This window comes from Solanum dulcamara, chromosome 2 (assembly GCF_947179165.1).
Source record: "Solanum dulcamara chromosome 2, daSolDulc1.2, whole genome shotgun sequence".
Classification (NCBI taxonomy): Eukaryota; Viridiplantae; Streptophyta; class Magnoliopsida; order Solanales; family Solanaceae; genus Solanum; species Solanum dulcamara.
The window spans coordinates 80440784-80511699 of record NC_077238.1 but is presented as its reverse complement, the minus strand read 5'-3'; the positions used below and the strand labels follow the sequence as shown (position 1 = coordinate 80511699).

The following is a 70916-nucleotide window of genomic DNA, read 5'->3' as shown; positions in this document are numbered from 1 at the left end:
CGTAATGACTTGAGAAATGACACCAGTTGCCCCGACAGTGCTTTAGTGGGGTTTAGGAGCATTTTATTTGTGACGCAATAGGAATTAATCGATTTTGCTAATTATTCGTCTGTGTTAGACTACGGATTTTTTAGGTGCCAGGGGTCTGGGTCAGATTTTTTTGGATTTTTCCATATTAGCATCCGTAATGACCTAGGGAACGACAATAGTATCCCTGCCAGCGTATTAGAGGGGTTTAGGAGCATTTTATTAGCGACGCCACTATAATTAGGCGATTTTGCCAGATTTTTGTATGTGCTAGCCCATGGATTATTTAGGTGCCGAGGTCCGGGTCGAATTTTCTTGGATTCTTTCACAGTAGCGTCCATAACAACCTAGGGAATGACTCCAATATCCCCGCACTGCTTTAGATGGGTTTAGGAGCATTTTATTAGCGACGCAACAGGAATTAAACGATTTGCTAGTTTTTTGTGTGTGTTGCTCATGGATTTTTTAGGTGCTGGAGTCCGAGTAAATTTTCTTGGATACTTCAATAGTAGCATCTGTAACGACCTAGGAAACGACTCTAGTAGCTCCGGAGGCACTTTAGAGAGGTTTAAAAGTATTTTATTAGCGATGCAATAGGAATTATGTGATTTTGCCATCTTTTTGTGTGTGTTAGCCCACGAATTTTTTAGGTGTCGGGGATCCCGACCGAATTTTTTTTGATTCATCCATAGTAGAATCTATAACGACTTGGGAACGACTTCAGTAGCCCTGGCAGCGCTAATAGGAATTAGGCAATTTTGCCTGTTTTTCGTGTGTGTTAGCCCACAGATTTTTTAGAAATCACGGGTCCAAGTCGAATTTTTTGGATTCTTCTATAGTAGCATTCGTAATGACCTGGGAACCGATTCTAGTAGCCCCGCGGTGCTTTAGACAAGTTAAGAAGTATTTTATTGGCAACACAATATGAATTAGTCAATTTTGCCAGTTTTTCATATGTGTTAGCCCACAGATTCTTTAGGTGCTGGGGTCCGGGTAACATTTTCTTGAATTCTTCCATAGTAGTATCTGTAACGACTTGGGGAACGACTCTAGTAGCCCCGAAGGTGATTTAAAGGAGTTTAGGAACATTTTATTAGCAGTGAACAGGAATTAGTAGATTTTGCCAGTTTTTTGTGTGTTAGCCCACAGATTTCTTAGGTGTCGGGATCCGAGTTGAATTTTTTTAAATTCTTCCATAGTAGCATTTGTAATGACATAGGAAACGACTTCAGTAGCCCCGACCATGCTTTAGAGGGGTTTAGTAGCATTTTATTAGCGATGCAATAAGAATTAGTCAATTTTGTCAGTTTTTTAATATGTTAGCCCATGGATTTTTTAGTTATCAGGGGTTCAGGTCGAATCTTTTTAGATTCTTCAATAGTAGCATCCGTAACGACCTAGGGAATAACTCTAGTAGCTCCGATGGCGCATTAGAGGTGTTTAGGTGCATTTTATTGGCGACGCAATAAGAATTAGGCGATATTGCCAGTTTTTCGTGTGTTAGCCCACAGATTTTTTAGGTGCCGAAGGTCCGGATCGAATTTTCTTAAATTCTTTCATAGTAGCATCCGTAACAATCTGTGGAACGACTCCAGTAGCCCCGACGGTACTTTAGAGGGGTTTAGTAGCATTTTATTGGCGATGCAATAGTAATTAGGCGATTTTACCACTTTTTCACGTGTGTTAGCGCACAAATTTTTAGGTGCTGGAGGTCCGGGTAAAGTTTTCTTGGATTCTTTCATAGTAGCATATGTAATGACTTGGAGAACGACTCCAGTAACCCCGAAGGGGCATTATAAGGGTTTAGGAGCATTTTATTAGCAGCGCAACAGGAAATAGGAGATTTTGTCAGTTTTTCATGTGTGTTAGCCCACGGATTTTTTAGCTGTCGGGGGTCCGGGTTGAATTTTCTTGGATTCTTCCATAGTAGCATTCGTAATGACCTGGGAATCGACTCTAGTATCCCGACCGTGCTTTAGAGGGGTTTAGTAGCATTTTATTGGCAACGCAATAGGAATTAATCGATTTTGTCAGATTTTAATATGTTAGTCCGTGGATTATTTAGGTACCGGAGGTTCGGGTTTAATTTTCTTGGATTCTTCCATAATAGCATCTGTAACAACCTAAGGAACGACTACTATAGTAGCTCCGACGGCACATTATAGGGGTTTAGGAGCATTTTATTGGCGACGCAATAGGATTAAGCGATTTTGCCAGTTTTTTGTGTGTTAGCCCTTGGATTTTTTAGGTGCCGAAGGTCCGGATTGAATTTTCTTGGATTCCATAGTAGCGTCCATAATGATCTGGAGAACGACTTTGGTAGCCCCGGCGGTGCTTTAGAGGGGTTTAGTAGCATTTTATTGGCTACGCAATAGGATTAGACGATTTTACCAGTTTTTCATGTGTGTTAGCCCACGAATTTTTTGGGTGCCAGGAGTCCGAGTTGAAATTTCTTAGAATCTTCCATAGTAGCATCCATTACGACCTAGGTAACGACCGTAGTATCCCCAGCGGCGTATTATAGAGGTTTAGAAGCATTTTATTGGCGATGCAATAGGAATTAGGCGATTTTGCCAGTTTTTGTGTGTGTTAGCCCACGAATTTTTTAGGTGCCGGAGTTCTGGGTTGAATTTTCATTGATTCTTCCATAGTAGCATCCATAACGACTTGGGTATGACTCTAGTAGCCCCGGTGGTGCTAATAGGAAATAGGCAATTTTGCCAGTTTTTCGTGTGTGTTATCCTACAAGTTTTTTAGAAACTAGGGGTCCAGGTCAAATTTTTTGGATTCTTCTATAGTAGCATCTGTAATGACCTGGACAACGATTCCAGTAGCCTCAGTGGCGCATTAGAGGGGGGTTTATGCATTTTATTGGCGACGCAATGCGAATTAGTCAATTTTGCCAAATTTTCGTGTGTGTTAGCTCATGGAATTTTTAGGAGCAGGGGGTCCAGGTTGAATTTTCTTGGATTCTACCATAGTAGTGTTCTTAACGACCAGGGGAACAACTCTAGTTGCTCCAGTGGCACTTTTGAGGGATTTAGGAGCATTTTATTGGTGACGCAATAGGAATTAGGAATTTTGCTAGTTTTTCGTGTGTGTTAGCCCTACGAATTTTTTAGTTGACGGGGGTCCTGGTTGATTTTCTTGGATTCTTCCATAATAGCATCCGTAACGATCTGGGAAAAGACTCCAGTAGCCTCAACGGTACTTTAGAGGGGTTTAGGAGCATTTTATTGGCGACGCAATAGGAATTTGGCAATTGTGCCAGTTTTTCATGTGTGTTTTCCCATGAAATTTTTAAACGCCGGAGGTCTGGGTCAAATTTTCATGATTCTTCCATTGAAGTGTCTGTAACGACCTAGAGAACGACCCCAGTTGCCCTGGCGGCACTTTAGAGGGATTTAGGATCATTTTATTGGCGACGCAATAGGAATTAAGCATTTTTGCTAGTTTTTCATTTGTGTTAGCCGACTGACTTTTTAGGTACCGGAGGTCCGAATCAAATTTTCTTGGATTCTTCCATATTAGCATCCGTAACGACATAGGGAACGATTCCACTAGCGTCAGTGGTGCATTAAAGGGGTTTAGGAGTATTTTATTGGCGACGCAACATGAATTAGGCAATTTTTCCAATTTTTCTTTTGTGTTAGCCCATAAATTTTTTGGATGTCGGTGGTTCGGGTCAAATTTTCTTGGATTCTTCCATACTAGCATCTGTAACGACTTTTGAAACGACTCTAGTAGCACCGGTGGCGCTTTAGAGAGGTTTATGAATATTTTATTGGCGACGCAATAGAAATTAAGCAATTTTGCTTGTTTTTTGTGTGTGTTGGTCCAAGGATTTTTTAGGTGCCGAGGGTTTGTGTTGAATATTTTTGGATTATTCCATAGTATCGTCCGTAACGACCTAGTGAGCGACTCCAATAGCATCGGCGGCGCATTAGAGGGGGGTTAAGAGCATTTTATTAGCAACGCAATGGTAATTAGTTTTTTTTGCCAGTTTTTCGTATGTGTTAGCCCACAAATTTTTTGGTTGCCAGAGATCGGGTCGAATTTTCTTAGATTCTTCCATAGTAGCACCTGTAACGAATTGCAAAACGACTCCAGTAGCACCGGCGGCGCTTTAGAGAGGTTTATGAATATTTTATTGGCGACGCAATAGAAATTAAGCAATTTTGCTTGTTTTTTGTATGTGTTAGCCCAAGATTATTTAGGTGCCAGGGGTCCGTGTCGAATATTTTTGGATTCTTCCATCGTAGCGTCCGTAACGACTTAGTGAGTGACTCCAGTAGCACCGGTGGTGCATTAGAGGGGGTTAAGAGCATTTTATTGGCGACCCAATGGTAATTAGTCTATTTTGTCAGTTTTTCGTGTGTGTTAGTCCATGAACTTTTTAGGAGCAGGGGGTCTGGTTCGAATTTTCTTAGATTCTTTCATAGTAGCATCTGTAATGACCTAGGAAATTATTTCAGTAGCTTCGGCGGCGTTTTAGAGGGGTTTTGGAGCATTTTATTGGCGACGCAATAGAAATTAGACGATTTTGCTAGTTTTTCGTGTGTGTTAGCCCACGGATATTTTAGGTGCCGGAGGTTCCGATCGAATTTTCTTAGATTCTTCTATAGTAGCGTCCTTAATGACCTTGGAACTACTCCAGTAGCTCCGGCGGTGCTTTAGATGGTTTAGGAGCATTTTATTGGCGATGGAATAGGAATTAAGAGATTTTTCTAGTTATTTGTGTGTGATAGCCCACTAATTTTTTGTCTGTCGGGGATCCGGATCGCATTTTCTTAGATTTTTCAATAGTAGAATCCGTAATAACTTGGGAAATGACTCCAGTAGCCCCGACAACGCTTTAGAGAAGTTTAGGAGCATTTTATTGACGACGTAATAGAAATTAAGCAATTTTGCCAGTTTTTTTGTGTGTGTTAGCTGACGGATTTTGTAGGTGTCGGGGGTCTAAGTCGAATTTTCTTGGATTCTTCTATAGTAGCGTCCATAACGACATAGGGAACGACTCTAGTAGCCCCAGCAGTGCATTAAAGGGGTTTAGAAGTATTTTATTGGCGACGCAATAGGAATTAGGCAATTTTTCTAGTTTTCGTGTGTGTTAGCCCACAAATATTTTGGGTGCCGAGGATTCGAGTCGAATTTTCTTGGATTATTTTATAGTAGCATCCGTAACGACTTGGGAAACGATTCTAGTAGCCCCGACGGCGCTTTAGAGGGGTTTAGTAGTATTTTATTGGCGACGCAATAGGAATTAGGTAATTTTGCAAGTTTTTCGCGTGTGGTAGCCCACGAATATTTTAGGTGCCGGGGGTCTGAGCTGATTTTCTTTGATTTTTCCATAATAGCATCCGTAATGACCTAGGGAGCGACTCCAGTAGCCCCGCCAGCGCATTAGAGGCGTTTAGGAGCATTTTATTACTAACATAATGGAAATTAGGCGATTTTGCTAATTTTTCGTTTGTGTTAGCCCACAGATTTTTAAGGTGTCGGGGTTCGAGTTAATTTTTCTTGGATTCTTCCATAATAGCATTCGTAACGACTTTGAGAACGGCGCCAGTAGCCCTGGTGGCGCTTTAGAGGGGTTTAGGAACATTTTATTGGCGACGCAACAGAAATTAGACGATTTTACTAGTTTTTCATTTGTGTTAGCCCACAGATTTTTTAAGTACCGGAGTACGGGTTGTATTTTCATGGATTCTTCCATCATAACATCCATAACAACCTGGGAACGACTCTAGTAGCCCCAGCGACGCTATTAAAGGGGTTTAGCAGCAATTTGTTGGCGATGCAATAGGAATTAGGTGATTTTGCCAGTTTTTTGTGTATGTTAGCCCATGGATATTTTAGGTGCTAGGGGTTTGTGTCAAATTTTCTAGAAATTCTTCCATAGTAGTATCCATAATGACCTAGGTAACTACTCCAGTAGTACCGATGGCGCATTAGAGAGGTTTATGAGCACTTTCTTAGACACGTAATAAAAATTAGATGATTTTGCCAGTTTTTCATATGTGTTAGCCCACGGATATTTTAGGTGCTGGGGTTCGGGTCGAATTTTCTTGGATTCTTCTATAGTAGCTTCTATAACGACTTAAGGAACGACTCTGGCTGCTCCGGAGGCACTTTATAAGGGTTTAAGAGCATTTTATTGATGACGCAAAAGAAATTACTCAATTTTGCCATTTTTTTGTGTTTCTTAGCGGATTTGTAGGTGCCGGGGGTTCGGATTGAATTTTCTTAGATTCTTCCATAGTAGCATCTGTAATTACCTAGGAAACGACTTCAGCAATTTTGCCAGTTTTTCATTTGTATTAGCCTATAGATTTTTTAGATGTTGGAGGTCCGAGTTGAATTTTCTTGAATTCTTCAATAGTAGCGTCCGTAATGACCTGTGGAATGTTTCCAGTAGCCCCGCAGTACTTAGACGGGTTTAGGAGAATTTTATTAGCGACGCAATAGAAATTTGGCGATTTTGTAAGTTTTTCGTTAGTGTTGGCCCGCTGATTTTTTAGGTGCTGGAGGTTCGGATTGAATTTTTTTAAATTCTTCCATTGTATCATTCGTAACAACCTAAGAATGACTCCAATAGCCCCAACGGTTCTTTAGAGGGGTTTAGGAGCATTTTATTGGCGACGCAATAAGAATTAGGCAATTTTGCCAATTTTTCATGTGTGTTTGCCATAGATTTTTTAGGTGTCAGGGGTTCAAGTCGAATTTTCTTGGATTCTTTCATAGTAGCGTCCGTAACGACATAGAGAACAACTGCAGTTGCCCCGGCGATGCTTTAAAGGGATTTAGCGATGCTTTAGAGGGATTTAGGAACATTTTATTGGCGACGCAATAGGAATTAAGTAATTTTGCCAGTTTTTCATTTGTGTTAGCCGACTGACTTTTTAGGTACCGAAGGTCCGAATTGAATTTTCTTGGATTCTTCCATAGTAGCGTTCGTGACGACCTGGAGAACAACTCTGATAGCCCCTGCGGTGCATTAGAGGGGTTTTAGAGCATTTTATTGGCAACGCAATGGGAGTTAGTCGATTTTGCTAATTTTTCGTGTATGTTAGCCCATGCAATTTTTAGGAACAGGGGGTCCGGGTTAAATTTCTTTGATTCTTCCATAGTAGCGTTTTTAACGACCAGGGGAATGACTCCACTTGCCCCAGTGGTGCTTTTGAGGGATTTAGGAGGATTTTATTGGTGATACAATAGGAATTAGGCAATTTTGCTAGTTTTTCGTATTTGCTAACCCTATGGATTTTTTAGTTGACAGGGGTCCGGGTTGATTTTCTTGAATTCTTCCATAATAGCGTACGTAACGATCTGGGTAAAGACTCCAGTAGCCTCAGCGGTACTTTAGAGGGTGTAGAAGCACTTTATTAGCAATGCAAAAGAAAATTAGGCGATTTTGCTAGTTTTTCGTATCTGTTAGCCCACGAATTTTTTAGGTGCGGGGGTCCAGGTCAAATTTTCTTGGATTCTTCCATAGTAGTATCTGTAACGACCTGGGGAATGACTCCAATTGCCCCGGCAGTGCTTTAGAGTGGTTAAGGAGTATTTGATTTGCGACGCCATAGAAATTAGGCGATTCTGTCAATTTTTCGTGTGTGTTAGCCCACAGAATTTTTATGTGCTAGGGGTCCGGGTCAAATTTTCTTGAATTCTTCCATAGTAGCGTCTGTAACGACTTAGTGAGCGAGTCTAGTAGTACCGGCGGTGCATTAGAGAGGGTTAAGAGCATTTTATTGGCGACGCAATGGTAATTAATCTATTTTGTCAGTTTTTCGTGTGTGTTAGCCCAAATTTTTTTTGGGTGCCGGAGGTTTGGGTCAAATTTTCTTAGATTCTTTCATAGTAGCATCTGTAACGACTTGTGAAACGACTTCAGTAGCACCGACGGCGCTTTAGAGAGGTTTATGAGCATTTTATTGGCGACGCAATAGAAATAACACAATTTTGCTTGTTTTTCGTGTGTATTAGCCCACGGATTTTTTAGGTGCCGGAGTCCGTATCGTATTTTTTTATTTTTCCATAATAGCATCCGTAACGACTTAGTGAGCGACTCCAGTAGCACCGACGGTGTAGTAGAGGGGTTAAGAGCATTTTAGTGGCGACGTAATGGTAATTAGTCTATTTTGCCAGTTTTTCATATGTGTGTTAGCCCATTGACTTTTTAGGAGCAGGGGGTCCGGTTCGAATTTTATTGGATTTTTCCATAGTAACATTCGTAACAACCTGGGAAATTATTCCAATAGTCCCGGTGGCGCTTTAGAGTAGTTTAGGAGCATTTTATTGGCGATGCAATGGAAATTAGATGATTTTTCATGTTTTTCGTGTGTGTTAGCCCACGGATATTTTAGGTGTTGGAGGTTTTGATTGAATTTTCTTAGATTGTTCTATAGTAGAGTCCTTAATAACCTCGAAATGACTTCAGTAGCCCGGCGGCACTTTAGATGGGTTTAGGAGCATTTTATTGGCGACCCAATATAAATTTAGAGATTTTGCCAGTTTTCCGTTTGTATTAGTCCACAGATTTTTTAGGTGCTGGGGTTCGGGTCGAATTTCTTAGATTCTTCCATAATAATGTCTGTAACGACCTGAATTACGACTCCATTAGCCCCAGTGGCGCTTTAGAGAGGTTTAGGAGCATTTTATTAGCAACACAACAGTAATTAGGCTATTTTGCTAGTTTTTTATTTATGTTAGTCCACAGAGTCGCATCGAAGTTTCTTGGATTCTTTCATAATAGCGTCTGTAACGACCTTGGGAAATGACTCCAGTAGCCTCGGTGGCTCTTTAGAGGGGTTTAGGAGCATTTTATTGACAACGCAAAAACAATACTCGATTTTGCCAGTTTTTCATTTCTCTTAGCCCACGGATTTTTAGGTGCCGGGAGTCGGATCGAATTTTCTTAGATTCTTCCATAGTAGAGTCCGTAATTACCTAGGGAACGACTCCAGCAGCTCCGGCAGTGCATTAGAGGAGCTAAGGAGCATTTTATTGGCTACGTAATAGGAATTAAGAGATTTTCTCAGTTTTTCATTTGTAGTAGCCAATAGATTTTTATGTGCCGGAGGTCTGGGTTGAATTTTCGTGGATTCTTTAATAGTCGCGTCCTTAATGACCTGTGGAATGTTTCTAGAAGTCCTGCGTTACTTTAGACGGGTTTAGGAGGATTTTTTTAGCGACACAACAGAAATTAGGCGATTTTGTCTGTTTTTTGTTTGTATTAGCCAGCTGATTTCTTAGGTGCCAGGGTTTCGGATCGAATTTTCTTAAATTCTTTCATTGTAGCATTCGTAACAACTTGGGAATACATTCAGTAGCGCCGGTGGCGCTTTAGAGAGGTTTAGGATCATTTTATTGGCGACGCAATAGGAATTAGACAATTTTGTCAATTTTTCATGTGTGTTTGCCCATGGATTTTTTAGGTGCCGGAGATCTTGGTCGAATTTTCTTGGATTCTTTCATAGTAGCATCCGTAACGACATGGACAACGACTCTAGTTGCCCTGGTGGCACTTTAGAGGGATTTAGGACCATTTTATTGGCAACGCAATAGGAATTAAGCAATTTTACCAATATTTTGTTTGTGTTAGCCGATTGATTTTTTAGGTGTCGTAGGTCTGGGTCACATTTTCTTGGATTCTTCTATAGTAGCATCCGTACTGACTTGGGGAACAACTTTGGTTGCCCCGGCGGCGCATTAGAGGGTATTTGTGCATTTTATTGGTGATGCAATGGGAGTTTGTTGATTTTGCCAATTTTTCGTGTGTTTTGACCTATGGAAATTTTAAGAGCAGGGGGTCCGAGTCGAATTTTCATGGATTTTTCCATAGTAGCGTTCGTAATGACTAGGAAAACGACTCTAATTGCCCCAGCAGCGCTTTTGAGGGATTTAGGAGCATTTTATTGGTGACGCAATAAGAATTAGGGATTTTGCTAGTTTTTCATGTGTGTTAGCCTTACGGATTTTTTAGTTGATGGAGGTTCGGGTCGATTTTCTTGGATTCTTCCATTGTAGCATTTGTAACGACCTGGAGAATGACTCTAGTAGCCTCGGTGGCACTTTAGAGGGATTTAGGAGTATTTTATTGGCGACGCAATAGGAATTAGACGATTTTGCCAATTTTTCATGTGTGTTTGCCCATGGAATTTTTAGGTGTCGGCGGTCCGACTCAAATTTTCGTGTATTCTTCCATAGTGGCATCCGTAACGACCTCGAGAATGACTTCAGTTGCCCCGGTGGCACTTTAGAGGGATTTAGTACCATTTTATTGGCGACGCAATAGAAATTAAGCAATTTTGCCAATTTTTCATTTGTGTTAGCTGACTGATTTTTTAGGTGCTGGAGGTCCGGTTCGAATTTTCTTGGATTCTTCCATAGTAGTGTCCGTAACGACTTGAGGAACAACTCTGGTTACCCCACCTGCGCATTAGAGTTTTTTTTTTTGCATTTTATTGGCGACGTAATGAGAATTAGTCGATTTTGCCAGTTTTTCGTGTGTGTTAACCCATGAAATATTTAAGAGTAGGGGGTCCGAGTCGAATTTTCTTAGATTCTTCCATAGTAGTGTTCTTAACGACTAGGGGAACGACTCCAGTTTCCCCAGTGACACTTTTGAGGGATTTAGGAGTATTTTATTGGTGCGCAATAGAATTAGGAATTTTGCTAGTTTTTCGTGTGTGTTAGCCCTTCAAATTTTTTAGTTGATGGGGGTCCGGATTGATTTTCTTAGATTCTTCTTTAATAACATCCGTAACAATCTATGGAAAGACTCCAGTTGCCCCAGCGGTACTTTAGAGGGGTTTAGGAGCATTTTATTGGCAACGCAAAAGAATTAGATAATTTTGCCAGTTTTTTATGTGTGTTTGCCCATGAATTTTTTAGGTGCCGGGGGTTCAAGTCGAATTTTCTTGGATTCTTCCATAGTAGCGTCTGTAACGACCTTGAAAATGACTTCAGTTTCCCCGGCAGCACTTTAGAGGGATTTAGGACCATTTTATTAGCGACGCCCTAGGAATTAAGAGATTCTGCCAGTTTTTCATTTGTGTTAGCCGGCTGATTTTTTAGATGCCGGAGGTCCAGGTCGAATTTTTTTGAATTCTTCCATAGTAGCGTTCGTAACGACATAGGAAATGACTCAAGTAGCGCCAGTGGTGCATTAAAGGGGTTTAGGAGCATTTTATTGGCGACGCAACAGGAATTAGGCGATTTTGCTAGTTTTTCATGTGTGTTAGCCCATAATTTTTTTGGGTGTCGGAGGTTCGAGTTAAATTTTCTTGGATTCTTCCATAGTAGCATCTGTAACGACTTGTGGAACGACTCCAGTAGCACCGGTGGTGATTTAGAGAGTTTATGAACATTTTATTGGCGACGCAATAGAAATTAAGCAATTTTGCTTGTTTTTTGTGTGTGTTAGCCCACAGATTTTTTAGATGTCGGGGGTCCGTGTCGAATATTTTTGGATTCTTCCATAGTAGCGTCCGTAACGACTTAGTGAGCGATTCCAGTAGCACCAGCGGCGCATTAGAGGGGGTTAAGAGCATTTTATTGGCAACACAATGGTAATTAGTCTATTTTGCCAATTTTTCGTGTGTGTTAGTGCATGGACTTTTTAGGAGCAGGGGGTCCGATTCGAATTTTCTTAGATTTTTTCATAGTAGCATTCGTAACGACCTGAGGAATTATTCCAGTAGCCCCGACAACGCTTTAGAGGGGTTTAGGAGCATTTTATTAGCAACGTAATAGAAATTAGACGATTTTGCCAGTTTGTCGTGTGTGTTAGCCCACAGATATTTTAGGTGTCTGGGGTTCCGGTCGAATTTTCTTGGATTCTTCTATAGTAGCATCTTTAATGACTTCGGAATGACTCCGGTAGCTCCGACGGCGCTTTAGATGGGTTTAGGAGCATTTTATTGGCGACCCAATAGGAATTTAAAGATTTTACCAGTTTTCCATTTGTATTAGCTCACAAATTTTTTAAGTGCCAGGGGTTCAGGTCAAATTTTTTAGATTCTTCCATAATAGCATCTGTAACGACCTGGATAACGACTCCATTAGCCCCAGCGGCGCTTTAGAGGAGTTTAAGAGTATTTTATTAGCGACACAGCAGTAATTAGGCAATTTTGCCAGTGTTTCATTTGTGTTAGCCCACAGATTCGCATCGAAGTTTCTTGGATTCTTCCATAGTAGCGTCTGTAACAACTTCAGAATGACTCCAGTAGCCCCGGTGGCTTTTTAGAGGGGTTTAGGAGCATTTTATTGGCGACGCAAAAGAAACTACTCGATTTTGCTAGTTTTTCATGTGTCTTAGCCCACGAATTTTTAGGTGCCGGGGGTCGGGTCAAATTTTCTTAGATTCTTCCATAGTAGAGTCTGTAATTACATAGAGAATGACTCCAGCAGCTCCGACGATGTATTAGAGGAGTTAAGGAGCATTTTATTGGCTATGTAATAGGAATTAAGAGATTTTGCTAGTTTTTCGTTTGTAGTAGCCCATAGATTTTTTAGGTGCCGGAGGTTCGGGTTGAATTTTCGTGAATTTTTCAATAGTAGCATTCGTAATGACCTGTAGAATGTTTCCAGTAGCCCTGCGGTACTTTAGACGGGTTTAGGAGGATTTTATTAGCGACGCAATAGAAATTAGGTGATTTTGCCTGTTTTTCATTTGTATTAGCCCGCTGATTTCTTAGGTGCTAGGGGTTCGGGTCGAATTTTCTTAGATTATTCCATTGTAGCATTCGTAACGACTTGAGAATGACTCCAGTAGACCCGGTGGCGCTTTAGAGGGGTTTAGGAGCATTTTATTGGCGACGCAATAGGAATTAGGCAATTTTGTCAGTTTTTTATGTGTGTTTGCCCATTGATTTTTTAGGTGCCGGGGATCTTGGTTGAATGTTCTTGTATTCTTTCATAGTAGCGTCTGTAACGACATGGAAAACGACTCCAGTTGCCCCGGTGGCACTTTAGAGGGATTTAGGACCATTTTATTGGCGACGCAATAGGAATTAAGCAATTTTGTCAGTTTTTTATTTGTGTTAGCCGATTGATTTTTTAGGTGTCGTACGTCTGGGTCAAATTTTCTTGGATTATTCTATAGTAGCATCCGTAATGACCTGAGTAACAACTTTGGTTGCCCCGGCGGCGCATTAGAGGGGTTTTTGTGCATTTTATTGGCGATGCAATGGGAGTTTGTTGATTTTGCCAATTTTTCGTGTGTGTTAACCCATGGAATTTTTAGGAGCAGGGGGTCCAGGTCAAATTTTCTTGGATTCTTCCATAGTAGCGTTCGTAATGACCAGAGGAACGACTCCAGTAGCCCCAGCTGCGCTTTTGAGGAATTTAGGAGTATTTTATTGATGACGCAATAGGAATTAGAAATTTTGCTAGTTTTTTATGTGTGTTAGCTCTACGGATTTTTTAGTTGACATGGTCTGGGTTGATTTTCTTGGATTCTTCCATTGTAGCATTCGTAGCGACCTGCAGAATGACTCCAGTAGCCCCAGTGGCGCTTTAGAGGGGTTTAGGAGCATTTTATTGGCAACGCAATAGGAATTAAATAATTTTACCAGTTTTTCATGTGTGTTTGCCCATAGATTTTTTAGGTGTCGGGGGTCCGAGTTGAATTTTCATGGATTCTTCCATAGTAGCGTCCATAACGTCCTCGAGAATGACTCCAGTTGCACCGGTGGCACTTTAGAGGGATTGAGGACCATTTTATTGGCGACGCAATAGGAATTAAGTAATTTTGCCAATTTTTCGTTTGTGTTAGTCGTCTGACTTTTTAGGTACCGGAGGTCCAGATATAATTTTCTTGGATTCTTCCATAGTAGCATTCGTGATGACCTAGGGAACCACTTTGGTAGTCCCAGCGGCGCATTAGAGGGGTTTTAGAGCATTTTATTGGCAACGCAATGGGAGTTAGTCGAATTTGTCAATTTTTCGTGTGTGTTAGCTCATGGAATTTTTAGGAGCAGGGGGTCCGGGTTAAATTTTCTTCGATTCTTCCATAGTAGCGTTCTTAACGACCAGGGGAATGACTCCACTTGCCCCAGTAGTGCTTTTAAGGGATTTAGGAGGATATTATTGGTGACGCAATAGGAATTAGGCAATTTTGCTAGTTTTTCGTGTGTGCTAGCCGTACGGATTTTTTAGTTGACAGGGGTCCGAGTCGATTTTCTTGGATTCTTTCATAATAGCGTCCATAACAATCTAGGTAAAGACTCCAGTAGCCCCGGTGGTACTTTAGAGGGTGTAGAAGCATTTTATTAGCGACGCAAAAGGAAATTAAGCGATTTTGCTAGTTTTTTCGTGTCTGTTAGCCCACGAATTTTTTAGATGCAGGGTTCTGGGTCAAGTTTTCTTGGATTCTTCCATAGTAGCATCTGTAACGATCTGGGAATGGCTCCAGTTGCCTTGGCGGCACTTTAGAGGGATTTAGGACCATTTTATTGGCGACGCCATAGGAATTAAGAGATTCTGCCAGTTTTTCATTTGTGTTAGACGACTGATTGTTTAGATGCCGGAGATTCGGGTCGAATTTTCTTGAATTTTTCCATAGTAGCATCCGTAAAGACATAGGGAACAACTCCAGTAGCGCCAGTGGTGCATTAAAGAGGTTTAGGAGCATTTTATTGGTGACGCAACAGGAATTAGGCAATTTTGCTAGTTTTTCATATGTGTTAGCCCACAATTTTTTTGGGTGCCGGAGGTTCGAGTCAAATTTTCTTGGATTCTTCCATAGTAGCATCTATAACGACTTGTGAAATGACTCCAGTAACACCAGCGGTGATTTAGAGAGGTTTATGAACATTTTATTGACGACGCAATAAAAATTAAACAATTTTGCTTGTTTTGTTCGTGTGTGTTAGTTAGCCCACGGATTTTTTAGGTGTCGGGGGTCTATGTTATATATTTTTGGATTCTTCCATAGTAGCGTCCGTAATGACTTAGTGAGCGACTCCAGTAGCATCGGTGGCGCATTAGAGGGGTTAAGAGCATTTTATTGGCAATGCAATGGTAATTAGTCTATTTTGCCAGTTTTTCATGTGTGTTAGCCATGGACTTTTTAGGAGCAGGGGATCCGGTTTGAATTTTTTTAGATTCTTCCGTAGTAGCATCCGTAACGACCTAGGGAATTATTCCAGTAGCTCCGGCACCGCTTTAGAGGGATTTAGGAGTATTTTATTGGCGACGCAATAGAAATTAGATGATTTTGCCAGTTTGTCGTGTGTGTTAGCCCACAAATATTTTAGGTACCGGGGGTTCCAGTCAAATTTTCTTGGATTCTTCCATAGTAGCATCCTTAATGACTTTGGAACGACTCTAGTAGCCTCGGTGGTGATTTAGATGGGTTTAGGAGCATTTTATTGGCGATGCAATAGGAATTAGGCAATTTTGCCAGTTTTTCATATGTGTTAGCCCACGGATTTTTTAGGTGCTGGGGTTCAGGTCGAATTTTCTTTGACTCTTCTATAGTAGCATCCGTAATGATCTAGATAACGACTCTATTAGCTCCGGCGGCGCTTTAGCGGGGTTTAGGAGTATATTATTAGCGATACAACAGATATTAAGCATTTTTTCCAATTTTTCATTTATGTTAGCCCGCTGATTTTTTAGGTGCCGGGAGTGCAGGACAAATTTTCTTTATTCTTTAATAGTAGCATCCGTAACGACCTGAGGAACGACTCTAGTAGCCCCGGCGGCGCATTAGAGGTGTTTTAGAGCATTTTATTGGTGACGTAAAGGGGAAATAGTCGATTTTGCTACTTTTTCGTGTGTGTTAGCCCATGGAATTTTTAGGAGCAGGAGTCCGATTCGAATTTTCTTGGATTCTTCCAAAGTAGCATTCATAACAAACTGGAGAACGACTCCAGTAGCCCAGTGGCACTTTAGAGGGTTTTAGGAGCATTTTATTGGCGATGCAATAGAAATTAGGCAATTTTGTCAGCTTTCGTGTTTTAGACCACGAACTTTTTCGGTGCCGGGGGTTCGGGTCAAATTTTCTAGGATTCTTCCATTGTAACGTCCGTAACGACCTAAGGAGAGACTCTAGTAGCCCCGGTGGCGCATTTGATGGCTTTAGGAGCATTTTATTAGTGACGCAAGAGAAATTAGGCAATTTTGTCAGTTTTTCGTGTGTATTAGCCCACGGATGTTTTAGGTCCCGGGGGTACAGGTCGAATTTTATTGGATTCCTCTATAGTAGCATCCATAACGACCTGAGAACGACTCCAGTAGCCCCGACGGCACTTCGAAGTGGTTTAGGAGAATTTAATTGGCGACGCAATAGGAATTAGGCGATTTTGCCAGTTTTTCATATGTGTTAGCCCATGGATTGTTTGGGTGTCGGGGGTCCGGGTTAAATTTTCTTAGATTCTTGCATAGTAGCATCCGTAACGACTTAGGGAACAACTCTATTAGCCTCGGCGGCGCTTTTAAGAAGTTTAAGAGCATTTTATTGGCGACGCAATTGGAATTAGACGATTTTGCCAGTTTTTCGTGTGTGTTAGCCCATGGATATTTTAGGTGCCGAGGGTCCGGGTCAAATTTTCTTGGATTCTTCAATAGTAGCATCCGTAATGACCTGGGTACGACTCCAGCAGCCCCGATGGTGCTCTTGAGGGGTATATGAGCATTTTATTGGCGACGCAATAGGAATTAGGCGATTTTGTCAGTGTTTTGTGTGTTTTAGCCCACAGATTTTTTAGGTGTCGGGGTCCGGGTCGAATTTTCTCGGATTCTTCAATAGTAGCATCCGTAACGACCTAGGGGACGACTCCAGTAGCCCTGACGGTGCATAAGAGGGTTTTGGAGCATTTTATTGGCGATGAAATCGGAATTAGGCAATTTTGTCAATTTATCATGTATGTTAGTCTACCAATTTTTTGGGTTCTGGGAGTCCGGGTCGAATTTTCTTCTATTCTTCCATAGTAGCATCCGTAATGACTTGGGAAAGGATCCAGTAGCTCCGGCGACATTTTAGAGAGGTTAAGGAGAATTTTATTGGCGACGCAATAGTGATAAATTAATTTTGTCAGTTTTTTGTGTGTGTTAGCACTCGAATTTTTTAGATGCCGGAGATTTGGGTCGAATTTTCTTGGATTCTTCCACAGTAGCATCCGTAACGACCTAGGGAGCTACTCCAGTAGCACCGGCGGCGCAATAGAGGGGTTTGAGAGCATTTTATTAGTGACGCAATGGGAATTAGTCAATTTTTCCAGTTTTTCGTGTTTGTTAGCCCATGGACTTTTTAGAAGCAGGGGCCCTATTTGAATTTTCTTTGATTCTTCCATAGTAGCATCCGTAATGACCTAGAGAATTAATTTAGTAGCCTCGACAGCGTTTTAGAGGGCTTTAGGAGCATTTTATTGGCGACGCAATAGAAATTGGACGATTTTATCAGTTTTTCATGTGTGTTAGCCACGGATATTTTAGGTGCCGAGGTTCGGGTCAAATTTTCTTAGATTCTTCTATAGTAGCGTACGTAGTAACCTTGAAAATGACTTTAGTAGCCCTGGCGGCGCTTTAGGGGGTTTAGGAGTATTTTATTGGCGACCCAATAGAAATTAAGAGATTTTGTCAGTTTTCCGTTTGTATAAGCACATAGATTTTTTAGGTGCTGCGGGTCCAGGTCAAATTTCTTAAATTCTTCCATAATAGTGTCCGTAACAACATGGAGAACGACTCTATTAACCCCGGCGGCGCTTTAGAGGAGTTTAGAAGCATTTTATTAGCAACGCAATAGGATTAGGCTATATTGCCAGTTTTTCATTTGTGTTAGCCCATAAATTTTTTAGGTGCCGGGGGTCCGCATTGAAGTTTCCTAGATTTTTTCATTGTAGCATCCATAACGACTTGGGAACGACTCTAGTAGCCCCGACAGCCTTTTAAAGGGGTTAGGAGCATTTTATTAACGACACAACACGAATTAGGCGATTTGGCCAATTATTCATGTGTGTTAGCCTATAAATTTTTTATGTACCAGAGTTTCAGGTCAAACTTTCTTGTATTCTTTCATATTAGCATCCGTAACGACCTAAATAACGACTCTAGTAGCCCCAGCGGCGCATTAAAGGCCTTTAGGAGCATTTTTTTGACGACGCAATAGAAATTAGGCGATTTTGCAAATTTTTCGTATGTATTATCTCACAGATTTTTTAGGTGCCGAAGGTTCAGGTTGAATTTTTTTGGATTCTTCCATAATAGCGTTCGTAACGAACTGGGGAAGACTCAGTAGCCCCGGTGACGTATTAGAGGGGTTTAGGAGCATTTTATTGGCGACGCAATAGAAATTAGGCGATTTTGCCAGTTTTTTTATGTGTGTTAGCCTACTAAGTTTTTAGGTGCTAGGGGTCCGATTCAAAATTTCTTGAATTCTTCAATATTAACATCCGTTACAACCTAGGTAACGACTCTAGTAGCCCCGGTGGCGTATTAGAGCGGTTTAGAAGCATTTTATTGGCGACGCACTGGGATTAGTCGATTTTGCCAGTTTTTCGTGTGTGTTAGCCCATTGATTTTTTAGGTGCAGGAGGTCCGGGTAAAATTTTCTTGTATTATCCCATAGTAGCATCTGTAACGACCTGGAAAAATGAATCTAGTAGTCCCGACGATGCTTTAGAGGGGTTTAGGAGCATTTTATTAGCAGCGCAATAGGAATTAGGTGATTTTGCCAGTTTTTCGTGTGTGTTAGCCCACAGATTTTTTGGGTGCCGGGGGTCCGGGTCGAAGTTTCTTGGATTTTTCTAAAGTAGCATCCGTAACGACCTGGGAACGAATCCAGTTGCCCCGTCGGCGCTTTAAAGGGGGTTATAAGCATTTTATTGGTGACGCAATAGAAATTAGGTGATTTTGCTAGTTTTTCATGTGTGTTAGCCCATGGATTTTTTAGGTGACGAGGGTCCGAGTTGAATTTTCTTAAATTCTTCTGTAGTAGCATTTATAACGACCTAGGGAACGACTCCAGTAGCTCCGATGGTGCTTTAGAGATGTTCAGTAGCATTTTATTGGCGACGCAATAAAAATTAGGGGATTTTATGCCAGTTTTTCGTGTGTGTTAACCCATGAATTTTTTAGATGCCAGGAGTCCGGGTTTAAATTTCTTAGATTATTCCATAATAGCGTCCGTTACAACCTAGGCAAGGACTCCAATAACTCTGGCGGCGTATTAGAGCGGTTTAGAAGCATTTTATTGGCGACGCAATAGGAATTAGTCAATTTTGCTAGTTTTTTGTGTGTGTTAGCCCACAGATTTTTTAGGTGCTAGGGGTCCGAGTAAAATTTTCTTGGATTCTTCCGTAGTAGCATCCGTAACGACCTGGGGAACGACTCGAGTAGCCCCGGCGGTGCTTTAGAGGGATTTAGGAGCATTTATTGGCGACGCATTAGGAATTAGATGATTTTGCCAATTTTTCATGTGTGTTAGCCCACAGATTTTTTAGGTGTCGGAGGTTCGGGTCGAATTTTCTTGGATTTTTCCATAGCAGCGTCCGTAACGACCTAGGGATTGACTCCAGTACTCGAGCGGCGCATTAGAGGGGCTTAGGAGCATTTTATTGGCGATGCAATAAGAATTTGGCGATTTTTCCAATTTTTCATGTGAGTTAGCCTACAAATTTTTTAGGTGCCGGGGGTCCGGGTCAAATTTTCTTGAATTCTTCCACAGTAGCGTTTGTAATGACCTGAGGAATGACTCTAGTAGCCCCGGAGGCGCTTTCGAGGGGTTTAGAAGCATTTTAATTGCGACACAGCAGCAATTAGATAATTTTGCCAGTTTTTTTGTGTGTTAGCTCACGGATTTTTTGGGTGCCGGGGGTCCAGGTCGAATTTTCTTGAATTCTTCTATAGTAGAATCCGTAATGACCTGGGAACGACTCCAGTTGCCCCGTCGGCTCTTTAAAGGGGTTTAGAATCATTTTATTGGTGATGCAATAGAAATTAGGCGATTTTGCTAGTTTTTTGTTTGTGTTAGCCCATAGATTTTTAAGGTGTCGGGGGTCTGGGTCAAATTTTCTTGGATTCTTCCATAGTAGCATCCGTAACGACCTGGGGAATGACTCCAGTAGCCCCGGCAGCACTTTAGAGGGTTTAGGAGCATTTTATTGGCGATGCAATAGGAATTAGGCAATTTTGCCAGTTTTTCGTGTGTGTTAGCCCACAGATTTTTTAGGTGCCGGGGGTTTGGGTCGAATTTTCTTGGATTCTTCCATAGCAGGGTCCGTAAAGACTTGGGGAATGACTCCAGTACCCCAGCGGCGCATTAGAGGAGTTTAGGAGCATTTTATTGGCGATGCAATAGGAATTAAGAGATTTTATGCCAGTTTTTCATGTGTGTTAACCCATGAATTTTTTAGATGCCGGGAGTCCTGATAGAATTTTCTTGGATTCTTCTATAGTAGCGTCCGTAACAACTTAGGAAATGACTCCAGTAGCCCCTACGTTGCATTAGAGGGGTTTAGGAGCATTTTATTAGCGACGCAATAGGAATTAGACGATTTTGCCAATTTTTCATGTGTGTTAGCCCACAGATTTTTTAGGTGTCGGGGGTTCGGGTCGAATTTTCTTAGATTTTTCCATAGCAGCGTCCGTAACGACCTGGGGATTGACTCCAGTACTCGAGCAGCGCTTTAGAGGGTTTAGGAGCATTTTATTGGCGATGCAATAAGAATTAGGCGATTTTTCCAATTTTTCATGTGACTTAGCCCACAGATTTTTTAGGTGCCGGGGGTTCGGGTCGAATTTTCTTGAATTCTTCCATAGTAGTGTTCGTAATGACTTGAGGAATGACTCCAGTAGACCCGGGGGCGCTTTCGAGGGGTTTAGAAGCATTTTAATTGCGACACAACAGCAATTAGATAATTTTGCCAGTTTTTTGTGTATGTTAGCCCACAGATTTTTTGGGTGTCGGGGGTCCAGGTCGAATTTTCTTGGATTCTTCCATAGTAGAATCCGTAATGACCTGGGAACAACTCTAGTTGCCCCGTCGGCTTTTTATAGGGGTTTAGAATCATTTTATTGGTGACGCAATAGGAATTAGACGATTTTGCCAATTTTTCATCTGTGTTAGCCCACAGATTTTTTAGGTGTCGGGGGTTCGGATCGAATTTTCTTAGATTTTTCCATCACAACGTCCGTAACGACCTGGGGATTGACTCCAGTACTCGAGCAGTGCTTTAGAGGGTTTAGGAGCATTTTATTGGCGATGCAATAGGAATTAGGCAATTTTGCCAGTTTTTCGTGTGTGTTAGCCCACAGATTTTTTAGGTGCCGGGGGTCTGGGTCGAATTTTCTTGAATTCTTCCATAGTAGCATTCGTAATGACCTGAGGAATGACTCTAGTAGCTCCGGAGGCGCTTTCGAGGGGTTTAGAAGCATTTTAATTGCAACACAGCAGCAATTGGATAATTTTGCCAGTTTTTTGTGTGTGTTAGCCCACGGATTTTTTGGGTGCCGGGGGTCCAGGTCAAATTTTCTTGTATTCTTCTATAGTAGAATCCGTAATGACCTAGGAACGACTCCAGTTGCCCCGTCGGCTCTTTAAAGGGGTTTAGAATTATTTTATTGGTGACGCAATAGGAATTAGACGATTTTGCCAATTTTTCATGTGTGTTAGCCCATAGATTTTTTAGGTGTCGGGGGTTCGGGTCGAATTTTCTTAGATCTTTCCATAGCAGCGTCCGTAACGACCTGGGGATTGACTCCAGTACTCGAGTAGCGCTTTAGAGGGTTTAGGAGCATTTTATTGGCGATGCAATAGAAATTAGGCAATTTTGCCAGTTTTTCGTGTGTGTTAGCCCACAGATTTTTTAGGTGCCGGGGGTTTGGGTCGAATTTTCTTGGATTCTTCCATAGCAGGGTCCGTAAAGACTTGGGGAATGACTCCAGTACCCCAGCGGCGCATTAGAGGAGTTTAGGAGCATTTTATTGGCGATGCAATAGGAATTAAGAGATTTTATGCCAGTTTTTCGTGTGTGTTAACCCATGAATTTTTTAGATGCCAGGAGTCCGGGTTTAAATTTCTTAGATTATTCCATAATAGCGTCCGTTACAACCTAGGCAAGGACTCCAGTAGCCCCTACGTTGCATTAGAGGGGTTTAGGAGCATTTTATTAGCGACGCAATAGGAATTAGTCAATTTTGCTAGTTTTTTGTGTGTGTTAGCCCACAGATTTTTTAGGTGCTAGGGGTCCGAGTAAAATTTTCTTGGATTCTTCCGTAGTAGCAATTGTAACGACCTGGGGAACGACTCTAGTAGCCCCGGCGGCGCTTTAGAGGGATTTAGGAGCATTTATTGGCGACGCATTAGGAATTAGATGATTTTGCCAATTTTTCATGTGTGTTAGCCCACAGATTTTTTAGGTGTCGGGGGTTCGGGTCGAATTTTCTTGGATTTTTCCATAGCAGCGTCCGTAACGACCTAGGGATTGACTCCAGTACTCGAACGGCGCATTAGAGGGGCTTAGGAGCATTTTATTGGCGATGCAATAAGAATTAGGCGATTTTTCCAATTTTTCATGTGAGTTAGCCTACACATTTTTTAGGTGCCGGGGGTCCGGGTCAAATTTTCTTGAATTCTTCCACAGTAGCGTTTGTAATGACCTGAGGAATGACTCTAGTAGCCCCGGAGGCGCTTTCGAGGGGGTTTAAAAGCATTTTAATTGCGACACAGCAGCAATTAGATAATTTTGCCAGTTTTTTTTGTGTGTTAGCCCACGGATTTTTTGGGTGCCGGGGGTCCAGGTCGAATTTTCTTGAATTCTTCTATAGTAGAATCCGTAATGACCTGGGAACGACTCCAGTTGCCCCGTCGGCTCTTTAAAGGGGTTTAGAATCATTTTATTGGTGATGCAATAGAAATTAGGCGATTTTGCTAGTTTTTTGTTTGTGTTAGCCCATAGATTTTTAAGGTGTCGGGGGTCCGGGTCAAATTTTCTTGAATTCTTCCATAGTAGCATCCGTAACGACCTGGGGAATGACTCCAATAGCCCCGGCAACACTTTAGAGGGTTTAGGAGCATTTTATTGGCGATGCAATAGGAATTAGGCAATTTTGCCAGTTTTTCGTGTGTGTTAGCCCACAGATTTTTTAGGTGCCGGGGGTTTGGGTCGAATTTTCTTGGATTCTTCCATAGCAGGGTCCGTAAAGACTTGGGGAATGACTCCAGTACCCCAGCGGCGCATTAGAGGAGTTTAGGAGCATTTTATTGGCGATGCAATAGGAATTAAGAGATTTTATGCCAGTTTTTCGTGTGTGTTAACCCATGAATTTTTTAGATGCCAGGAGTCCGGGTTTAAATTTCTTAGATTATTCCATAATAGCGTCCGTTACAACCTAGGCAAGGACTCCAGTAGCCCCTACGTTGCATTAGAGGGGTTTAGGAGCATTTTATTAGCGACGCAATAGGAATTAGGTGATTTTGCCAGTTTTTCGTGTGTGTTAGCCCATAAATTTTTAGGTGCCGGGAGTCCGGGTTGAATTTTCTTGTATTATTTTATATTAGCGTCCGTAACGACCTAAGGAATGACCCCAGTAGCCCCCACTAGCTCATTAGAGGGGTTTAGGAGCATTTTATTAGCGACGCAACAGGTATTAGGAGATTTTGCCTCTTTTTCGTGTGTGTTAGCTTACAGATTCTTTGAATGCCAGGGGTCCAGGTCGAATTTACTTGGATTTTTCCATAGTACCATCTGTAACGATCTAGGGAGCGACTTTAGTAGCCCCAGCAGTGCATTAGAGGGCTTTAGGAGCATTTTATTAGCGACGCAACAGAAATTAGCCGATTTTGCCAGTTTTTTATTTGTGTTTGCCTACGGATTTTTTAGGTGTCGGGGGTCCAGGTCCAATTTTCTTGGATTGTTCCAAAGTAATGTCCTTAACGACTTAAAGAATGACTCAAGTAGCCACGACGGCGCTTTAGAGGGGTTTAGGAGAATTTTATTGGCGATCCAACAGGAATTAGGCGATTTTATCAGTTTTTCATATGTGTTAGCCCACGGATTTTTTAAGTGTCGGGTTTCAGGTCGAATTTACTTCGATTCTTCCATAGAAGCGTCCATAACGATCTGGGAAACTACTATAGTAACTCCGGCGGCGCTTTAAAGGGGTTTAGGAGCATTTTATTGGCGACGCAATAGGAATTAAGATATTTTGCTAGTTTTTCGTTTGTATTAGCCCACAGATTTTTTAGGTGCCGGGGGTCTGGGTCGAATTTTCTTAGATTCTTCTATAGTAGCATCTGTAATGACCTTGGAAACATTTCCAGTTGCCCCACGGTCTTTAGACGGGATTAGGAGCATTTTATTAGCGACGCAATAGAAATTAGACGATTTTGCCAATTTTTCATTTATGGTAGCCCACTTATTTTTTAGGTGCCGGGGGTTCGGGTCAAATTTTCTTGAGTTATTCCATAGTATCGTCCGTAACGACCTGGGGAATGACTCCAGTAGCTCCGACGGCGCTTTCGAGGTGTTTAGAAGCATTTTATTGGCGACACAATAGAAATTAGGAGATTTTTCCAGTTTTTCGTGTGTTAGCCCACAGATTTTTTGGGTGCCGAGGGTCAAGGTCGAATTTTCTTGGATTCTTCTATAGTAGCATCTGTAACGACCTGAGAAACGACTCTAGTTGCCCCGATGGAGCTTTAGAGGGGTTTAGGAATATTTTATTGGTGACGCAATAGAAATAAGGCGATTTTATCAGTTTTTCGTTTGTGTTAGCCAATTGAATTTTTTAGGTGTCGGGGGTATGGGTCAAATTTTTCCATAGTAGCGTTCGTAACGACCTGGGGAATGACTCTGATAGCCCCGGCGGCGCATTACAGGGGTTTTAGAGCATTTTATTAGAGACGCAATGGAAGTTAGTCGATTTTGCCAATTTTTTGTGTGTGTTAGCCCAAGGATTTTTTAGGTGCCGGTAGTACGGGTTGAATTTTATTTTATTCTTCCATAGTAGCATCCCTAACGACCTGGGAACAACTTCAGTAGCCCTGGTGGCGGATTAGAGGGGTTTTAGAGCATTTTATTGGCGACGCAATGGGTGTTAGTCGATTTTGCCAGTTTTTTCGTATGTGTTAGCCCATGGATTTTTTAGAAGCAGGAGGTCCGATTTAAATTTTCTTGGATTCTTTCAAAGTAGCATCCTTAATGACCTGGAGAACGATTTCGGTAGCTCCGGCGGCGCTTTAGAGCATTTTAGGAGAATTTTATTGGCGGCGCAATAGTAATTAGGCAATTTTGTCAGTTTTTCATGTCTGTTAGCCCACGTATTTTTTAGGTGCTGGGGGGTCCGGGTCGAATTTTCTAGAATTTTTCTATAGTAGCGTCCATAACGACCTAAGGAGCGACTGTAGTAGCCCCGATGGCGCATTTAGGCGCTTTAGGAGCATTTTATTAGTGACGCAACAGGAATTAGGCGATTTTACCAATTTTTCGTATGTTAATCCCATGGATTTTTTAGGAGCAGGGTGTCCGAGTCAAATTTTCTTGGATTCTTCTATAGTAGCATTTGTAACGACTTGGAGAACGACTCCAGTAGCCCCGGTGGCACTTTAGAGGGGTTTAAGAGCATTTTATTGGCGACGCAATAGGAATTAGGCAATTTTTCTAGGTTTTCGTGTATGTTAGCCCACGATTTTTTTAGGTGCCGGGGGTCTGGGTTGATTTTCTTGGATTCTTCAATAATAGCGTCTGTAACGACCTAGGGAATGACTCCAGTAGCCCCAGCGGCGCATTATAGGGGTTTAAGAGCATTTTATTGGCGACGCAAAAGGAATTAGGCGATTTTGCCAGTTTTTTGTTTGTATTAGCCCATAAATTTTTAAGGTGACGGGGGTCCAAATCTAATTTTCTTTGATTCTTCTATAGTAGCGTCCGTAACGACCTGGGGAACGACTCCAGTAGTCCCGGCGGCGCTTTAGAGGGGCTTAGGAGCATGTTATTTGCGACGCCATAGGAATTAGGTGATTTTGCCAATATTTCGTGTGTGTTAGCCCACAGATTTTTTAGGTACCGGGGGTCCGGGTCTAATTTTCTTGAATTCTTCCATAGTAGCATCCGTAAAGAGTTAGGGAACGACTCCAGTAGCCCCAGCGGTGCATTAGAGGGGTTTAGGAGCATTTTATTAGCGATGCAACAGGAATTAGGCAATTTTGCCAATTTTTCGTGTGTGTTAGCCCACAAATTTTTTTGGGTACCGGGGTTTTGGGTTGAATTTTCTTGAATTCTTCCATAATAGCATCTGTAACTACTTGGAGAAGGATCCAGTAGCCCCGGAGGCGCTTTAGAGGGGTTTAATTGCATTTTATTGGCGACACAACAGGAATTTGGCGATTTTACCAGTTTTTCGTGTGTGTTAGCCCATGGATTTTTTAGGTGTCGGGGTCTGGGTCGAATTTTCTTAGATTCTTCCATAGTAGCGTCATTAACAATATGAAGAACGACTCTAGTAGCCCCGACAGCTCTTTAAAGGTGTTTAGGAGCATTTTATTGGCGACGCAATAAGATTTAGGCGATTTTGCCAGTTTTTCATGTGTGTTACCCATGGATATTTTAGGTGCCGGGGATTCGGGTTGAATTTTCCTTGATTCTTCCATAGTAGTGTCCGTAAAGACCTGAGAAATGACTTCAATAGCCCCGGCTGCGCTTTAGAGGGGTTTAGGAGCAATTTATTGGCGACGCAACAGGAATTAGGCAATTTTATCAGTTTTTCATGTGTGTTAGCCCACAGATTTTTTAGGTGCCGGAGGTCTGATTCGAATTTTCTTAGATTCTTCCATGGTAGCATTCGTAACGACCTGGGAATGATGATAGTGCCCCGGCAGCTCTTTAGAGGGGTTTGAGAGCATTTTATTGGTAATGCAATAGGAATTAGTCAATTTTTCCAATTTTTCTTATGTGTTAGCCCACGGATTTTTTAGGTGCCGGGGGTCTGGGTCGAATTTTCTTAGATTCTTCTATTGTAGCATTCGTAACGACCTGGGGAATAACTCTAGTAGCTTCGGCAATGCTTTAGAGGGGTTTAGGAGCATTTTATTTGCGGCGCAACAGGAATTAAGCGATTTTGCCACTTTTTCGTGTGTGTTAGCCCACAGATATTTTAGGTGCCGGGGGTCTGGGTTGAATTTTCTTGGATTCTTAAATAGTAGCATCGGTAACGACCTGAAAAATGACTCTGATAGCCCCGGCTTCGCTTTAGAGGGGTTTAGGAGAAATTTATTGGCGACAAAACAGGAATTAGGCGATTTTGCCAGTTTTTTGTGTGTCTTAGCCCACAGATTTTTTAAGTGCCTGAGATCCGGATCGAATTTTCTTAGATTTTTCCATGGTAGCATCCATAACGACCTTGGAAATGACGACAGTGCCCTGGCGGCTCTTTAGAGGGGTTTAAGAGCATTTTAATTGCGATGCAACAGGAATTAGGCAATTTTGCCAGTTTTTCGTGTGTGTTAGCATACGGATTTTTTAGGTGCCGGTGTCCTGGATGAATTTTCTTGGATTCTTCTATTGTAGCATCTGTAACGATATGGGAACGACTACAGTAGCCCTAACGGAGCTTTAGAAGGGTTTAGGAGCATTTTATTGGCGACGCAACAGGAATTAGGTGATTTTGCCTATTTTTCATGTGTGTTAGCTCACAAAATTTTTAGGTGTCAGGGGTCTGGGTCAAATTTTCTTGGATTCATCTCTAGTAGCTTCCGTAACAACCTGGGAACGACTCCAGTAGCCCCGGCGGCGCTTTAGAGGGGTTTAGGAGCATTTTATGGGCGACGCAATAGGAGTTAGGCGATTTTGTCAGTTTTTCGTGCTTGTTAGCCCACGGATTTTTCAGGTGCCGGAGGTCCGGGTTGAATTTTTTTGAATTCTTCCATAGTAGCATCCGTAACGACCTGGGGAATGACTCTAGTAAATCCGGCGGCGCTTTAGAGGGGTTTATGAGCATTATATTGGCGACGCAACAGGAATTAGGCGATTTTGCATGTTTTTCGTGTGTGTTAGCCCACAGAATTTTTAGGTGACAGGGGTACGGGTCGAATTTTCTTGGATTCTTCCATAGTAGCGTCTATAACGACCTGGGAAACGACTCTATTAGCCCCGACGATGCTTTAGAGGGGGTTAGGAATAGACTCTAAATAATGTACAAAAAAAGAGAATCTTCTTATATCTTTGACTATATCAACAATGCACATCTATTATGTTATTTATGGATTCACATAAATTTAATAAATTTTGTTTAAATTATGTATATATATTAAAATATTTATAATTTTGTATGCGTATCTAATTATTGTTTTATATTAATTTGAGATCATCGTAGAAATTCATAAATTTTAAATCTTGGCTCCACTCCTTTATAATTACTATTTCTTTTGTGTCAATCTATGTAGTTCACTTTGTTTTTAATCCGTCTCAAAAAGAATATAATGTTTCTATATTTAAAAATAATTTATTGAAATTTCTCATTTTTCTCATAACGAAATAATTTATAGGTACACAAATATCTATCGTTTGCTTTAGATTACAAACTTTAAAAGTTCTTTTTCTATTTAACTATAATGAGATAATTTATAGTCACGTAGGAATCACCCCATTCTTCTCTTTTTTCTTGATTATTATTTTTCTTCTTAATTATGAGTAGCATATATATGATCAATACTCAAACTTTGAAATAATATCATGCTATGTTTTTTTGGAAGGAAGTGTTCTATTCTCTTTTTGTTGTTTAATCGTTTAGTGTTAGGAACTCACTTGTCCGACTAATTCAAATTCGATTTACATAGAATTCATTGAAAGGGTAAATGTTCCCTCAATATAATTATTAAAAAATAATAATGCACAAATGTATGGTTTAGTATTTATTAATTGTTTGAATTACTTAAGTCAAAAGTCAAGATGGCCGAGTTGGTCTAAGGCGCCAGTTTCAGGTACTGGTCCGAAAGGGCATGGGTTCGAATCCCATTCTTGACAAATTGATTTTTTTAGTTTTTTTGGGTCGTGTCGAGAAAACCAAGGTATTTCTTTTAAACTAACGTTGCACTTTAGAAACTAAAATTATTTGTATGTAATAATATTACACAATCCTTACAATATTGCATGTATCTTCTTTGTTTACTTAATCCCTAAACGATAAAATGCTTAAACAAAGAACATAGCAAATGCAACACTTGAGGTGGATTACAGGATCCCATGAATCTAGTCTTTGAATGCAAGTTGCCCCAAAGTCATTAGGTCAAGGGTACAACTGTTTGGACGTCACGCGATGATGATATCCAAATCAACTTATACACATCTTGATTATTCCATCAAGTTCCCACTACTGAGTGCATCTCAATCTACTTCGCTTCGTTTAAATGGTGTATATTACAAATTATGTCAATTTAGTGGGTAATATTCTGAAATTGATAAGGCTTATTTGCTTCTAAAGATGAAATTAAATGACAGTGACGTTGCTGGCTAACTATGAGTTTGTGTTATGCACAATGTCGCTGCGTGACCGCGTTGAAATCTATGTGTTGTGACCACGGGTTCAAGCTATGGGAACAACCCCACTCCTCTTCCGGACGCCGAGCATCTGTACTGCCCTTACATTTAGACTGGTTGGACTCACATGTGACTAGTTAGTGACATCCATCACCACACAGAAAGCAGACCTGGTTTTACTTTGCCAATTCTAAGAAAAAGACAAGCCATTTATATTGGCACTAGTGTCATTGAACTAAGACAGCATTTAGTTGAGCAAAATTTAGAATAGGAAAATGTATGTAACAATAATTAGCAGCAACACAAATTTAATGAGAAGATTACATTGATTAAAGATTATGCAAATTAAAATTTCATCTTCCTCTTCCTATATTATCATGAGCAGTAACAGCAACAAACCAGTGTACATTGGCCAATCTTTACGGTCCCTTCTCGACAAATCACCTCGCGTCCAAGTTGCTCAACTAATTCTCTCTAGTTTTGACATCCACCATCAGGTCCAAATTCAATGCAAGTAAGTAGCCTTAGCATGAAAGTTGAGGCACTACAAAAATTCCCATGTATGTAATTTGGTCAAGTACATGAATAATAAAAGAAAGGGGAGGGGGTGGAGGCAACATGTCATATCAAAGCATCAAAACAAATTGGTAAAATTATAGTTGGAAATTGACTTGAGATGGGAAAAGGCATAAAAACACCCCTAAACTGTACCTGAATTCTCAGTTACACACTCCTATACTTTGTGAATCTCCTATTACCCCCTGGAATATCTTGAAACAAAATCCTATCCCCCAAAGCGCTTATGTGGCGAAGAGAGCATTACACTCCAATAAATATATCCAAAAAAAATTCACAACTGTTATTATTACTGTCTTCTTTTCTTTTTTCACACTCTCTTCTTTTGTTTTTTCTTTTCATCCACCGAGACAAGCAGTCCAGCACCATGCAACAACCACCAGGACTCGTCACAACCACCTTCGCCAAAGCCAAGACCTTTCCCCTTCACCACCACCATCATAAAAAAAATTAAAAAAAGGACACGGAGGAGCATCAATTTTTGTTTGTTTTCTATTAACTACATTCTCGAGCTTTCATATTTATCCAGCAAATCATCCAAAATACAATCTTATCATAAAGGTCCAAGGAAAATGAGCTTAACCTCATTTCCCATTATTGCATTTTGACTTCCAAGTCCCAAATTGTTGTTGCTCCATACACCAAAATGAATCATCCTCTTCCCTTCGTTGAATGTAGCTATAAATTTGTCCTTAACCTCTTTGTAACGCAGGAGGTAACACCTTAATTATCCAAGGTCAAAATAAATTGGAAAACTACGGGTGGAAATTTATTGGAGATCCGAGGAATGAATGAAAGATCAAAAACAGAGATTTGATGAGCAGAGTAACTAAGACATGGAAACAAAAAAAAAAGGAAATGAATACCTTACCAAAAAATTGTTGTGATGTATGCATACAAATATCACATTCAGCTGTCTCTGCTTTTAGATCTTTTCAATTTCTTAATATGATTTTCAGATTTCAGCTTTTCCCTACAGGGTACTAAGTTATCTGGCGCAAGCAATTCAGCAGCTCTTTTGTTGCCTATCCTCTTTTCCGTAATGCTGCAGTATCAGAAAAATGCATGAGGCAGAGTAATGACATGAAATAAGTGAATAGAAACTTCACAGTTAGCAAACCTGTAAGCCTGAGACTCTTCTGCCTTCGTTTCTAGCCATTGAACATTTCCCGTGTTATCTGGAATTAATGACCCACATATATGTAGTATCTCTTCATCAAAACTACAAATAAAAAGCACGATATCAAGTCTAATTCATCTGTTAAAGTTGACCAAAATAAAATAAAATGCAGAGCTGAAAGGAGAAGCAAAAGAGCATTGAAATTCAGTAGTAGGAACAATGTAAGGATTACTTTCTAACCACAGCAATAATTAAGGAACATGCAAATCAGGAAGTCATTTATGCAGACAACCCAACAAACTAGGGCTACTATAGCCCATTGAAAATCTATATCCATCTATCTACTTATATATTAATATAATTCTGGTCATAAGAGAGGCGTTGTGGCACTCTCAATGACTAGAGTACATATTTTTTCTTTTTTCTCAATTGTTGGCCTTTTTTCTATTTTTTAATTTATGTGCTATTAAAAAACAAAATGTCACCTCTTAAATTACACCTCTTTAACTCTTAACAAAAGATCAAAGTTATTACTTATATGACTCACCCTTGATTCATCAAGTCATATTTATGCACCATATTCTTAAATCGCACGATCTCTTTCTCTACAACAACAACAATACACAGTGCAATCCCACAAGTGGTGTTTGGGAGGGCAGTGTATGCAGACCTTGCCCCTACCTTGGGAGGTAGAAAGGTTGTTTCCGATAGATCCTCAGCTCAAGGAAAAGCAATTCAAAGCAGTTTGAAAAGTAAATGACGGAAGTGAAGAAGTCATGGCAAAATACTATAGAAAACATGACAAAGCAGTCTGAAAAAAGGAGTAGTAACTACAACAAAATAATACGATAAAAGTACAAGAATTCAAGAACACTATTGACCAAGACTACTCTGCCACACAAAGACAAGTACCTTCTCTCAAATTCAAGATGCTGCCTTAAAAGCAGACTGGTATACCTATATAACTTGTCACTGGACCAAAATAACTGCATATATGCTTCTGTTCCTTTTTGTATTATTTTTGTTATGTATCAATCCCTATTTTAAAGGAACGCAAAATACTAAACTAACAATGAAAGCTAATTCCAAGTGTGTGCATGCAGGAAAAGAATTTCCAGAGCTCAAAAAGAAATATGCACGGAAACCTTACTTCTTGACTGAGAACCGTAGAGTAGTTCCCACTTTGATCCTGTGTTTCTTGTTAGATCTGCTGACAAAAACTTCTTTCCCGTGTTTCTACGAAAAGAGAAACATATTCAAAGACAAATCAGTATCAAATCTATATCTGAACTCAAGGTCTCATTAGTTCAAAGTGCTTACAATTTTATACTTGAAATCTTCTCGAATGTCCTCATCTGCTATGAAGGCAGAAGAAAAACCAAGAACAACTATGTGAATAGACTGCTGGCCAACTTTAACAACCTCACCTTCTGAAAAGATCAATATCAAAAGAAGGATTAAAGAAACAAAGTCAACCCAAAAGATTTTACAATATTATACCTATGACACACACTCTTAAACATTTATATATTTATCTCTATGGTGGGGAGTTGCGCTTTGAGTTTCTGAAAAAGGGAGAACAATGAGGGTGGTGAAATTAAGAAAACTGCCATTACTTTAGCATTTTACTCTAACTTCACTCCAAGAACAAAAAGCCTGGAAAATAACTGAGCTAGAGTGCAATTTTATAACAACAAAAAAAAAACATAATGTGTTTGAATCCACATGATATTACGTAAATAAGAACTAAGTTGCAAGACTACCTAATAGCATTTCTGGCTTTGGATAAAAAAGTAGCAACTTTGCTTCAAATCTCACACCAAAATAAGGGTGAATTCCTGGAAGAATTTTCGCCAAATTGCTACTGAGCTTCGGTTCATAAGTCAATACCACACCATCTAAAGCTTCATTAAACCTGTAAAAAGAAAGGAACCTCATGACCAAAAAGTACCTAAGAAACAAGTGGCGCAGAAGTCCAAATACACTCAAAACACCAAATTCCTAAGTGATAATGAGGAGGGAAGAGAAGAAAGAAACCATTAACCCCTGAAAAGTAGGGAGCTTTAAATAGAAGGATTGTCAACCCAAAATAAAACAGGCAGTAAAGAGGCAACCATCGTATACCTCCTGTAATAAACTCAATAATCTGTCCAATTGATTGAACAAGCTGAATAAGTACATTGCTTGCATGATCCATTTACAATCAATCAACTGATCAAAAAAATAATAATAATCAGCCACACATCAATCCCTAACTACTTGCAAAGATGTAATCCAACCTCCCTCTTGCCTTTTTAGCAGAACACCCATGATACCGATATATGGCATGATGCCTACCCAAAGCCATTGTTTAGAAGACTCATCATATAATACAACAACAACATACCTTACCAGTTACCTCTACCTCTACCTAAAAGGCAAAGAAGTTGTTTCCAATAGACCTTCGACTCAAGAAAAGGACTCATCATATTATCATTATATTTATTTATGCAGGCAGTCAACCTACCACAACACTTGTCTTTTATGCTAGCTCACATATGGGGAGTTCTAGACAAGCCTTCTCTTCAAACAATAAAAAATGAGCATTACTAAACACTCTATTGAAATGAAACATGCATCATCAACTAATTAACAATTTCACACTAATAAATGCAGCATTTACCAAAATTTCTCATACCAAAAACAAAAAAAAACACTTTTTTGGGGGTTAAATTCGCTTATAGATAGAGTAGTTTTGAGAAAAACACAAAAACCCTAAATCTGCAACTTCAAACTGAACCGTACTTCAATTTTTTAACACCAAAATAGGAAGGATGATGAGGAATTACTTGAAAAGAAGAGAGCTGAGTTCGCGATAAGCAGCGGCCTCGACATTTTTGGCCTTCGATGGATGTAAATACACAACCAAATTCGCCCTACACTCTTTCAGTGCCTCCATTGATGCCCAATTTTGTTAGGGTTTATGTTAAACCCTATAAATCTTACAAGAAAGAATAGTGAAATAAATAATGGGTCATATGCATTTCTTTTTTCTTTTTTCTTTTTTATATATAATAGTTCACAAATGGAGTTAACTTAGTGAGATAAATTCGATCCAAAGGGCAAATCCTTATTTTGAACTTGAGACCTCCAATATAAAAGTCTTAAGCCCAAATTAGTGAGCCACCTCGGATAGGTCATATGCACTTTTGACCGTTTAATCTTGCCTCTTATAATAAATAATTTTTTTGAGTATAAATTTATTTTTTCATACGATAATATTCTACAAATTATATTCGGAGATATTTTGGATTTCTAGATAAATTAGGCTCGCTTAGATACAAGTGTGATGGCCAAAGGACAATTATTTGAATACCAATTTGTTTCGAGGTAAAATTAAAAATTAGCCTATCTAAAGGACAAAATATGCTATTTTACTTAATTATAATGCTCAAGCTTCTATATAGTAATAATAACGAAAAGAAAGTGTTCTAGTTTAATAAAATTATGTTCAAATTTTTTTTAAAAGAGAGTATTATTTTGAGTTAGAATATAAAAATAAAATTATGCTATTAATAATATATTGATACCAAGAATCGGAAGTAGCAATTTTTTGGTTAGTGTAATTGTGAAATAATCTCCGTATAAAATGCGATATTATTTTACCCTTTATTTGGTTATAATTTTGATATAATCGTATATCAAAATCTCATGTTGGATAACAATCCAAGGATTAGCTATACTTAAGAATTAATTTACCATGATATTAAGTGACAAATTAAAAGCCAACAATGTATTAACCAACTATAATTTGGAGATTACATAAAATTGCAAAAGGACACTCACATGTTATATATGTAATGTTTTCATTTGATTTGATGTAAACACCAAATATATCGCTCATACTTCACGTGCATTTAAGAGTAAAAATATAAAACAGATAGCTAAATCTTCAATAATTGCGAGCCTCCAAACCTTTCAAACAATAACAACATACACACTACAATTCTACAAGTGAAGTGTGAAGAGAGTGAGATGTATGCTAACCTTACTTCTACCTTTATTGGGTAAGGGGTTGTTTTCAGTATATCCTCAGCTCAAGAAAATTATTTTTCAGAACAGATTTAAAAGAAACACAAGAATAAAATCGCCAAACCTTTCAAAGAAGGGGAACATTTTTGGCTAGAGAAAGAACATAAAGAAAACAAATGACAAAATAATCACACAAAAAAAAAGTGAAGTTTAATTAATAATTTCAAGAGCTAAGTTCAGTTGAGTAAAACAACATCATTCATTTATACACACAGAGCCATAACCTTGACCGCTTAGGAACTAACTAGTACTGAGTTCAAGAGAGTTCCTTGGTATCAAGGGATGCAATTTCTTTGACAACTTGTGCTTTGTCAGCCTCAAATTGCTCATCCTCTGTAAGATAAGAAAAGGTAAAGAGTTAGGAATATTGTTTCGTTTTCGGATAATTATGGTGTCCAAGCCAGCTTACGCGTATAAGATTAAAGGAAAACTGTGAGGCATCCTTTCACAAGATACAATTAGAAGTTCATATTTATTGTGCATGTAACATATTCTTAATCGATATTTCCTCTGTATGTATGTACCTTTATCAGTCTTAAAATCGGCAAAGAGGCGCAGAAGCTTGCTTCTGTTTGCGACAAGGATGCTAACAATATCTGAAGGCTTGTTCTTGTTTGCAGCAAATAACTGCAAAAGTTGAAAGTCAGAGACTAAGCCATTGCTAACGGAACAGTCAGCAGACGTGGTTAAAAAATGTCAAAATCAATAGAGTACCTTGAAAACATGGAATGCTTCTATCTGGATACTCTTGCTTGACTCCTGCCGAAGGAGGAATTCAGCAATCAACAAAAATTAACAGCAATCCAAGAAGATAATTTGATGGCCTAGCCATTTTTTCTCGGTGCTAGGCTTTTCATGTCATCAGCTTAAGTGATGGGGAAAGGAGCTGCACAACTTTCCCTATACACGTAAAAGTTACCAGCCCAATCTCTTAACTTGTTCAAATGAGTGACATATTCAAGTTAAGTCTTTTGTGCTAAGCGAAAAGTGGTCCATCTAATTTTACTCATTTCACAAGTTAATGATATGTCCATTGGGTTGAGTTGGACTCATCACACAAAAAACTTGAACTGATGTTGCGAAGTGATTATCAACTGCAACCGTTTCATCATAGATATGGTTAAGCCCCCACCACCCACAAAATAGGAAGACAATAAAAGCAAATGCACCAAAAGAACTAAAGAAACTTCCAGAGAATACAAGATAAAAGAATAAAGTAGAATGATGGTCAGGAAGAGAGGGTTGAAATAAGAACAATGCAATCAAATATAGCTCAATACCCTGAGAAGATTCATAAGGATCCTTAAGTTGTCTCTTGAACTAACGTAACGCGTCATTACTGCAGAGTTTGAGCGGTCGAGCAGGATATCTCCCAACAGCTGCAACAATAAAACAAACATCATTAAAGATTAAAAGAAAAACAACGAAAAAGGGATTCCTGTCAGGCTACAAGCTGCCTAAACATAAATTGGAAAGACTCACTGTGTGAAGGAAATGAAGAAAGACTCCAGAATTATAAAGACCTTGAGCGATGTATAATATTATGAATTTCTGGTAGAAAGAAATGACGAGAGCTTGAATAAATGAAAAAAAAAAAACTGAACCGCTGGAAATTTCTCTTCAAAGTCAAAAGATTCTGTTTCCCGTCAATCAACAGATTGAATCACTCCATTCCAGTAAAACTACTTAATTCTGAATACATGAATCTCATTCAACTTTCTCTTATCCAAGACCCTCAATTTCCTGCTCTTCCCTGCTTTAATCATGGAAAGAGGATTTCTGCTCCCAACCCAAAAGGTACATATAAAAGTGTTTTCTAAAGAAATTACGATGTCAACTACAAACACAGCCCTGAGTAAAAGAAGATGCAAAAACAACTCTTTCAACAAAATGGGGATCAGTATACAAGGGATCGAGAAAAAAATGTTATCTATGTAATATGAGGAGGGCCTGAGGTAGAAAATGCACATCAAACATGTATGAGTTACTTGTACTCGGTTCCACTGAGATACTTTCCAAAAGATGTGAAAAGTTTCTGAAGGAACAGAATTTTTCCCGGAAGTCTATTTTCAGCACAAGTTGTCTACAAGAAGAGCGGAGGCTTCCCTTACCTTGATAGCTTGCCTTCTAGTGATGTAATTACTGGACTCGAGCAGTTTGGAGTTATACTCGGCAAAGAACTAAAAGCAAAACCAGCACAGAATAAGTTCCTCATGATTCATTTAACGAAGCAAGAGTAATTGATGAAAAAATCCAACAAGAAAACCGGAAAAAAGATATTAGAAGTAAAATAAATATATCATAGAGATATATTTTGAACACGTTTATGTATCAATCATTAAGCCCAAGTACAAAACACTGACAGTTCATGTAGCTGACACTAAATCCTCCTTAACCGATATCCTTCAGATAATAACAGTTGATCCTATTCATCCCAACCCTCAACTACATAAACCTGGGTGAAAGGAAAAAGGCAGCAACAAGAACAGACTCTTAAGGTTCTTACACAACTTCTCTTTCCAATTACATGTCACAATTTATCACCCCTTGGTTGATGATGGAAAGGTGTCTCGAGAGGCACCATCAGGTGAAAACGAGACTTTCTAAGATTAATAAAGTAGACTCTGATAGACATGAAGCCCCAAAAAGAACAGGTAAAAATTGCATAAACTGAGTGTTCCATCAGTACTACGGGAATCATTTCATTGTAATAAATAAAATAATAGTGTCAACAACAAAACATGTTGAAGTATCTAGAGAGCATGGTTGCATAAATCAAAGCTATATGAAGCAAGAAGTTTCTAAAGAACAACTATTAGCTATAGTTTACAAAACAAGCAGCAACAACTTCATAGAGAACTCCTGGTAACTATGGTACAAACAGTTCACTTGCATGTGTACACTAATAAGCAATAAGACAAATATACTAAATCTATTACCCAGTCATAATTCTTCGAAAGAAACTCAGCTACTGTTGATTTGTGCCTCGTCAAGAGTTCCTGCAAAAAAAATTGCAACCAAATTGGGATAATGCTGCAGTAGGCATGAGAAACAACTCTTAAGAAAGAGCAAAAGCTTCTCAGAACAACAATAAATATGTCAAGACCACTATTAGCTTTGGAATGACCATAGTATGACCAATCTACTGAATTTCAGTAGGAAATAGGAATTAAATCAGCAAGTTCTTACCGAAGACATTAAGAAGCCCCAATTATTTGATTTGATAAAAGCAAGCTAACCACACCTTATACAGCCAATGGTTCCTGTGGAGTAGAATTGGCTTCTTTTTCCTTCTTTTCTTAAGAGGTTTGCTAGTGCAATAGGGAATAAAATTGATGCCATATTTGCTTAAATAGTCATTGAAATGACTATAGAATAATAACGATTATCTATCAGATATTCATTCCATTAACATAATTAAAAGGACCCAACCTTAAAAGTTGCAGCGGCATCAGCAGCAATGTCAAAATTTGGCAGCTGAATATAATCAAAAAACTTCTTCACATGCTCTGATTCCAAGACATACCTAACAACAGAAGCACACATATATGATCTCAAAAAATACATCCAGCAGTAGCAGCATAAGGTTGCAACACGTTTCATTCACACTCAAAAATTTAGAAATAGATAGCAAAAAGAAAGCAATTACGTACTTCAATTTAGATCAGATAAATGAATCCTCTAACACCAACAAATTCAAATGATATATAATTGTTTTTTTTAAAAAAAAAAAGAAGAAAAAAGCGCATCAGATAGGTTCATGTGATTCACCTTGCAACACTCTGGTGTCGAATGCATTCCCTTAGCATTGTACCATAATGCAAAGCCATTTCTATATTCTCATACCTAAACGACAAGGGAAATGAATCATCAGAAATTCATATACCAATAGCCAAAAGATCCCTGGCTGTGCACGAGAGGTGGGAGCCTCGTGTAGGGTCTGTTCCCATAAAAAAAAATAGCCAAAAGATTAACAGATGATCTTCAAAAACGTCTTTTCAGACTAGGAAACTAATTTTGTAAAAGCTATCCTGTCAAGGCTTTAAAAATGGCAAAAAACTCTACCTCAGCACAATTCGTGCAAAAAAACTTGACTAGATATGTAAATCAAGGAGTTACTTTGATAACAACAACGCCTCAGTCCCAAACAGTTGGGCTCAGCTATATAAATCCTCACTGACCATGTAGCTCTATTTAAGCTCATCTCAGGCCAATATTATACAAAATAAAAAGGACTAGAAATTCTCTATATTTTCTACTGGTATATACATATATCTGACAGGGATAAAAGACTTAAAGCATGGGACCTAAAGTGAAAGTACTAACAAGACAAACATATTCCTAATTAATCGGTATTGCTATAATATATAGATCGTATACTTGCATCATGCCTTATTTTTCACTAAATATGCATCGATTTCAAAAGATTGTATATCTTTCCAGACAACTTCGTTTGATTTTAGGTCCACCATATTCCACTTTAACGGCTTCACTCATCATGATTTCATACCTATGGATCGGTGCATCCGGAGGAAAACACAGGGCACGACCAAAGCATCTCAAGCGATCTGTTCTCATTCTATCGTCGATATGTGCTGCTTGCACCTTCTGTTAATCTGAATATGGTCTTTTTCAATCTTGTCTAATATTATATGACCGCACATCTATCTAAGCATTTGCATCTCTGGAACGCTTATCTTGTGAATGTTTGTTGGTCTTAAATTGTTCTATAAAACTTGCCTTTCACTGATGGCATCCTTCTATCACATAGCACCCCAGTAGCATTTATTCTTTTTGACCATCCTATTTTAATTCTATGTCTAACATGCTCATCTATCATACCATTCTTTTAGTTGATTGTCCATGCATAGGAATCAGCAATTTGTATTAGAAAGTAAAAGCCCAAAAATAATTTAAAAACTAATAAAATGAATCAATTTGATAATGCAATAAGCACATGATAATAACATGCCACCATATTTCTAAACTTCTTTTCTGCCACTGCTTACCCTGCTACTAATATATCCATCAGATCAATGTTTGCTTCCAAGTAATAACAAGCAATCAACCGCGATTGAACCTGTTGTCTTTGAAGATTTGCAACTACTTGAGTAGCGTCTTTACGAGCCTGCAAAAAGTAAATCTCCTTGTAATAGGAAGACAAGAGAATGGAAACAACAAGATCTTATGTGTAATAGGGTCGATAAACATCAAAAGCCAATACCAAATTATCAAATCACATGCGTAAAACCAGAAGCAAAAACTAAACAACCAGATGATATTCTCATGAAATGCAGAAAAATGCATAAGAAAACTTGTTGATACAATAAGAGTGAGACAGCATGACCACAAGAAACTTCATGCACTCAAAGGATAAGTATAACCTCTAAATTCAGTTTCGGAAGAATATTAATCAGCAGCCGTAGAGTGTCTTCTCTAAAGAATTCTTGAGTCAGCTGAGAACAAGCTTCAGAGACAGGTTCTGATTGACCATTCCCGTAAAGAACACACTTTAAGTCCCGCATTGTCTTGCTTAACTCCATCATCTGCAAATTTGAATAAGGAAAGAAGTACACAATTCAAATTTATAGCCAAATGGTGTATGCGTATCCAATCAGAAACAGAACTACATATGGTTGTTCTTGTTCCTTCTTTTCATCATGCAATTCATATCAATGGAGTACTCCAAAACCTAGAGATAGAACCAAGTCCAAGGATGACACAACTTTGAAAAATTGCCCCACTACAGCTAACACATACACTGAGTAACTTCTATCCACCAGTGTCGTTAAATTTAACTAACCAAAAAAATGCGGGATTGAGGCATAGTTGATTCATCCATTGAATTTTTACTAATTTAAGCATCCTAAGAAAATCAAAGTAAAGATCAAATTTTATTCAGAAATAAATTATCCAGATCCAAATTTAGCTAACTAAAGACATCTAATTCTGACAATGCACAAAAGTATCCAGATTCAAAAGCATACAGCCAAAAAATCAAACCCAACAAACAAAAAAGCAAGACAAACTCGAATCAGAGATGGAGCTACAGTTCTGCATAGATTTAGCCTAAACCACGTACTCCCGTTTCAATTTATTTGTCTTGCTTTTTTTTTAGTCCATTTCAAAAAGAATATTTCTTTCCTTTGCCGACAAACTCTTTAATTCTAATTTTCCACATAACATGTTTAATCTTCCTTACTTAAAATTCCTGTCCAGACAAAACCAAACAAACAAATTGAAACCTAACGAGTATTTGTGTCGAGAAGATTCACTTAATATGTACATATAATTTAATCACAACCTCAATAAACTACCTTTCTCTGGAATTCAGAACTCATAAACTCAAAATTTAGATGATTTCTTAATGCAGGTAACCATGGAACAATCAAGGTGCACAGAAGCATGTCTAAACACTACAATTTAAAAAAAAATCATTACCTTTTCTTCTCGCTTGCTCTCGCGAACATCGGAATTACGCTGTGTATAGATAAGGAGATCACGAGTCTGACGAACAAGTTCAACAGGAGTTTTCGGTTTTGATTTGAATAATAAGCCCTTCATCTTTACCCAAACTTGTCTCCGGCGCCGATTCTATTTTCCGGTAACGACAAATATGCCGCTGCCGCTGCTGCTACTTCTTCCGCCGGCGACCGGAGACGATTGGACCACCGATCTGCTCCGTTAGCTCTCTGTGCACCGAAGCTACAGCAGATTCCTGTTTTCAGTTGAATCTGGTTGGGCCCCACAACCCGAAATATTATCACGGATCTAACATTTTTTTAGTAAGTGGGGGAGTAAAGTATAGGGTTGCACATATTATCACTATTTTAAAATAAAACAAAAATATTTAAATAGCTAAAATAATTATTATATAAAATATTTAGATTTTAGAAGGAAAAAAAATCACCCTTATTATGCTAAAAAAATATTCTTAAAAGAATTAATAAGGGTAATTTAGTCAAATGACTAATTTTTATAGAGTGTTTACGACGCAGAACACATTTCGGATGTTCTAAGAGATATTTATAGTAAAAATTTATTTATATCGGATGTTTACATCTAAACAATGAATGCAAGAAACATAAACATGTCTTTTATACATAAGTTTATTACGTACTTATGATTAAATGATTGGTTGGATGAAGATATATATTCGATCGACTTGTACATATGGAGAGAAATCACCTAATATTTTTATCACATATGAAATTTAAACATGAAATCTCACGAATTCTTTCTAATTCGACCACTAAATTACACCTTTAAATGCAATTTAGCCAACTTACTCTTATTATTAATGTTGTATTAAGGAATGCTTAAAATCAAAACGATAAATAACAAAAATTGTGAGGAGTGAAGCGTTACTCTTTTTTCTTTGTAATTATCTAATATTTTAAATGTATTAATCAAATTAATTCAGATTCACATCAAATAAACTTTTGAAATGAATTTTTATGAGTTTAAATCAGACATCTAATTAAAAATAAAATAAAAAATAATAATTTCAATGTTAATAACCTTTAAGGAAGACTTTATCTTACTCTATAATTTCACATAAACAAGTTTTCAAGAATACTATTGATTTAAAAGGAATTAATTTAATACTAGCATGGGATTCTATATGATAACATTGGCACTTCACGTGAAGCAACAAAATGTCATTTTCCTCAGAATCAAGACAAATTAATTTTGTCATATTCTCTAAACTAGTCCATGGACCCATAATTAAAGGCAAGGGGGAGAAGTAACCAAAAAAATAATTTTAATATGTTTATTTCCTTTTGTGTTCCGCTCAATATTTAATATTCATCTATTGTGATTTTAATATTCATATAGTAATCTCAATTAATTTAAATTTGTATTGTATAAATCCAATCAAAAGAGAAGTAATCCCAACGAAATATTAATAGTTGTTTTTAACAAATTATAATTATTGCAAAATATTTTATATTTACAAAAAATAAGAAAAAAATTAAGTCTATACTCTATTTTTTAATATTGATTTATATTATAGTTTATTGTTTTAATCAATAGAGTAAGAATTTTTAGGTAATTTCTCTCATTTTCAAGTTTGTTGAATAAAATTATATGAATCTGTATTATTGACAAATAATTTCGTAAATTTATTTTAGACACCATAATTATAAAAATACTATAATAATTAATGTTATTAAATGTCTTTGATGTTAAAAACAGATCATGTGGATTGAGGGAAATAGTAGGATTAATATGAATATGAACATGCAATTATTTAATGCAGAGTCGATTCAGTCATTATACAGTGGGAATTAAGAAAGTTAAAATTCTTATATCCTTAATTAGAAATTTTAAATTTGAGTTAGTGAAAATTAAAAAAAAATCAATTAAAAATATTGCCTTCACAAATGGACACCAAAGAAAAAGTTTGTCATTATAAATAGTGACACTTACTTGCACCATTTAATGAATTTAATGCATATAAATAAAAGTAAAAAAGAGATTGATAATTTTAAGCATCAAACATTAATTGCTCAAAATTTAATGAAAGAAAAAAGAAATTGTTCAAAAATATCAAATAAATTCATCACAAGATTACATAGATCCCATTTTGAAAGCAGCACTCTTAATAAAACTTCTTTTCACATTCAACACACGAATTCGAAACTCTAATTAAGAGTAATGAAATTCGAATCATTTTACTACGATCATTTTGTTTAAATTTTTTTCATCTTTTGAAGTTAAAACTTCATGTTTAGTTGAAATATTGGACCTCTTTTACTGTGGGTAAAAAATATATATTGATTGCCAGGAGCAGAATCGAATATAAAAGATTTAGATTATACGAGTTCAATCTTTAAAATTTGTAAGTATTGAACTCATGCATTATATCTCCAATTCAATCAACTTGATCAATTATAATACCATATTATCTTTTAAAAGGGGAGTTAAACAAATAAATTAACAGTAAACAAACTCACTAATCAACAGTAATAAGAAACACAACATTTTTGCAACCAAAAACAGCAGAAAATTAAACACTTTATAATTTTTTGAAGGAAGTGAGATTCCTAAAATTCTCCCATGGCTTATCCCAAACTTCCGCCAAGTATTTATAGCCGCTACGGCTACGACGACTGCCATCTGTGGTGGAGATGACCAGCCGGTAATTTGTTCCGGCAACGACTTGTGTTTCTCCTTTCACCACTCGTTTAAACACTAATTTGGATTTGGATTCCTTGTTGTGCTGATCCACTGCGAATTTCCCGATCTCCACCACCTGAACGTCGTTTGTGTCGGTTATAGGCCTCCAACCGCCGAGTAAACCACCTTTTCCTCCGCCGCCGAGTGCGGCGGAGATGTGGAGGAAGAGGGAAGAGATCATCACGGCGGAGAAGAGAGTTCCGGCAAGGAAACAGTTGAATTTGAGTGCCATTTTTAATTTTTTGGGGGGGTTTACGAGAGTTCAATGCAAATGTGTGAGAAGTTAAGAATATAGTGGTGCTGGTGGCTGGTGCACCTTATTAATGACATCTCTGCACGTGGAGAACTGACAGTAGTCATGAAACTATAATCAATTACTTATCAAAATATATCTTTCATAATGTGCAATTTACACTTTTTTTGGGTTTAAGAATGGTGTGGCACTCGACATGGATAATTAAAGAAATTAATTGAAAAAAAAGATAACGATAAAAAAAAAACTGAAGTATTTATTTTCTTTCGTGAGCTTTTTTATAATTATTAAGTGTTTATCTAAATTATCGTTGACTATTTATTAAAGCACGTTTTGAAATTAATGAATTAACTGTCACATAAAAGAAATTTTATGGGCAAAATTAAATTATCACACGCTCTTTTGACGATTATTTTCAAATACTTAATCTAATCAGTTTCATAATATGTTTTGACAAACATTAAATGATAATTCAATAAAAAAAATTAATATATATCTCACAAAAATAATAATATTAATACTTGATATATATTTTTGATCATTATCTAAATTTCTTAGTCAACCTTCACATGGATGATGGTTACATGTTACGGTTAGGTTCATGGATTCATGCTCACGGGTGGAGGTTTTATATTTGTCTTACTAAAGTTTACTTATATATTATCTCTTCTTTTTTTATCTATTCTAATACTTTTTTTTATATTCGAGCTCAACTGGAGCGTGAATTAAAAGTTCAAATAGAGATAAATCTAATTTTAATATCATGTAAAAATATGATACATGAATCTAACTCAATCTCAAAAATTAATTCATAAAAAGATATCCTTTTTCTTTAACTTGTCAAAAAAAAAAAAGGGAACTAGCAAGGGAAAAAATGGAAGAATGACAAGATATTCACTACTAATATGAAAATATCATGCATCTTAATCAGCTTTACCGACCAATAGGACTTTATCAATATTTTATTCATAATAAATTCTACTTATTTGATAAAAGATCTTTTATTGACATGAAATCAAATTATTGGCGAAAAATATCTGTAAAAATACGATGAAATTTAAAAATTCAAGAATACATTCGATTTAAAATAGATGCATTGATAAAGAGATTTGAAATTTAAAAAATACTCTTGGGATAAAGTAGGTTCGTCGATAAAAAAATGTATGCTTTTAGCCTCTTATTAATATTGATGATTGATGAAGAGAAAAACTTGTTTTCCTAAATCATTATGTTAATTTTTAGGAAAAGAATTATAGTTATAATAGCATTATATAATTTATTTTCTTCAAAGAAACCTTTTCCTACTAAGTCAAGCTTCTTTTTTCTTTTTATCATAGTATATTCGCAAATAAGGTTGGTTAAACACGAATTTATGGTGAAATGAATAGAATTTTTTCTTGATATTTTTAACTACAAATTTTGTGTTTGAGACCCGAGTATAAAAAATTCTAGGAGGCCAACTTTATACTTCCTCTGTCCCAATATATATATCATATTTTCACGTTTAGTTTGTTTCATTGTACGTCGAATCAAACGTCGCTGCATAAATTGAGAAGGAGAGAGTAATTGGTAATAAAATAATTTTACAAAAAAAAAAAAAAAAAAACTCAACTTTTCATATATTTGAATTCTTCATCCCCATTTTAAGTTTCTGAAAGTATTCCCTGAGATAATTTCATTTAAAGTCTCCCATAGACATGATGTTTTGTCTTAAGAAACCAGTAACATAAGGAACAAAAGCCTTCTGGAAATCATGAACAATTGTGCCAATGGATGAATGTCAAGTTTCAATAATTGGAAAGAAAAAGGCCTCTAGGGCTTTGGTACAATAGTAAAAGCACAATGCATGATATCGGGTTTGAACGCTATATCGAACGAAAACCTGATATTTACATGGAGAAGGATAGAGGTGGAGACCCATTATTCACCGATTTTCAAACCGTGTTCATCCAAAGTTTCTCGGTTACAACAATAACATACCCAGTATTGTCCCACAACATGGGATTTGGGGAGGGTATAGTGTACGCAAACCAAGTGAAAGCATACTGAGCAGTAACTACAAGAAAATAATTCGATAATCGAAGTACAAGAAACAACAGAAAGCAACAAAAATGAAAGGACAAGAAACTACTGGAGTAATACTAAGACTACTACATGTGTGGTTCTTGAGGCAGCATAAAGATACAAAAAGTCCAAAGAGAAATAAAGCCAAAGACAGCAACTTTGAAAACCTTTTAGTTGGAAGGTAAGTACAAGGATGCAAAACCATAACATGAAAGATCAAAATTTGATCAACAAAATTCTTTGGTTTCTCAAGATATCTCAGTTACTGGACATTCAATTAGAAAAACGATGATACCTATGCACGCGAAGAGAAAGAGAGAGAGAGAGAAAGAGAAAGAGAAAGAGACCTCATTGTTAATCAGTCATAGCCAAAGCTCAACTTTATTCAATGATACTCAATAAGTAAGAACCTAACTGCTAAAGTTAACTCCTCCACATCATTGAACAATCAATTGCAGCAAAATGTTATCCTTTTTTTTTTCCTCATTCTCAAAAAACTATCGGACAAGAAGGACAAAAATTACGAAAGAATGAAAACAAGAATAGTCTTGGTTTGACAATTCAAGCAACATCTTTGTTTATGTTGCCAGCCACTCTTTCTTGATGTCAAATGTGTAGTTGATCTCCAAATAGCACTTGTTATCATCATCAAGGAACTGAAACAAGAAAAAAAGGATTTTTTTTTCAATTAATACGCGTATAACAGCCTATAGAATGATGTCTATCTGACGCACAAGCTTAACATGATATATCATATTTGGAGAGTTATAAACTGTAAATACGGACATGGTAGTGATACAGATTGAGAAAGAATTTTTTGAAAGATTAGATTTACTTAGGCTGTATGAGAAATCTCAGAGATGTAGTATCTTCAAGAAATCTAAAATGCCTTCAACTTCAGGCTGTAGTTCTTGAACTCTTCAAGAAATGTCATTTGGTGTCTGTCAGATCCTGAAGTAGTGCATTTTTGGAGGATCTGACATAGGTGCGGAAGCATTTTTGGAGAGTCCGAGCAATATAGACTTTAGGTGCATGCTTGGATCTAAATGTTGCTTATGAACCAACCTAATAAATCTGTTTTTTGGCATTATCATATAGTGGCTCCACTCGATGAACCAACCTCTAGAATAATAAATTTATGTCCTATCCACAAAGATGAAAGGAAATGACAACTGGTACAACTGATTCTCCGATATGGGATAAAGTTAAGGCTTTAACTTATAAACAGTGAAATTTTAACGTGTTGCACTACGTAACTTGTCTTATTTTCCAAGTTACTAATTTCACTTTTTATGGAAGGTTACATGTAGTTATCATATAGAATTCATATACATTATCAGTGTGTAGAAGTTAAACTCTATTAGAGGACCATATGCGAGCAACTGCAGTCTCGATCAGTCCATAGTATTGAAGCACATAATATTCACCAGAAACAATAATAGCAGAAGATTTTCAGTTCTGGCGTACAGTATAGAGTATGAGGGCCAAGCCAAATAATAGACGAGAATATGTTCAGAGCATGTAAGGCAGAAGATAATCACCTTCGTCCTTGCTGAGTAAGATCCTCTTGCAAACATGCCAGAAGGGGTAGTATCCTCCGGCATTTCATGTGTATAAGGCTCCGATTGAGGACTGAAGGCCCCAATCATTTGTTTCGTGCTGTCAACTGAAATAGGTTTTGTGAAAAGAAAAAAGGCATTTGATCAGAAACATCTTAAATAGATGTCGCCACATTCACATGAGATGGAGACAGCAAAGTATAGGCTAGTACCTTTGAGACCAGTTTTCCATACTGTGTTTGTGTATTTGAGCCCTGTCACTATATTATTTGTGACTAGGAATGAGAATTTTAGGCTGTATTTGCTCCCTTCTTTCAGTGTAAACCATGGACTCTGGGGTTTCCCACGCTCGGGGATCGGGAGAACAATATCAGGTCTACCAGGTGACTTGATTTCAAGGCTCAAGATCTTCACGTCTGGATCCAGGGATTCTACAATTTTAAAATGGTGTATAAAATGTCAGAATTTCTGTCGAAATACTTCTTACATAGTCATCAAGACTTATGTAATCTCAAAATGCCCATGAAAAGTTCTCAGGTGTCGTTTTTGAAGAAAATTGACTGTACTAATAAGAGCTAAATTGTGCATAGATCTAGTGATTTTTTACCTTTACTACATTACATATTACAATTGACAGCCACTCAGAAGAAGCAGTTAAAAATCACCTTCCAGAAAGTAGTATCAGGACATATGATGGAAAAAAAAAAATCAGTGCTGTGAGCAGTGAGTTGAGAGAAAGAAACAGTATTAACACTATGTATAAATATTCAGTCATCTATACATATGCTTCCAAGGGGGGGGGGGGGGGTCCAGTATCGGAATTCTATCCGTCGCTACTGAAATTCATGATGACGGAAAAATCCATGTGGAAAAGGAACGCTCCTCACTTGAAGATCACACCAGAATTGTTATCTAGTTTGTTTCTATGACTCAAAAACCGAGACAGTAGCATTTACCAGCTCATTAGTCAAACTACAAATGTTCCAATGAAACAGAATCCAGGAAATCATTGTATTTTCTTAATTGTATGTGCATATACCTAAGTGGAATAGTTGAAGACACTACCTTACATTAAAGCCAATTAAAAGCTAGCAGATATTTCGCGAGAAGGATTTGAATTTGGAGCTTTTGCTCCTGGAAGAACAAAGTAGGAATGCGACAAACCACATAATTGTTCTTTAATATGACATTCCAAAATGTAATCAAATCAATCAAATATTCTGGTACCAAAATTTTCAAATAGCCTATACAGATCATCTGCATTTGTTTCGCTCTATTCAGATCCATTTCATTCTCATACTAAACATATTCCAAACTGAAATCAACCAAGAGAACTTAAACAATTATATTTTATCAGGCCTTATATGCGCTAAAACACAAATGTAGGGAAAAGAAGAGGACCATTACTAGAAGGTAGCATCCCCAAGATCACATTTCTATTTTCTGGACTTACGCAAACCCCATATCATACAATATGTTATTTCAACCTGTTAGTTATCGTCAGGGATAGTCATCCCCATCATAAACAAGAAAAGGAAAAGATCTCAAATTTCACATGCTAGTTCAGGAAAAAAAAACCTTAATTTCTATATATGGATTACTCTTTTTCTGTAATAGGAAATTCCACAAAGCTCATTCGTGAAGCAAATCGTGAAACAAAAAGAATGGTTACCTCCAACAGCATTGATATCCACACTTCCAAGAAGCTGCTCCTTCCATCTTCTCAAACTCTCATCATCCTAAAATTCCAAAAACATGAAAAGCATAACCACAAAAGAAGGGAAAAAGAACATTTGGTAAGACATAAAGATGCAATCTTTATAGGGGGAGCCACTCCGTCAAAAATACTTACAGTCGCTAGCCAATATACATATATTATACACTAATTACACATCTGTAGGCTACTTTTTTTTGGATGGACGTCTATTCAAGTTAATTTCCCATATATAAATGGGAAAAATGGGAAAGACAGAAAGATGCAATCTTTACAACACCAATAACTATCCCTTTAGTCCCAAGTCCCAACAAGTTGGGATTGGTTATATGAAGCTTGTTTGTATGGTTGTTAACTATTGTATTGTATTATGTCATTAATTTAAATTCATCGTTAGGAAGAGTCATTTATTGTAGCGAACGATTTGGTGTGATCACGTCGTTATCTTTTTTTTATTCTTATTTTGTCTTTACTTATTAGTTAATAATAGTAGTACTATTTTATCCTTTATCTTACTTTTTATATTATCTCTACCCCGTACACTACTTCTCTTGTAAATTCTATTTCAAATTGTTGATTGTTGATGTGTGACATTATGTAACAACAGAAAACGATACAATCTATCCAAACATTGTATACATTAAAACAATATAGTTATAACACAATACGATACATCATGAAAACAATATGTACAACCAGTAAGCTCACTCCATATCATTGTCATCCAAACATTGTATACATTAAAACAATACAATACCATATAATACAACACAATAAGATACATTATGAAACAATACGTAACAAGCAGTAAGCTCATTCCATATCATCACCATACTAATATTGTATACATTAAAACAATACAGTACCATATAATACAATATAATAAGATACATTATGAAACAATACGTAACAATCAATAAGCTCATTCCATATCATTGTCATGAAAACATTGTATACACTAAAACAATACGGTGCCATACACTACAACACATTAAGATACATTATGAAATAATACGTAACAATCAGTAAGCTCATTCCATATCATCGTCATACTAACACTATATGCATTAAAACAATATAGTACCATACAATACAATACAATACAATACAATACAATAAGATACATTATGAAATAATACATAACCACCAATAAGTTCATTCCATATCATTGTCATACGAAATATGCAATCTTTAAATAAGGAAAAAAAATAAGAATTTCAGAGAAGAAAAAAAACACCTTATCCTTCTCAAATTGTTCTTTGAGAGTGCATTGTGGCCCCAACTCAATCTTATTATTAGTTTCATCTTCTTCCTCATCCTCAGTAGTGTAAAGGGAACTCTCACTCATTTGCCTGCTAACAATTTTCTCACCATGCTCATGCTCAATCTCAGAATCAGATTCAGCAATTGGAGTTGCAGTTCCCCCTTTACCCTCCTTATTAGAATGCATAGCTGCTAATTCTTCTTCTTTTTTTTTGGAATTTTAAACAAACCCCAACAGACAAAATTCCAAAAAGGACAATTCTTGACAAGAAAAAGAACAAAAAGGGGCTAACTAGTTTTGTTCAATCAGAACATCAAGAAAAGCCCAAAACTCAGAGACCCAAAAATAAAGAATCTCTTTTTACTGAAAAACAAGAAAATGGGGTCATAGAAAAATGGTTAGGATGAGTAAAAATGAACAAAAAAAAGAATCCCAAGAAAGGATAATGCAAGTAAGAAGAAAAAGACAAGAAGAAGAAAAAAAAACAATAGATGAAAAACAGAGAGAGGGAGAGAAATATGGAGAAATAATTGGGGGTAATGTGGTGATCCGAAAATTGTTGAGGATTAAATTGAAGGAAATGAGAAATAATAAAAGGGAGAGAAAGAAGGAGAAAGGGAATGGTGGTGAGTTCATGAAGGTTTTTTTTCTTTTTTCCATGAAGGGAAAAAAAATACTTTATGATGAGAGTTTAGGATTTGGTGGATGATAAGAACCTCCCTTTTGACTTCTTCATATTGAAGAATAAATAATGTCATATTGAAGAATAAATAATGTCATTACGATTTTAATTTATTTTTCTAATTTTTGACTTACTTAATACAGAATTTAAGAAATTTGAAAAGGGTTTTGGATCGTATGATCTTAAACATGTCATGTAAAAAGCAAGACGTTTCAATTTGTTTATCAGGTTTTTGACTTAACACGGAATTTAAGAAATTTAAGAAGATTTTTGGATAGTATAATCTTAAATATGTCATGTGCAAAGTCATAAGTTTCAATTTGTTTGTTTGATTTTTGATTTGTTTGATACGGAGTTTAAGAAATTAAATAAGATTTTTAGATTGTATTGTCTTGTGTAAGGTCAAAAGTTTGAATTTGTTTGTCTGATTTTGATTTACTTGACATGGAATTTAAGAAATTTTTTGGATATGCTCTTATACATGTCATATGGATAGTCAGAAATTTTAGTTTGTTTGTGTGATTTTGACTTACTTGACACAGTTTAAGAAATTAAAAAAGTTTTTTAAATCGTGTAGTTTTAAGCATGTCATGTGGAAAGTCAAAAGTTTCAATTTATTTGTCTGATTTTGATTTACTTAATATGGAGCTTAAGAAATTAAAGAAGATTTTTAGATCGTAGAGTCTTACACATGTGAAGTGAAAAGTCATATATAAAAGTTTCCAAAATGAAAAAGATTTTTTTAAAAAAAATTGGTTAAAAAAGAAAGTAAGACAAATAAGTTGAAATGGATGAAGAGACAATAAGCTTACACATTTCAGAATAAAATAAAAAATTACTCCCTTGGTTTAATTTATATGTATGGTTTTGATTTGACATAGAATTTAATGAAACAAAGAAAATTTTAAATTTGTGTCATCATGTAGGATGTATCAAAAATATATTTTAATCTTGCGGTCTCAAATATGTCATGTGAAGAAGTTAAAATTTAAAAGTTGTCGAAAAAGAGACATTTCCTTTTAAAAGAACTGGAAAAAAATGTGAGACAAATAATTTAAAACGAAGGGAGTATCAATTTTAATTGAATTGTCTCGATCTCAAATACAACCTTATGAAGTATCTTAATCATCAATTATTTTTTAAAACTATGTTTATGTTCAAACATAATTTTGAATGAACGTGTACCCAAAATAACTCTTTTCCCATCTTACATACTGTCCAAGTGCTTACTTGATTAATTTTTTAACTTTATAAGGCATGATACAAAGCATATTGGTACTTGACACAACTTAATAACTTCCAAAAAGGCACATATAATTATAATATAAAGTTTGGAGGTTTTAATCCAAAATATTAAGAGTTTGGTGTGCTTCAAAAGAGCATGCAAAATAACACCTCAAGATCTATAATGTACTCACTTGGATATTTCAATAGTGTAGGACAAAAATCAAGTCAAGAAAATAACCAAAAGATTAAAAGGAATAAAATGAATTAAATTGCCAAAAATGAGGCACAAAACACGAAATATACATCGAAATCTCAAAAAAGAAGTGTGAGATTCATTGTGAACGTGAAGGAAAGAAGACATTTAGGAAATTGTTATCTTTATTAATTAGTTTAGCTCAACTATAAATAGTCATTTCAAAGGTTTAGTTTAATCTCTGTAAGTTATGAACCTTTCTTCAATTGCTTCTAGTTAGATCATTTTTGTACGAAAGTAATTTCATTATGTTTGAGTGTTAATCTAATTAGTTTCAAGTTAATTTGTTACTAGGGGTTAGCTAGTGATATTCTTTATTAGATTTGATCCTTTATTAGATTATTTTTTTGAAAAATATACATTGATACTATTGGTTATCGTTATAACTTTAGCTTCAATTTGCTTAAATCTCATAAGTTAGATGTTATACTATTCAAAACTTCATAAGTTTTATGTTTTTTTAAGAAGATTTGAAGTACATAGTTTAATATTTATGGAGCTTTTTTATTACAATTTAAAAATTTCTTTTCAGCAAATTAAAAATCTTACGAAAAAATGTTAGACGACAATCTGAATTTTTATAAACATAGCAAATGTCAGACGACAATTTGATGTTTTGTCTGTAAGGTTGAACAACATATAAATGTTAGGCGATAATTTGATGTTTTATCTGTAATGTTGAAGAACATATAACCAGACACTAAACTTAAATCTAACATCGTCTGAGAGAGTGATTTCTTAAGGATTGTATTTGCACAAATTTTAAAAATAAGGACAAAATCTAAAAGGTGACATTTGAGAAATCAGCCCATATATCCGACTATGGCCCATTAAGGTTCATAAATCCAAATATTAGCCCAATTACGAAGAACAAACTATACAAAAATGGTTAGGATTGTTATAAAACAAATTAAACTTAGCAAATTAATAAGAGATAGTACGAGAAAGAGAGAATGGAGAGAATTTTAATGTATTTCGTGTGTTTTCTTACACACTGCAAATGACTATTTATAGCCAAAATGCAACTGAAGATAAGGGATAAAGAAAGGATAAGCAACAAAGTGGAGCCCATTATATTGAGCATCCACTAAGTATAATATAATAGTCCCTCTTGAATGTCCATTTAAAGAAAAATCTTAGTGAAAGAACAAATATATATACTTATCCTGAACACCTATAGGTGGTGTGCCTTGTTAAAACCTTACTAGAAAAAACTCAGTGGAAAAAAGCTTAGTGAAGGAAAACGAGTACACACATCTGGTAATACGCCTTGAATGTTGCCTCATTAAAAATCTTATCAGAAAAACCTAGTGAGACAAAACCTTGATTAAGGAAAAAAGAGTACAACGCGTATTTTACTCCCCCTGATGAAAACTTCATTTGATATTTTAGAGACGACGCATTCCAATCTTATATCTTAGCTTCTCAAAAGTTGATGTTGGTAATGCCTTTGTGAATAAATCTTCAAGATTATCACTCGAACAAACTTGTTATATATCAATATCACCATTCTTTTGGTGATCATGTATGATGAATAATTTTGGTGAAATATGTTTTGTTCTTGTCTCCTTTTATGAAGCCACATTTCAATTGATCTATGCACGCGACATTGTCTTCTAATATAACTATGGGTAATTTGACATCATTTTTCAAGCCGCATCTTTCTTTGATGAACTGTATCATCGATCTCAACCACACACATTCTCTATTTGCTTCATGAATTGATATTAATTCAGCATGATTTGAAGAAGTAGCAACAATAGATTTCTTTGTAGATTGTCATGATATAGCAGTTCCTCCATATGTAAATAGATAGGCTATCTGAGATCGAAATTTATGTGGGTCTAATTAATAACCTGCATCTGCATAACCAATAAAGTCTGCATAACCTTTGTTAGTATAAAACAAACTCATATCAATGGTACCCTTTAGGTATCGCAAAATATGTTTGATATCGTTTCAATGTCTCCGCGTTGGGGATGAACTATACTTTACCAGCAAATTAACAGAAAATATTATATCAGGCCTGGTTGCATTAGCAAGATACATAAGTGCATCAATAGCACTGAGATATAGTGTTTTAGGACCAAAAAATTCTCCATTCTCTTTTGGAGGTCGAAATGGATCTTTGTCCACTTTAAGTGATTGAACAACCATTGGAGTATTTAATGGATGTGTTTTGTCCATGTAAAATTATTTTAAGATTTTTTCAGTGTAGGTAAATTGGTGGACAAAAACTTCGTCTGCTAAATGTTCAATTTACAGACCCAAATAAAGTTTTGTCTTTCCAAGATCTTTCATCTCAAATTCTTTCTTTAGATATTTAATCGCCTTTTGGACCTCTTCAGGGTTCCAATGAGATTTATGTCATAAACATAAACAACGAGTATAACAAATTCTGATTCCGTTTTCTTAATAAAAACACATGGACAAATGACATTATTTATATAACCTTCATTTATCAAGTACTCACTAAGGCGATTATACCAAATACGCCCTGATTGTTTTAGAACGTATAATGATCTTTGCAATTTGACTGAGTACATCTCCCGAGACTTAGTACATGCTTAGGCAATTTTAATCCTTCTGGAATTTTTATGTAAATTCATTATCAAGTGAACCATAAAGGTAAGATATAACTATATTCATTAGATATATTTCAAGATTTTTATGTACAGCTAGACTAATGAGATATCAAAAAATTATTCCATCCATTACAGGTGAATATGTTTCTTCATAGTTGACTTCGGGTCTTTAAGAGAATCCTTGTGCAGTAAGGCTTGCCTTGTATCTTACAATTTCATTTTTCTCATTTCATTTTCGCACAAAAATCCATTTATAGCCAACTGATTTTACACCTTCAGGAGCTTGGACTACAGGTCCAAAAACTTTATGTTTAGTAAGTGAGTCTAATTCTAATTAAATTATTTTTTTGCCATTCTGGCCAATCACATCTACGTCGATATTTTTTTACGGATTTAGGCTCAAGACTTTCACTATCTTTCATGAGGTTAAGTGTAACATTATATGCAAAAACATTATCCATCGTAATTTTCGATCGATCTAAATAAATCTCATCACTGGTAGAACTAATTGAAAATTCTTCATTCACTTGAGTCTCGGGTTCACTGATTTCTTCAGGAATATCAGGATTACTCAAATCATGACCTTCTTCAAGAGGTTCTTTTGTAGTATCATCTTTATTATTTCTCACGCTTCTTTTTCTATGACTTTTATCCTTTGAGCTCAATGGTCTACCATGCTTTAGGCGTGTTTGAAATTCAGAAGCTATGATACTAGTAGATGATATTTTTGGGACATCAATCCAGATAGGCATATTCACTGCGGGGATATGTGACTTAGTTATTCGTTTCAAATCAGGGAGTGACAAAGAACCAACGGACCGACTATCTTTCTTGCTGGTTATAGTTTGCCTGATTCACTTCAGAAAGTGGCAAAGAACCAACGGACTGACTATCATGATTTTTCATTAACAGTTCATTGTGGCGTTCAACAATAAGAATGTGAGAAAATAATTCAGAATATTTTTTAAAAGCCTTTTTGCGATATTGCTGCTGCAGGAGCATATTTACGGGTGGAAATATGGAGTATGTTTTTTCAAGTTTGTCTTGCTCAGTGATTTCTTCTCCGCATAAATTTAACTGTGCTATAATTCTAAATAAGGAAAAATTATATTCAGTTATATTTTTAAAATCCATTAATCTCAGATTAAACCAATCATGACATGCTTGTGGAAGGATGACCAACTTCAGGTGGTCATATCTTTATTTTAGATTTTTCACAGTTTAAGGGGGTCTTTTAATGTGAGGTACTATAATTTTAACCTCTCGTCAAGATGGTAGCAGAGAAATATCATAGCTTTGGCACGGTATTGACTAGATGTCATATTGTCATCTTTGATAGTGTCTGCCAAGCTCATCGATTCTAGGTGTATTTCAGCATCTAGTACCCATGATGAGTAGCATTTTCCAGATATATCAAGAGCAACAAATTCAAATTTAGAGATATTAGACATTTTAAGAAAATAATATTTTTACCCTTTTGTTATCTTCTTAAAATAGCTCAAAGTGATGAAGGCTCGTGTTGATAACATGTTATAAAATAAACTAAACTTAGCAAATTAATAAGAAATAGTACGATAAAGAGAGAATGGAGAGAATTTCAATGTATTTCGTGTATTTACTTACACATTGCAAATGACTATTTATAGCCAAAATGCAGCTGAAGATAAAATAAAGAAATGATAAGCAACAAAGTGGGGCCCATTATATGGAGCATCCACTGAGTATAATGTAATAAGGACATTATTTTTTGTGAATTATAAAAATAACTCTTTAAGACGCAGGGGCAGAGCCACATGGAGGTTAAGGGGTTCATCTGAACCCCCTTCATAAAAAATTATACTATTTATATATGATTAAAATAATTTTTTATGTATAATTATTAGATGTCTAACCCTCTTCAGCTATTTCGTGTGTCTACTTCTTCATATATTGAACCTCCTTATTGACAAGCCTGGCTACGCCTCTGTTAAGACGGAGGAAATATTGTAAATAACTCTAAAAAATACGTGTAATTTTATCAATACAATAGAAGAATGATTAATACAAAATCTTATCCGTCCATCATAACTTGTACACAATTGAGTAGCAACATGTAATATTTGCTTACGAGGCAAAAATGTATCCATTTGAGAAGGTTCACTATCTATGACTTATTAAAATGTCGCAAACTTCAGCATCATACACAAAACAAATAGGTAATTTGGCATAATACATAAATGTGCATTTTTATTTGGTCTCAACTGATATCTATATCCTCTAACTTTTGATGTGCGCGGGCAAAGATTTAAATTTGTATAAAATTGAATAAATAGAGTTATAATTTCTTCTTCCACCATTAGAAAGATGGACAGATACGAGAGAAGAGGAAACAAGGGCCAAATCTATTACTAATTTAGTTGTTGGTGCAACGCTGAAATATCTATTGATATCAAAATATAGAGCTATAATGTTGTTTATACCAAAGGTCTTTTTTATACAAATACATTCATCCAACATGACAATTTTATATCCTATGTGGCATCCTATATGTATTATGCCACATAGAAAGCGTGTGTCTGCTTGTATAATTTTATACAAGTTTAAGTGTCTATTTGTACACCCAAAACAGTGGCAGTTTTAGGATTTTCACTTAGGGATTCAATTTTTTGGGATTAAATCCACTATTCCAGCAATTTTTAAAAAGTTAATAGTGAAAATTGGGTTGCACTAGCAATTGTCTCCAAATTTAAATGAAAAGAAATAATAGAAGCTAAAAATGTAATACTCACAATATATGTTAGCTAAATCCAAGTTAAAAGACATATTCACGTATTATCTCAAACAAATCTATACCCGCAACTTATGCACAACATACTTTTCTCCCAACGGATTTTCTTAGGTCAAAAATTCAAGACGATCTCAGGGCTCGGGCCATTCTTGCAAATTTTACCAGGCTTCACTATATACACCAACTATGGCCCATTAAGGTTCATGAATCCCAATTATCAGCCCAATAACGAAAACATCTTTCTATTCTACAAAAAATCCCAAATTAGCTGAGCAAAGATCCGAAGAGAGAAATTCCAATCACAAATTCAATCGAAAGAGAAAGAGAGATCTATCGAAAGGCGAAAATGGCGGAAGATTTGGTATTGGATACAGCCATTAGAGATTGGGTATTGATTCCACTATCAGTGGTTATGGTTCTAATTGGAATACTTCGTTACTTTGTCTCAAAGCTTATGAAGGGTTCTTCTCAAGTACCTGATCCTAAAATCGTCAAAGAAGGGTTCTTTTCTAAACTCTTTATATTGGGTTTTAAGGAATTTTAGTTTTTTTTTTTCTTCTCCTGATTTTTTTTATTTTTTTTTGATTTCAGGCAAGTGATAATCAGGGCAAGGAATTTGAGAGCTGGGGCTAATTATATTCCAGCTAAATCATTTCGTTCAAGGAAAGCTTACTACAGCAATGAGGTTTGATGTTTCTTTTGTTACAACTTTGTATTTAACGAAATATTTCTTGTTTATTTGCTAGTTTATATATTTATATAAACCTGATTGTAGCTAGTATATGAGATGAAAAAAAAGGTTTATGTACTTTTAAATGTGATTGATGCTTAATTTCTACTATGTTTTACTGTATGAGTAGTTGGATTTCCTAATCAAACTTGAATAAAGGGTTGATAGGTTTGTTTATCTTAAAATGAATAAAGCATGAATAGATGGTGTTGAGCTGACAAGGCTAGATTGACAGCTAGATATAGGGAAAACATTTGCTTCAGGTTGCTAAACACCATTCGTGGTATTCTTGCCGAGATAATTGATGGGGTGAGAAGAATTTTTTTAAGTGGATGATGAGTCAGAAGACTTGAAACTTTTACGACTTAGTGGAAGACACGGGGTGGGTGGAGAGAGATACATAGATCTGAAAAGAGCAGTAAAGGAGGGTGCTGGTAAAAACTGGAGCAAGATGGGTTGGTGCAAGTAATCCAGTGCTCCTTAAATGCATAGATGTAATAGTCAATACTCCCTCTCTTCTAATCTGATTAATTTAGTTTGACTAGTGTATAAATGATGAGTAAAGCTTGAATTATAGTGTTTTCAGAGGAAAAATAGGTTTAGTTACTTTTGATTGTGATTGTTGCTTAATTTCTACTATGCTTTACGGAACGAGCAGTTGGATTTCTTAATCAAACTTGAATAAAGGGTTGAAGGGTTTTAGTTTTCTTAAAATGAATAAAACATAAACAGATCAAAGATATAATGGTGGCGAGGTGTCAGAGATAATTGATGGGTGAAAAAAAATCTTAGTCTTGATGAATAAGAAGTCTTGAAACTTTTATGACTTAGTGAAAGTAGCGGGTGTGGGAGGAAAGAGATACAATTGTATGAAAAGAGTAGTAAAGCAGGGTGCTGATAAACGCTGGAGCAAGATGGTTGGTGCAAGCAATCCAGTGCCCTTTTGATTTTTGGGATACGGAATTGGACATGAGAAGATCACAAGGCTTTGGTGCTATTGCATGTGTTACAGGATCCTCCTTAAATGCATAGATGTAATAATCACAACCCATTCTCTGCTAATCTGATTGTTTTAGTTTGACTTGTACCTAAAACAAGACCGAAGCTTGAATTATAGTATTTTAGGAGGAAAATCGATCAAAAACCTTTTATATGAAGGCCACCTTTTTTACTAGTTTGAGAGGTTATCAGGATAAAAGTGGGTTCTGCTTGATTTTTGAGGTAGTATGATATTTTACTACTGATGATTAGTTGATGAGAGAGATTCTAAGTAACACCATTTTGGGAGGATTCAGCCTTTTGTTGTTTGATAGAGTGTTTCAAGCTTCCTTTACTACACTTACCTCTTGGGGGCCTAATAGTTAAGATGCAGCAGAGTTGTACAACAAGGAGGTTAAATAGTTGGATTACTAGTGAACACTAGCTAATTACCGCTAAGAATGATGAAAAGGTACTTTAAGTGAAGAATGAAGAAGCTAGTAACGGTTGATTGGTGGAGTGAAGGTGAAGATGATACAGAAAGTTCAACTAAAGTGACCACAAGCATATCTACGTTCAAGACTGAAATTTATTTGGTTGAATTTGAATGTCTTTTGTAATTGATGCAAAGAGACTGGTAGAAACACTGTTGCATACACAAATTTTGAAATAATAGGGGGGACATAGTTTGTATATGAGTAGAATTTTTTATTTATATATGTGGACTTCTTTATTATAATCTATTCAAAGTAGTTACTAAAATACATATAGGTATTTACACCATCAATTTAAATTGTTGTAAGCTACTAAAAGAAAATCGTTCAGCATCACCTATCAAAAAGAACATCAACATCTATGCAATACATAAATATATTGATAGATGCTTCTCATACTTCTCATTTCAAGGGATTCGAAGGGGTTGCTCAAATAAGGGAACTAAAGATTCAACTTTTTCTTAAGCTGACCATACTTTCAATTAATTTTGTTGGTGTCCCATTGGATGACATGAACAATTGTGCTTTAAGAAGTAAATGAAAAATTAGGAACTGGCCTCGAAGTGTCACAGTGATGTATATTATTTGTGTCCAGCTTGAATAACTAAATAGGTCAGTGATTACATGGTACTAGCTGTAAGAACATGTTGTTTAGTTTGAATCCATTGATGGAAGGCCTTAGGTTTCTTAGGAACAAATAGTTTACAAATATTACACATGCCAATGCAGGAAAATGGATTACTCCATGTTCCCAAGGGCCAAGCTCAGAATCCACAGGCGCAAATGTTCTCTGACCCAAACATGGCTATGGATATGATGAAGAAGAATTTGTCAATGATAATCCCTCAGGTATTATATTTCACAATAATCGATTGATTGTTGATGATATATAATAATTTGTGAATCTAACTACTTTCTTGCGTATTCTTCATCTTGCCAGACTCTTACATTTGCATGGGTCAACTTCTTCTTCTCTGGGTTTGTAGCAGGTATTCCTTTTCCCAAGATTTGAATTCCTTATTTTCTTTGTCAATATTAAAATCTCGGTTGCATAGTGCGTTCTTATCTTGTACATAAACCTTTATATTATATTTTCCTTCTTGTATTCGCTCACATAAATTCGGGTGTTGCATTTTCCAGCAAAGATACCTTTTCCATTAACTCAGAGGTTCAGGGCCATGTTGCAAAATGGCATTGATCTAAGCACAGTTGATGTCAGTTACGTCAGCAGTCGTTCATGGTAAACATTAGCACTCGTGACTTAATTTTGATCTTCTAAAGTACTAGTGTTTTTAAGCTATGTTCCATAATAGGCAATGCCCTGTATCTTAATACTTTCTATGAAACTGCTCAGGTATTTTCTCAATCTGTTCGGATTAAGGGGTTTGTTCAGCCTCATTCTCGGAGAAGAAAATGGTCAGTAGTTTTTGTAGAAGTTTGTGTAATTTCTTTTGTTGTAAGTAGATGTCAAGACTTGGCCAATAATTTCTGTTTTTAATGTATATTGAGAAGTTTTAATTCCAGAGAACCATTCACTTGGTTTTATTTTTCCCAATCTGAACTATTTATATCAATATTTGACGCAGCAACTGATGATACTCAACGTATGATGCAAATGAGCGGATTTGGTATGGACCCCAGCAAGGTAAAATTCTCTTAGGCTACATGCTTTTAATCAAATTTCTCTGTTGATATTCTACACACATTATATTAATCAAGACCAAACTAACATTAATTTTTTTACCTTAAAATGTTAGCATTTGTGCTTGGTTCTTAAATAATTCCCTTTGGGACCAAGAAGTATTTAGTTCGTAACAGCCCTTCTTCGTCCTTAGTTTTTTCCCGTTGCATTTTCTCTGCCACCGTGGAACTAGTTTCCTTTTGATCAAGTAGTAAAGGAAATAGTTGGTCGGTGGAGAAGGAAAGGGGGCGTCCTTTTGGCTTGAACTCGTTATTATGGAGACATTGGACCAGACAAAATCTTGAATCTATCCTTACATGTGTAGTTTCACTGAGTAGCACCTTGGCTAATGGATATTAGGCTGATATCTATTTGAAATCAATTATAGATAAGCAGGACCAAGAAAAATAATTATTCACTGAGTAGCACCTTGGCTAATGGATATTAGGCTGATATCTATTTGAAATCAATTATAGCTAAGCAGGACCAAGAAAAATAATTATTCGACACTGTCTGTTTTGTGAACAAATTGCACTTGTAGTATTCTATCTTGCTCTGCGTTGATAGATGTTAATTTTCTTCTGCAGACTTTGGGAGCAGAAAAGGACGGATTAGACATTGTTCAGCATGAGTGGGTGCTACCTAAATTCGAGCAGCGAGCTGAATCAGTCTTGCGGAAACTTGTGAAATGAGGATAATCTTTGCATTATTTCGTATTTGGATATGCAGCACTTTGCTTGCTGATCGAGCTTCTTCTTGATGCATATGGTCATCGTTCCCCAAGACTGGGATATATTGTTCAAAAGTCAAGATGCTTGTCATAGTAACTTTTGTTTTCTCTTGACCAAAGTTAGTGAATTTGTTGCCACTTTTCATGTAGTAATAGTTTTGAAATTTCTCATACTCTGTAATTTTGGATGCAAGTTAGTAACTGTAAGCTTTGATGAATTAACCATTTTGTTTGTGATTTATGATATTTTCCTACTAGAGACCACATTGAATTTCTGCAAATGTTAAAATTTTGAACCTCCAATTTTGTTGCATTGTTGCTTAGACGTTGATACCTGTGCTTACTTCATCGCAACTATCATGATCATAGTTGTTCCCATTAAAATCAAAAATTTTAGTTAGATCGCTACTCTCTGTGTATGTGTTTGTGTGTGTGTTCGATACAATACAAAATGTCCATGTTATTTGCCATAGGGTTCACCTTTTTGTTCACCATATGAGGACTCATTGGAATAGTTCTGATTAATTCTGGGCTAGACATTGTTTTATACTTAGGTTTGTCTTTAATTTATTATAATGATGTTGTTCGGATTAATTTGTGTGTATATCGACTGTCCAACAAATACCTGCTTACTTCCTACCAACACAAATAACGGATAAACTTTGCATATCAAGACCTAAATAAATAAGAAATAATAACTCAATATTTTTTTGCATGAGACCTCATGATTTTCTTCCTATTTCATTGACATACTATGGTTTATGATCTATCATTGTAGAAACTTTAAAATGCTCTCCGATATCAAGAAATCAGAATTCGAGTTCCAAGATCAGGATTCAACTTCTACTTTGTCAACTGGTCAATCTAATCATGTGGAGGCCTGAGGCCCCCTGTGAATCCATAAATCTGAGGAGCATGCCGCAATAAAAGGATGATCCCCTATGCATTTCTTTTTTTCCCTTGAGAGTTTAATTTGCAAAACTCTCTTTTTCATAACAACGCAAACATCCTGGGCCCCACACTTTTTAGTTTCGAATGAAGAATGAAAAGTGCTTTATTTGAGCAAGCACTTATATCTATTAAAAAACGAGACTTTACCAAACAAACAAGAGTCTCTTTCTATCATATTAGTTAAGCGCCAATGAGGAAGAAAACAAATAAAAAAGAAGCATCAACTTTCATACGATTGCTCACTCCATTACTAAATTCGATTGGGACCGGCCATAGTTGCGTATAACTGACAATTTATTTGGAATTGTATATACACTGATCAAATTTTGATTGGGATTAAAACATAGTTATTGTTGTATTTGGACTGAGGCATAGTTATATAATAGTTGACCAAGTTTAAATTTAAATTGTGGCGTAGTTATTATTATATGTATCTAATATCACGTTAATTATACACAAACTTTTAGTTTTGAAATCATCAAAATACTACAGACATTTCAAAGTTTTATTTTTAAAATTATAACTGTTCAAGGAGTATATTCTTCTGTTACGATACTTGGTAAATATTTTTAAAATTATAAAAATCTTTAGAGTCCTATAAAAAACGTTGGAATTATAATTTCAACGTTTTATTTCAAGATTATTGATTTTGATTTAACCATAAGCAGGTTGAAGAATTTCGTGACTTTAAAAAATTATGTATGACAAAATAGAATGACGATTTATTATCAGAATCAACGTAAATTTTTTTTCTCATGACAATAATATTCAATTCAACCATTTGCATGCACTTTGACTATAGTGTCTTATTTAATTTTTTGTAACGTTCATGAAGTTTACAATTTTGCGCCCCCTTTTTATGTACCATTTTGTGTTTTCCACACTATCATTTTAATTTTTATAATTTCTCCCTAGCTTATTTCGGTTCATATTTTCATTTAACCTTTATAAGATGATTTATAGTCATTTTAATATTTATAACTTGTTTTAAATCACAACTTTCTAAAAAAACTTTATCTTTCTTAAATTCTAAAATTTAATAATGAGAACATTTTCATTAGTGAATTCTTTTGGGTTTTATATATTATTCTCACTATGCACATCATGAAAAATTTCTTATCGCTGCCTTTCATAGAAGTTTGAATTTTGTATGTTCTTTTAATAGAATAATATCATGATAAGACCTAAGTCATCGATTTAAATTCTGACTTGAACTATATCATCAATCTTTACCTAACAAATAAGATTTGAATTATATATATTTTTAATTTAAACGATAAAAGTATTTTAATCTATTTATATTTAGATAATTCTAAAAAAAATAGTAATAATGAATTTAGACTTTAGGGAGCACAGAATTAGGTGGCAATGACATAATTCCAGCGTGGCAAATAGAGGCCAATGGGGCCCAAGGCAGCCCCACGAGACTTATACCTGAAAAAACATCTAATTGGGACCCACCAAGCATCTGTAGCATGGGCGGTTTCTACGGGCCCCACAAAGTTGTCTGTACTTTATGATAAATTTAATAAACATAATTTTTTTTTTCCGATTTTCCACTCGGTATCCAAAGTCCGTGGAGCACTGAGTAAATTCGAATAGCACATTGCAGGGTTTATTGATATTTTTCATATTTCGGACTCAAATTCGAGACTTTTGATTAAGAATGAAACAGTCTTACCATTACACAACAACTCATGTTGGTAATAAAAATAAGAGTTGCCACGTCAGATTGTTCATTTTCTTTTGTGGGGTTGAGATAGGACAAAAACAATTTTCGTAGCTATGCACAAAATTCAAGAAAGGATCGAATCACGAGAGTTTTACGTTATTTTCATAGTTTGAACCTGGGAAATTGTGACTTCTTGTTACATGTTAGTAACCTTATTAGTCACGTTAAATCTCCCCTTCAGTTTTAATTCCATAATTAAAATTTAAAAAAATTATTTTAAAATCAGGGGCAATGTAGTAAAATTAATAAAAAACTTACGATTTAATGTCATTTCAAAAAGAATAAAAAATCAATTAAGATAAAATATTCAGTAATCATTTTATCTATTCAAACTAGAATACATAAAATTACTCGATATTTATACGTTTAATTAGTCAAAATACATACAAATTAATCCAAATTCCGATGAGTTAAGGAAGTGTGGGGTAGTTAAGCGCCGGCCTAGTGCCCATCTTAACGTTAATGTCCATTTTCCCCAATATGAATCACTAACATGGACGTTTATAATATGATATGACCTCAACGTCTCTAACTCTAATAAAAAAATTCAATTAAATAGCTTTTAAATTAAAATTTTAAATTTTTGTGTCTGTTTTCGTTGATCACATAAAATATGTCATTTTTGTTAATTATATTGTCTCAATAAGCCGTAAAACAACAAATAGTTTTTACTTGAGTCTGATGCGTATAATTAAAGAAATATGACATAGTTTATATGGTTAACTTAAGTATTGTTTAGTTAATGAACAAATGAAAACACTCACAATCCTTTTTCTTCTGAAATTTGAATCGTAAGTGTAATTCAAAAACGTTATCAAGAGTACTCGATATGTTCAAATGATACACGACGTATTCAGAATGTCTAAATAGAATATTCTGACAAATTTAATAGATTGACGATGCATTAATAACCTTTTATTTATTTTTAATTAGGTGGTAAGAGGGTGAATGATTGTTGCATGCCGTAGACGAAGGGTTGGTAGTATAATTTGCATGGGTTTTCATGATGGCCAACACTTTGCATGATCCAATAATACTTATAGAAAATTCCATCAACATAACTCTTTTTTCGATAAATTTTACTTGTTTTGAGTGTATATATATTCTTTTCAAGAACCAATAAGTTTTTTTTTAGAGGAAAGACAGATTCAAAATCGTAAGTTTATTATTAAATTCTGTTGAATCCGTACCTTCAATTGATCACCAAGTAACCAAATTGCATCAAAACCAAAGAAACAAAAAATAGTACATAACTAGTGAAATATTATTAATTAGAAGAACATGAAAGCATGATAGTCCCACAGTCACCTATATACTAGACTGCACAAAACACAAAATAATTCATTCAAGAAAAAGTATATGATAGTTGTTAAAGAAAATGGCCTCCAACACCATGTGGATTTGCCATTTCCAATAAATCATATAACATGGCCTTGCACATCTACTTCTTTTTTTTTTTAAAATGAAAATTAATGATGAATTATCAAAAAAACGTATTTAACGATGAGATATATTTATCGATAGATTAACAATGAATTCATAGTTAATTTTTCTTTTTGTAGTATCGCACCTTAACTTGGTGGCGAATTCAAAATGAATTTCGTAAAATTACTTCGGGGTTAAATCATATATATGTGTATGCGCGTGCATGCATGTGTGTGTCAAATTAAGTATATATCGAGTTAAATATATATTTCAAAAACTCATAATGTTTAAATATTGGATCAATAGAATAATTTTGAGATTAATGGATCAATTATTCAATAATATCTGCTAAAAAGAAGGCTCTTATCTTTATTTTTTTTAAAAAAATAATAATAACAACCCAAGTATTATTGAGTAGTTTGATAATTAATACTCTTTCCGTGTTTCTGTTTATTTATCTTACATTCTTTTTCAATTCTTTTTAAAGATCAATTTAGAATATTTTAAAAATAATGTTTCTTTTTTAACAATTTTTTAGTTTTAATTTTCCACATAATATGTTTAAGACCATAAGATTAAAAGATATTTTTGTATATTTTATATATTTTTAATTTAATACTATGAAATTTAAAAATCTCTTTACTTTCTTAAACTATATATCAAAGCAAAATCAGATAAACAAATTAAAACAAAAGACAAGTAAATTTTAAAGCCTTTTATGTCAGTGATGTGAGATGTCAATTTGTATCTCTCAAGATTCTTTTTTTCTCTTTTCTCTCACTTTTTAATTTTTATTTTTTTTAAAATTAATTTTATTAGTAATTAATATAGTAGAGTACATTTTATTTTTCTATAAATAGCTCTCTCAATTGATCATTTCTCATTACCTTTCACACAATCAAAAACACTATTTGCTCCCTTTTTTTCATCTTTACATTTTCTTCATTTCTTATTAGTTTCAAGTTTATTTCTCCCTTTTTCAAAAATGGCCACTGTTGAGGTACATTTTTCTCTAGTCTTTTTTTTTTTATTGTTGACAATTTATATAATCTTTTAACTTGATGATCAACTAATGATCTACTTCAAGTATTGATAGAGATCCATTTGTATTATTGAATCGAAGTAATTTTATCTCCTGTCTCATCTCAATTCCATATTTTTTTTACGTGTTATAATCTGAGTCGGAATCAAGATTTGAAGTTTATGAGTTCTGAATTTACAGTGGAAACTCGTAGAACCCATATAAGCTGTTGAGTTCACAAAAATATTTACACATATAGAACTCGTATTTAATATTGTAGCTTGATGATCAATGATCTACTTCAGGCATTGATAGATATCCATTTGTATGATTGAATCGAAGTAATTTTGATTTCATTCGAGCATTGGATCTCCTATCTCTTCTCAATTCCATTTTTTTGCGTGTTTTAATCAGAGGTTGAATCATGATTTAAAGTTTACGAGTTCTTAACTTCCAATCGAACTTATATAAGTTGTTGAGTTTGCAAATTTTAAATATTTACACTAATTCAATGAATTTCCTAATACAGATATAAAGTATAAAGGAAAAATAAGCTACTGAGTTGGTAGAACTTGTATTTAATACTTGCATTTCATGTCAATGCTCGTCATCCTGCTTCTATGTTTCACCGCGTTTTTTTATTTTTGGTTATGAAGATTCAATCCACACCAGCAACATCAGTAGGAACTGCTCCAGCTGAAGTCGAGGCGAAAATCACACCAGAGGCAACCAACATTGATGAAGTAGCCCCAGTTGTGGACGAAACAACACCAGCACCAGCACCAGCAGAAGAAACCTCTTCAATTGAAGAGAAAGTGGTCCCTACTGTGGAAGATACCGTGATCGAAACAACACCAGCACCAGCACCAGCAGAAGAGGCTATTTCAGTTGAAGAAAAATCAGCCCCTGCTGTTGAGGAAACAGAGTCCTCTGAAGAAAAAACAGAGGACTCTGTTTTAACTGAGGAGGCAGTAGTAGCAGAAGTTGGTAAGATAAAGATATTTCAAAAGAACAAGTAATCAAAGATTTTTTTAAAAAAATTTATATAAAAAAATTAGCTTTAGGATTAGTTATTAGACACTTGTTTTTGTTTGCGGGTCAAGCCTTTAGGTTGTTAAAGAAAATTTGGTGAGGGGCCAATGGAAAAAAGGTAAGGGCATTTAATTTTTATTGTTTATGCTTCGTATGATAGAGAAAGACTTGTTTAATACTGGTAAGTAGGACAATGTATTACGCGACTCGACTTCATACTTATATTTACTAATAAATAAATACATTGTTATATTTTCTTCTTGTTTTTACAGCAGAAGCACCAGCAGCAGAAGATGAAAAAGTTGAAGTGAAGATTGAGGCAAAAGAAGAAGAAAAAGTTGATGAGGAGACAAGGGAACCAGCTGCTGAACCAGTTGAGAAGACTGAAGAGTAAAACTGATTTTTGACTCTTTATAAGGAGTGATGAAAAAGAATGATGCAATGATTGGTGAATAACATGGGGGTGGGGGATGATGTTTTTATATTATAAGTTAAGGTTTTATATATTTACTAGTACTATTTAGTATGATAACTAGAATGAAGGAATGTGTTGTTATAATGCATATATCCTTGGGTCGTTGGTCTTTGTGGTTTTGAGTTTAGATGATATGAGATCTGCTCTCTTGTCTTTGAATAATAAAAGGATGAGTATATCTTTTTGCCTATTGTGTTTTTTTTTCATCTGTATGATGACGGTGATATCTAGATCAATTTGTTGTATCTTGGTTATTCTACCGTATATCTATGAGCTTCCATCACTTTATTCACCATAAAGTTGCATTCTTAGATGCTAGCTTATGATTCTTTAAAAAAATCTACAAGAAAATAATAACTTAATCCAAGACGCATAATAAAGTTGAAGAATCTCTATTTTCGTACATTAAGGTTCACCTCGAACAACTCTTTTAACTTATAGATTTGTCATTATAATTAAACTATCTTTGATGCTAAATTGCGACCTTCAAATTAACTATGATGTACAACATTGAGTGTACGATAAAATAATTGAGATCTCTACCTCCTTAAACAAAAGACTTGTGTTCTGTGTTAGTCAATAGAAAACCTTTGGCAAAGAGCATTTTACTCTCCCTAGCTAGCTCAACTCAATATATTACATACAAATAAAAACTGCAAAGTGTGTATATGAAAGTAGACACGAACATGACCAAACCATCTTAAGCGACCTGTGATTTTATCATTCATGTGCTACTTACAAGTTACACCTTCTGCCATGAGTCATTTTTAATCTTTATATGATCGTATGCTCATCTTAGCATTCACATCTCTATAAGATATGATACAACTTTTTCTTAG

The 70916-nt window shown here is 36.1% G+C and overlaps 6 protein-coding genes and 1 non-coding gene across 9 annotated transcripts; 3 read left to right on the top strand and 4 right to left on the bottom strand.

Annotated features, from left to right (window-relative positions):
- Positions 1–28916: 28916 nt before the first annotated feature.
- TRNAL-CAG (transfer RNA leucine (anticodon CAG)) lies at positions 28917–28997 on the top strand. Its single transcript has one exon. It is a non-coding gene; the product is annotated as a tRNA-Leu (tRNA).
- Positions 28998–29815: 818 nt separating this feature from the next.
- Positions 29816–34230, bottom strand: LOC129880988 (uncharacterized). Of its 2 annotated transcripts, none has more exons than XM_055955273.1 (7): positions 34035–34230; positions 32970–33121; positions 32527–32636; positions 32357–32442; positions 31207–31308; positions 30953–31131; positions 29816–30054 (listed from the first exon to the last, which is right to left on the bottom strand). In XM_055955273.1, exons 1-6 carry the CDS (start codon positions 34142–34144, stop codon positions 30996–30998), a joined length of 696 nt encoding a protein of 231 aa, XP_055811248.1. In that variant the 5' UTR covers positions 34145–34230; the 3' UTR covers positions 29816–30054; positions 30953–30995. The 2 variants fall into 2 exon arrangements, with proteins under 2 accessions (XP_055811248.1, XP_055811247.1); XM_055955272.1 differs by having other exon boundaries at positions 30958–31131; positions 34035–34229.
- A 1187-nt stretch (positions 34231–35417) lies between these two features.
- Positions 35418–42075, bottom strand: LOC129880987 (putative MO25-like protein At5g47540). The gene is made up of 11 exons (XM_055955270.1): positions 41719–42075; positions 40662–40823; positions 40287–40405; positions 39049–39123; positions 38710–38803; positions 38217–38276; positions 37389–37457; positions 36558–36656; positions 35992–36036; positions 35802–35904; positions 35418–35610 (listed from the first exon to the last, which is right to left on the bottom strand). Exons 1-11 carry the CDS (start codon positions 41839–41841, stop codon positions 35534–35536), a joined length of 1026 nt encoding a protein of 341 aa, XP_055811245.1. The 5' UTR covers positions 41842–42075; the 3' UTR covers positions 35418–35533.
- A 2089-nt stretch (positions 42076–44164) lies between these two features.
- Positions 44165–44798, bottom strand: LOC129878453 (cysteine proteinase inhibitor 1-like). The gene has a single exon (XM_055953461.1). The coding sequence runs from the start codon at positions 44690–44692 to the stop codon at positions 44300–44302; it is 393 nt and encodes a 130-aa protein (XP_055809436.1). The 5' UTR covers positions 44693–44798; the 3' UTR covers positions 44165–44299.
- Positions 44799–47108: 2310 nt separating this feature from the next.
- Positions 47109–51979, bottom strand: LOC129880986 (rho GDP-dissociation inhibitor 1-like). Its single transcript, XM_055955269.1, has 5 exons — positions 51288–51979; positions 50009–50075; positions 48549–48767; positions 48319–48443; positions 47109–47433 (listed from the first exon to the last, which is right to left on the bottom strand). The coding sequence occupies exons 1-5, from the start codon at positions 51498–51500 to the stop codon at positions 47356–47358; spliced, it is 702 nt and encodes a 233-aa protein (XP_055811244.1). The 5' UTR covers positions 51501–51979; the 3' UTR covers positions 47109–47355.
- Positions 51980–59053: 7074 nt separating this feature from the next.
- LOC129880985 (uncharacterized) lies at positions 59054–63705 on the top strand. The gene is made up of 8 exons (XM_055955268.1): positions 59054–59329; positions 59420–59513; positions 61760–61879; positions 61971–62019; positions 62171–62270; positions 62385–62446; positions 62617–62675; positions 63299–63705. The coding sequence occupies exons 1-8, from the start codon at positions 59175–59177 to the stop codon at positions 63401–63403; spliced, it is 744 nt and encodes a 247-aa protein (XP_055811243.1). The 5' UTR covers positions 59054–59174; the 3' UTR covers positions 63404–63705.
- Positions 63706–68448: 4743 nt separating this feature from the next.
- On the top strand, positions 68449–70255 carry LOC129878427 (induced stolen tip protein TUB8-like). Of its 2 annotated transcripts, none has more exons than XM_055953460.1 (3): positions 68449–68549; positions 69227–69557; positions 69878–70255. In XM_055953460.1, exons 1-3 carry the CDS (start codon positions 68535–68537, stop codon positions 69994–69996), a joined length of 465 nt encoding a protein of 154 aa, XP_055809435.1. In that variant the 5' UTR covers positions 68449–68534; the 3' UTR covers positions 69997–70255. The 2 variants fall into 2 exon arrangements, with proteins under 2 accessions (XP_055809435.1, XP_055809434.1); XM_055953459.1 differs by having other exon boundaries at positions 69875–70255.
- The last annotated feature ends 661 nt before the right edge of the window (positions 70256–70916 follow it).

Coding starts and splice junctions, on each gene's coding strand:
- LOC129880986 (XM_055955269.1), bottom strand. CDS start 51,500: ATGCATTCTAATAAGGAGGGTAAAGGGGGAACTGCAACTCCAATTGCT. Junction 50,076..51,287: donor AACAATTTGAGAAGGATAAG/GTGTTTTTTTTC, acceptor TTGGAATTTTAG/GATGATGAGAGTTTGAGAAG. Junction 47,434..48,318: donor CTTACTCAGCAAGGACGAAG/GTGATTATCTTC, acceptor TTCTTGTTTCAG/TTCCTTGATGATGATAACAA.
- LOC129880985 (XM_055955268.1), top strand. CDS start 59,175: ATGGCGGAAGATTTGGTATTGGATACAGCCATTAGAGATTGGGTATTG. Junction 61,880..61,970: donor TGTCAATGATAATCCCTCAG/GTATTATATTTC, acceptor TCATCTTGCCAG/ACTCTTACATTTGCATGGGT. Junction 62,271..62,384: donor TACGTCAGCAGTCGTTCATG/GTAAACATTAGC, acceptor GAAACTGCTCAG/GTATTTTCTCAATCTGTTCG.
- LOC129878453 (XM_055953461.1), bottom strand. CDS start 44,692: ATGGCACTCAAATTCAACTGTTTCCTTGCCGGAACTCTCTTCTCCGCC.
- LOC129878427 (XM_055953459.1), top strand. Junction 69,558..69,874: donor GGCAGTAGTAGCAGAAGTTG/GTAAGATAAAGA, acceptor TTGTTTTTACAG/CAGAAGCACCAGCAGCAGAA.
- LOC129880988 (XM_055955273.1), bottom strand. CDS start 34,144: ATGGAGGCACTGAAAGAGTGTAGGGCGAATTTGGTTGTGTATTTACAT. Junction 33,122..34,034: donor CTCAGCTCTCTTCTTTTCAA/GTAATTCCTCAT, acceptor TTCTTTTTACAG/GTTTAATGAAGCTTTAGATG. Junction 31,309..32,356: donor CTACGGTTCTCAGTCAAGAA/GTAAGGTTTCCG, acceptor TTTTATTTGTAG/TTTTGATGAAGAGATACTAC.
- LOC129880987 (XM_055955270.1), bottom strand. CDS start 41,841: ATGAAGGGCTTATTATTCAAATCAAAACCGAAAACTCCTGTTGAACTT. Junction 39,124..40,286: donor ATGGATATATTAGTAGCAGG/GTAAGCAGTGGC, acceptor CTTGTCGTTTAG/GTATGAGAATATAGAAATGG. Junction 37,458..38,216: donor TTTCGAAGAATTATGACTGG/GTAATAGATTTA, acceptor TTTTGCTTTTAG/TTCTTTGCCGAGTATAACTC.